The sequence below is a fragment of the Micromys minutus genome (assembly GCF_963924665.1).
Source record: "Micromys minutus genome assembly, chromosome: 10".
In the NCBI taxonomy this organism is placed as follows: domain Eukaryota; kingdom Metazoa; phylum Chordata; class Mammalia; order Rodentia; family Muridae; genus Micromys; species Micromys minutus.
The window spans coordinates 48720726-48788308 of NC_137979.1; the positions used below are offsets into that span (position 1 = coordinate 48720726).

The 67583-nt window shown below is 51.3% G+C and overlaps 5 protein-coding genes across 16 annotated transcripts; 3 read left to right on the forward strand and 2 right to left on the reverse strand.

The window, feature by feature from the left end:
- Window positions 1-266: 266 nt before the first annotated feature.
- Window positions 267-16220, forward strand: HROB (homologous recombination factor with OB-fold; the record flags this gene model as incomplete). Its single annotated transcript, XM_080922455.1, has 12 exons — window positions 267-316; window positions 1357-1654; window positions 2915-2965; window positions 6819-7377; window positions 7720-7871; window positions 9703-9786; window positions 11060-11200; window positions 11680-11791; window positions 11933-12018; window positions 12365-12490; window positions 13879-13993; window positions 16129-16220. 12 exons carry the CDS (start codon window positions 267-269, stop codon window positions 16218-16220), a joined length of 1866 nt encoding a protein of 621 aa, XP_080778581.1.
- Window positions 16221-20464: 4244 nt separating this feature from the next.
- On the forward strand, window positions 20465-32098 carry ASB16 (ankyrin repeat and SOCS box containing 16). The gene is made up of 5 exons (XM_080922760.1): window positions 20465-20835; window positions 23149-23416; window positions 26517-27009; window positions 27326-27439; window positions 27985-32098. The coding sequence occupies exons 1-5, from the start codon at window positions 20535-20537 to the stop codon at window positions 28168-28170; spliced, it is 1362 nt and encodes a 453-aa protein (XP_080778886.1). The 5' UTR covers window positions 20465-20534; the 3' UTR covers window positions 28171-32098.
- A 1760-nt stretch (window positions 32099-33858) lies between these two features.
- TMUB2 (transmembrane and ubiquitin like domain containing 2) lies at window positions 33859-38019 on the forward strand. 2 transcript variants are annotated; one of them, XM_080924260.1, is made up of 4 exons: window positions 33865-33988; window positions 34525-34579; window positions 36104-36667; window positions 36901-38019. In XM_080924260.1, exons 2-4 carry the CDS (start codon window positions 34545-34547, stop codon window positions 37259-37261), a joined length of 960 nt encoding a protein of 319 aa, XP_080780386.1. In that variant the 5' UTR covers window positions 33865-33988; window positions 34525-34544; the 3' UTR covers window positions 37262-38019. The 2 variants fall into 2 exon arrangements, with proteins under 2 accessions (XP_080780387.1, XP_080780386.1); XM_080924261.1 differs by lacking the exon at window positions 34525-34579 and having other exon boundaries at window positions 33859-33988.
- Window positions 38020-38108: 89 nt separating this feature from the next.
- ATXN7L3 (ataxin 7 like 3) lies at window positions 38109-45401 on the reverse strand. 5 transcript variants are annotated; one of them, XM_080922565.1, is made up of 13 exons: window positions 45179-45401; window positions 43720-43830; window positions 43289-43421; window positions 42937-43108; window positions 42655-42752; window positions 42452-42474; window positions 42080-42125; window positions 41875-41960; window positions 41501-41569; window positions 41221-41264; window positions 40920-40991; window positions 40681-40838; window positions 38109-40592 (listed from the first exon to the last, which is right to left on the reverse strand). In XM_080922565.1, the coding sequence occupies exons 2-13, from the start codon at window positions 43768-43770 to the stop codon at window positions 40444-40446; spliced, it is 1101 nt and encodes a 366-aa protein (XP_080778691.1). In that variant the 5' UTR covers window positions 43771-43830; window positions 45179-45401; the 3' UTR covers window positions 38109-40443. The 5 variants fall into 5 exon arrangements, with proteins under 5 accessions (XP_080778691.1, XP_080778689.1, XP_080778690.1 ...); XM_080922563.1 differs by having other exon boundaries at window positions 42080-42146; XM_080922564.1 differs by lacking the exon at window positions 45179-45401 and adding an exon at window positions 44487-45014 and having other exon boundaries at window positions 42080-42146.
- Window positions 45402-53781: 8380 nt separating this feature from the next.
- On the reverse strand, window positions 53782-66985 carry UBTF (upstream binding transcription factor). Of its 7 annotated transcripts, none has more exons than XM_080922744.1 (21): window positions 66644-66985; window positions 64117-64241; window positions 62531-62706; window positions 61929-62012; window positions 61685-61840; window positions 59591-59655; window positions 59228-59348; window positions 58776-58886; window positions 58298-58431; window positions 58026-58167; window positions 57691-57732; window positions 57475-57588; window positions 57225-57380; window positions 56738-56893; window positions 56544-56654; window positions 56101-56189; window positions 55816-56005; window positions 55031-55078; window positions 54864-54935; window positions 54627-54770; window positions 53782-54544 (listed from the first exon to the last, which is right to left on the reverse strand). In XM_080922744.1, the coding sequence occupies exons 2-21, from the start codon at window positions 64172-64174 to the stop codon at window positions 54419-54421; spliced, it is 2295 nt and encodes a 764-aa protein (XP_080778870.1). In that variant the 5' UTR covers window positions 64175-64241; window positions 66644-66985; the 3' UTR covers window positions 53782-54418. The 7 variants fall into 7 exon arrangements, with proteins under 7 accessions (XP_080778870.1, XP_080778874.1, XP_080778869.1 ...); XM_080922748.1 differs by lacking the exon at window positions 66644-66985 and adding an exon at window positions 65366-65488 and having other exon boundaries at window positions 54868-54935; XM_080922743.1 differs by lacking the exon at window positions 66644-66985 and adding an exon at window positions 65366-65488.
- Between the last annotated feature and the right edge of the window lie 598 nt (window positions 66986-67583).

The following is a 67583-nucleotide window of genomic DNA, read 5'->3' on the forward strand; positions in this document are numbered from 1 at the left end:
AAGGCATTTAAATACAGGCATCAAACTGGTTTGCATACGACTGTTCATATGATAAAAACATGAATTAGGGTAGAATTCGTTTGCAAACACGCTGAAATAGATACAAACCCAAGCCATGTGGTTCCCATAACAATTCCCCCACACAAGTTTGCAAACTAAAGTGGAAGGGGGAGGGAATCCATATTTGCTGAGACCCTGCCAACATTCCAGACATGGAGTTAGCCATTTCAATTCGATTCATTTCAACTCGCAGAAACCCTGCGGCGATGCAGAATTCTGTTTTCACAGATAAAGCAGTAAAGAAAGGTTCCGAGAGGTAAAGTATCTTACTCAAATTACACGCCAGCTAGCAGGAGACTCGAACGTACTTTTTTCTAACTCCTATGACCCCAGCTAGTGAGACTTCAGCGTCTCCACTTTAAACTGCTATGCTATTTTGCTTCCTAGAATTTCAGGGAACTGAGTTCTTAACCCGAGGCTTCAAGGAAGACAACCCCCTACAGAGATGTGCAAACCGTCGTGTGTTTCTGTACATGGGCCTTGTTCTGAGGAAGAGCCCATCACTTTAGTCATGTCTATGGCTCAGAAGGCTACAGTGCTCTGAGGAACAGACACACCCTGTCTGTTCCCCGGTCTCTTCCTTCAGTCTTCTCTGCTCCTATGCTCCAAGCATGGCCTCCAAGGTTTTTCTGTTTATGCTTGTATTTGTTTGTTTTTCTGCAGTGTTTGCATGTATGGTAGATTGGAACCAGGGTCTTGAACGTGCTAGTACAATGCTCTACCATTGAACTACACTCTCAGCTTTCAGGCCTATTTTTCTAACATGCAAAGAAGGCCCGTATTTTTCCGATGTAGAAACTCTTTAGGGTTGGGCGTATTATTAGCTCTGTGTTGGAACATTTGCTTAGCATGTGCAAGGCCCCAAATCATTAAATCCCTCCCCATTCACCAGAACATAAGGTTCTCAGGGTCTCAGCTCTGAAACCCGTTCTCTATCCTTTCCTGTCTCTACCAATTAGCGTTGGCCTAGAAAGTGTGAGGCCCTGGGTTCCATCCCCAGCGCCAAGTAAAACCTACCGCTTATAATTCCAGCCATTGGGAGGTAAAGGAAGAAGACTGGGAGTTAAGGTTATTTCAGCTACAAAGTGAGTATGAGGTCAGCCCGGGCTACACGATCCGCTGAGTTCTGGTGAGGATGAAGTCACTCTCAAATCTCCAGTCACTAGTGTGCTCAACAAAATAAGGGAGACCAACGCGTCCAAGATTTTCCCAACCTCCTCAACCAGAACGTGGCAGCCGGCTGGACTCCAGGGACCGCTTGGGGGCGACCGAGAGCCCCTTGATTTTCCCTTTAAGGCTAAGGCGGAAGGCCCGAGGGAAAAGGACTTTGTGTCGGCAGGATAAAATTGGGGCCTTCTCTTTAAGAGGGCGGAGCTACTGTTATGGCGCCGGCTTCGAAAGCCGCTCTGGGCGCACATTCTCAGGCGACTCTTTCTCAGCTTCCGCTGGGGTCTTAAAGACTCCTCTGACGCTGCTCTGGGGATACGGTCGGGCACAGTTCCCCACTTTACATCTGGCTCAAGTTGGAGGTGAACCCCTTGAGTCTGATACGGCCGGGCCAATCCACCCGTCCGAGCCACGGACTGTCGTCATGGTAATACCTCGTCTACGCCGCCGAGGGTGGGGGCGGAGGGGGCGTTCCGAGCAGTCGGGAAACCAGACTCCTGGTAGGGCTTCGGGCACGCCGAATCTGTTCGGACGGGTTCTGTCTGGTAGGGACGGGGTGTAGTCTGCAGACCTAGGGTCTAGTTAGGAAAGGTGCGCACGCGCAAGAGACCTTGTGAGAGGACCCTCCTCGGACATACAGACAGACCTACAGACGGAAAAATAGCTATCAATCCCTGTGACTTTTGGTTTGGAATCATTGCCCTCAACCCTTGTGACCCTTGAGGTGTCTGACACTCAACTCTCCCCCCTGCCTCCTCTTTTGAGGGGGGATGTGTGTGTGCTTGAAACGGACTTTCTGCCCCTGGCTATCCTGTAATTCATTTTGAAGACTAGGTTGGTCTAGGATTAAAGATGTTCTGGGTTTAAAGCATGAGCTACCGTGCCACACCCTCCATTCCCCACCAAAGCCCTGGCTGTGGGTTTGACACTCATGAATTTGCCGAAAAGAAGAACTATAAGCTGGGGCAGTCCACCCTCTTGGGAATTTAGGCTTTGGACCTCTGTAGAAAGATATCACTGGCTTGATTCTCAGAAACGTGCTCCATGCCAGGATTTATGTGTTGGACAGACCTTGGAGATGTTGCTGCAAAATACTCAGGCCTGTTTCCAGAGGTGGTGCAGGCAAGTGATTCCATGCCTTGGGAAAAGAGAGGATCAAGAGTTCAAGGTCAGGGGCTGGAGAACTGGCTGAGCAGGTAAAAGGTGACTGTCTCTGAGGCCCGAGTTTCATCCTTGGGGCCCACATTGGAAGAAACCAACTCCTTCAAGTTGTCTTCTGACCTCCACATCCACACAGTGGTGCTCCCATCCCCACTAAATTAATAATAATTTTATATAAGAGTTGAAAATTACCTTTATCAACATAATGGTTTGAGGCTAACCTGGACTACTTGAGACCTTGTGCTGACCCTGAAGAACTGCCTGTTTCCCTTAGCAGTTTCCTCTCTTTTTCCCATTCCCCCTTCCTAGGAGTTTGTGTGTGTGTGTGTGTGTGTTTTAAATCTTTAGCTACATGATTTTCTTCTTTTTTTCTCCTCCAGTACTAGCCAAACACAAACTGGAAAAAAACGATGTACCTGAAGATAGTCTCCTTAGAGCAGGGGAAGGGGGAAGAAAGATGTCATGAACACGGAGTGTTGTTGTGGTGGTTTTCTTCCAGTCTCAGGTGCCTTGTTTTCTTTTTCAGACGTGTGGCTTTCAGAAGTTGTTTTCTGTGGAAGAGGACTTTGAAGATGAGGTAGGGAACTGCTGGTGACCCAAGGTAGCCAAAGATGCCTTAAGACAGAGACAGCCAAGTTCAGAACATTTGGACCACTCCCATCAGGCTGCTTTCAGTGGATCCGTCTTTCATCTTTTTTTTTTTTTAAATCTATCCCAGGCTGAAAATGTAAATAATCAAAAGCAACGACCAACTTGGTGCTGTTCGCTTTGTTGTAGTTTCAATACTAAAGCTGAAGCAGAAAGCCAGGAGCCCAAGGCTGGCATGGGCTACATAGAGGGACTTTGTCTAAACAACAGCAGCATATTTAACTGTCTTTGTTTGTTGTATGTGTTCACCACAGGGTTTCTCTGTATAGCCCTTGCTGTCCTGGAACTCACTCTGTAGACTTGACTAGCCTGGAGCTCACAGATGTTTACCTGTCTGCCTCCCAGAGTACTGGGATTAAAGGCATGCATTGCCACTGCTGGCTGTATTTAACCGTCTTAAAAATAAAACAAGCCGAGTGTGGTGGTGCACACCTTTAATGTAGGCAGCACTAGGGAGCCAGAGGCAGGCAGATCTCTTAGTTCCAGGACAGCCAGGGCTGTGTAGAGAGGCCGTTTCTCAAACAAAGCACAGTGGCTGGGAGTGTGGGTGAGTGGGCACAGCTTCCTGCTTATCTTGGAGCCCTGACCTCAATCCACACGCTCTCAATAAAACCAGGTATGGAAGGTACACCTGTAATTTTAGCATTTGCTAAGTGGAGGCAAAAGCATTGTAAGTTCAAGGTCATCCTCTGCTGCATAGAGAATTCAAAGCTATTCCGGGCAACTTGAGATCCTGAAGGTGGGGGAGGAGGAGAGGGGAGAACGAATGGAGAGGAGAGGAGAGAGAGAAAAAGAGAAAGAGAGAACAAATAAACAAAAACCAAATTAGCTCCCTAATTGTAACTGTCATGTCTTTAATTATAAAGGCCTTTCTGGGAGCTGTCTGGAGGGTGATTTCATTCACTTGTATAATAGCATGCCTGAGGGGGGAGGAGAGTTTATAGAGAGCCAGAGCCAGGGAGGAGACTGCACAGTTAGCTGGGTGGCTTGAGACCGAGGGCACCAACTGTCCTGTGAACCAGGCCGATCTCTTTATTCTCTGGCCTCCCACTTTCTCTACAATGAAGGCCATTGTTGTGCTCCTCTCTTCCTTCTCAGAAGATGAGATATGAATGGAGACACAAAGTCAACATTTTGGAATTACCCTCATGTAAGGCTTGCCCCACATCACTTAAATGAGAATTTCTGACAGAGGAACTTCTTCAGTGAATCACTTACTGGCCATGGGAACCAGGGCAAATCCCTTTGTCCCGTGGTCTTCCTAAGCCATTCCCAATGGGAGTCTTTTCTTACTTGGTGCTAGTGATTAAACCATTGAGCCAAATCCCCTCCTTAGCCCATCCCAAAGAGGTGTTAATGGGTTTCTTGTGTTGCTGTTGTTTCTAGACCGGTTCTCCCTGTGTAGTAAAGGCCTTAAATTTGAAACCATCCTGCCTCACCCTCCAGAGTGCTGGGATTACAGGCCTGGCTCCAGTCATCAACTACCTGGCTCCGTGGTTGTCTTCATACTCAGAACCAGTGGATATAGTTTCATCTAGGACACTGGACATGTCTACCTTGATTTGCCTGCCTCTGCCTCCTGAGTGCATGCTGGGGTGTAAAGTCACACTTCACATGCAGCAGTGTGCTCTCAGCTCCTCTCTCTCTCCTTTCTTTTTAATTTGATTTATGTGATATTCTTTTTTTAAGTATATGAATACACTGCAGCTATCTTCAGATACACTATTACATTTAGTTGTGAGCCACCATGTGGTTGCTGGGAATTGAACTCAGGACCTCTGGAAGAGCAGTCAGTGCTCTTAACCGCTGAGCCATCTCTCCAACACCCTCAGTTCTTCTCTTAAACAAATGATATAAGGATGGGGGTCTAAGTGGGGTCTAGCCCTAGTTTTTGGTCAGTCCAAATCTCCAGTTCTTTGTTTAAATAACTTATTTAATGTATTTATTATGTGTGTATCTGAGTGTGTGAATATGTTTATGTGGAAACCAAAAGAGGGCAACATCCCCTGGAGCTGGAGTAACAGACAGTTATGGGTCACTGGGCTTGAGCTCTGGGATCTGAACTCATGACCTCTGGAAGTTAACCTCTGAGCCATCTCTCCAGCCTCAACAAGTCTCAGATTCTGCATTCATAAGGTACAGATTCTTTACCTATACATAGGGCCATTGTAAGAATTCCCTGAGGGTTCATATATACCTGAATGCACCTGACCCCCAGGGAAGTTATAGGTGTCTGGTGTTTTGTCATAGCAACTTGATCCTTGTGGTCACAGATTATTCAGTTATCAACTTTCTCAGTTTTGTTTTGGTTTTGTGTGTTTGGGGTTTTGTTGTTGTTATTGTTTTGATCTGTTTTTCTGGTTTTTCAAGACAGGTTTTCTCTAGGGTAGCCCTAGCTGTCCTGGGACTACTTTGTAGACTGAGCTGGTCTCAAACTCACAGAGATTCTGTTTTGTTTTAATGAAACAGGGTTTCTCAGTTAGCTTGGGCTGTGTGGCTGAAGACGCTGAACCCTTGGTCCTCCTGCCCCAAGGCTTCACTGCAGGGGTTGTGGCTATGCTATCACGAAGATGGATGTTTGCACTACCAGCTTTGTCAAGACATGTCCCTGTCTTTAACTTTCAGTTTGGGAGATGTGTCATTAGAAGCTGAAAAGGAACTAGGAGGGTGGCCCTTTTGTGTCCTAGCAGGAGACAGATGACCACCAGGGCAGTGATGGAGTCTGACTGAGTGATTCTGATACTTCACACCTTTGTTCCTTGAAAATGGCACACCAGTCTTTTTCTTACTACCCAAGGGAAAGGATGTTACAGCTAAGTGTCAGCTCTCTGGAGGGAAGGGGACATCAGGCTTCAAGGTGACCAGGAACTTGTCCTTCTGGTCATTGTTATTGTTGTAGCCATAGGTGGTACTGGAGTGTAGGATTCTTGATAAATGTCTAAAGCAGGAAAACCCTTTCTCTGGCCCACAGTTGGGAGCAGCATGGGGGTGGGGTAGGTAATACCTTCTTGTCACTTAATCAGCAGTTCTGACTCAAAACACGCTCAAAACAAGTCTGTTGAGCTTGAAGGTGTCAATCTCACCTTGCTTCCCAAATGCAATCCATACTTAATTTAACTTGCCTGAGAAGCTATATTTAGCTTGTGTCTCTTTGGCTGGATCCAGGAGCTCTGTCTTCCTGCAGACTGTGGGTGTGCGTGTGCATGGCGAGAGGTAGGGAATGTACCAAGCACGGTGCGTGGCCAACAGAATGGCTGCCGCAGTCCTGGCTGAACTTAGCCAGTCTCCTTCGGAGAAGTATGTGACCTTGTGGGGTGCCCTGGGATGCTTTTCCTGTTGCTTTCCTGGTAAGCCTCCTCCTGGAGACTGAAGAGTGAGTGATTCCCTGGAAAGGTAGCCTTGGAACGCTTCTGATGAAAGCTTGGTGCCCACTGATTCATAGGAATAGTAAGTGGTGAGAGATGTCAGCATTGCCTCTTTTGCCATGGTTTCTCACATGTGTATCTGTACATATACATACTATATGCTTAAACAGTAAAGGTAGAAGGTTTGGTTTTTATTTATTTTTTGGAAGCTGTTTTAAATTCCCAGGTGCAAGAGATCCTGCCAAACTTGATAGTACTGGCCTGTAATCCCAGCACTCGGGAGGCAGAGGGGCCAGGAGTTCAAGGTCATCGTCAGCTACATAGCAACTTCAGCAAGGCCAGTCTGAGCTGTGTGAGATGCTGTCTGAAGAACAAACAGAGCCCTTGCACCAAGGCCCACTCTCTGTTTCTCTGTAGGATTTCTTATCTGCTTTGGAGAATGCAGAGAACCATGTCGTCAGTGCACTGCCCGGGGATGTTGGGTACCCAAGACCTGTCTCCGGACCACAGGAGACTCTGCAGGCACCATCGTCTAGACCATTGCTGTCCTACCCTGCCTCCAGCCGGTCAATCCCAGGACCATGTCCTACTTCCAGCATGCTAGAGAGTGTCAAGGATCCATCTTGCACAGGGACAGTGTCCCTGAGACCTGTCTCAGTTTCTAACAGCAGTCAGCAAACAACGACAGGACCAAACGTGTTCCAGGAGTCTTCAGGACCCCAGTCCTCAGCTGCACACTCTAGATTTATTTTTGAGAGCTATCAACAGGGAAATGGTGACTTTGAGGCACCTGATCAGGATGAGTTTGACAAGGCCCTGGCAGGCATGGAGCTCGAGGGAGCTGGCTTGGAGCTAGAAGTTAATAGTGGAGCCACCCAGAGCCTGCCTGCCAAGCACTGTGAGGATCATGTATTGGCAAAAAAGGCCCGAGTAGCTGATCTGAGTGAATCTTCCCAGAAGGGGCCCATTGTCCACTGTAGAAATCCATGGCCTTCCTTAAGACCTACAACAGCCACAGGAGGCCTTCCTGTCCCAGCTACATCAGGCATTTCCACTTCCCATCTAAGGGGCTCCCCTGTTCCTGCACCTCAGTATTCGCCAGTAGCTGGAAGGACTATCCGAAACAGCTCACAGAATTATGTGCCTGGTCAGCCACTTCAGTCTCCCAGATCTTGGTCAAGTGGCAAACCCCGTTTTCCTGGACCTCAACGTCCCCACTGTAGCTCTACAGTATTTTGTCAGGGGCCCTTGCCATCCCGAGCCCCATTATCTTCCATTGAATCTCCTTTCAGCACCCCCAGAAGTACTTCCACCCCAGTTACTCAGCCAGCTCTTCAGACACCCGTAGTCACCAACCACCTGGTACAGCTTGTCACTGCTACCAGCCGGACACCCCAGCGGCCCTCTTGCCCCTCCATTCGAGCTAAAACCCGCCGCTTCCCTGGTCCAGCAGGACTTCTGCCGCATCAAGTGAGTGAGTGGTTTTCCTGGGCTCTAGGATCCAGGGAAAGAAGCACTGGTCTAGCCTTAGAATATCTTCCCTGTCAGAAGACAGGCAAGTAGAGTGGGAAAGGACTTACGAGGCCTGGAGAGATGGCTCAGGCATGGTGACACATGCTTGTAATCCTAACTTTGGTGAGGAGATGAAAGATTCCTGGGATTTGCTGACTAGCCAGCCTAGCTGGGGAGCAGGGGGGAGCACCAAGACAGTGAGACCCTGTCTCAAAAATCAGAGGGGCTAGAGAGATGGCTCAGCAGTTAAGAGCACTTGTCCAATTCCCTCCACATGATGGTTCACAACCATCTCTAACTCCAGTCCCAGCGGGTAGGACATCCTTTTCTGTCCTCTGAGCACCAGGCACACACACACATGCAGGCAAAACAACTACACAATACAAAGTAAAAAAGAACCAAGGTAGGTGGTGCATCTACGTTTTCCCTCTGGCCTCCACATGCGTGCATCTGCACATACATGCCCATATACGTACACACATGTATATACTGCAAAAAATAATAATAAGGTTTGCAAAGCTATAGAAGTCAGAAGTGGGAGGGAGGAAGGGGGTGTCTCAGTGGTAGAACACTTACCTAGCAGATGCCAAGCTCTGAGACCCAACCCCAGCACTGATGGGGTGGAGGGCTGTGCCCACAGGGATTTCCGATATTAGACTAATGGACATGGGAAGGCTCACGGTAGTTGTGGGAAGCACCTTTCCTTGGACCTGGGCCTGGACTGAGTGGAAAAGAATAAAGAAGCTGAGCTGTTAGCTAGCCCTCAGTCTCTGCCTCCCCACTGTGTGTGCCATGTGACTGGCTGCCTCAGTGTTGCCACTGCCCCACCATCATCAAGTTACCCTGTTAGCCAAAGCAAACCAACCTTTAAAGAAAAATGTAAGAAGTGGGCAGGAAGCGTACTTGACAATCTACCTGTTAAATCATGCTTGAGAAACACAACTTTCTACTGTTTGTGTGTTTGCTAAGTGTCTGCTGTTTGCTAGTCCTAGACAGGAATATTTTCTCACTCGTATTAGCCAAAGTACTGGGCTATTTGTGTGGAAGGGGAACAAGCTCACAGTGCAGTGGGAGGAGCAGGGGAGGAGCAGTTATGCAGAGGGTGCAGTGTGGGGAGGAGTCTACCTGGCTCCGGGAGGGGCTCTGCCTGGCCCTTGCTCATGGCTTTGGGTAGACGAACAGGAGGATAAAGGGGAGGACTGAGACTCTGCTTGGGGTTTGGTCTAGCAATGGGAAGAGCAGGAGCTTTTAGAGATCACAGAAGACTTCAGTGTGACTGGTGTTGGGGCGACCTGAGGAAGCCGGGGTTGGAAATAGACAGCCCTGAGTTTCCATGTAGGCGGAGGGGGAGGGATGAGATCCCTCAGATGCGTTTTGGTCTGGTTGCAGTAGGTATCTTCCTTCCCAGTGAGGGGATTGACACAACCCCTGCTATTGTTTGCTCTTCCCTGGCCCTTCAAGAGAAACCCAAAGATTGGTCACTCTTCCCAAGGAGAGCCTCTGGGAACATGTGCAGTAACTCATCACAGATCCCTCTATTTGGGTCCTGCCCCCTTCAGGTCGCCTGGGTCTTGCTCCTGGGGCAGTTCCAGTTTCCTTACATTCTCAAATTGATCCCCAAAGTGTCTTTTTAAAGCTACCAATGAGGCTCTTGAGACTGCGTGAGAGGCAATGTAATCTGTGCTAATTGTCCCTGATAGTTTCCTGAACTCATTATGTAACCCAGACAAGACGCTGTACTTGTAAATAACAGCTGCTGAGCTTGCTCTCGCCTTTTCTCTCCTCTTAGCACAGTGGGGAGAATCTGGAGGAGATCATGGTTTCCACACCCCAGACTCCAACTCACGGTGCTCTGGCTAAATTCCAGACCGAGGTAACTTCTTCTATGTAACTCTTCACCTCTTGGGCAGCATTTGACAGTGGGGGTCATCCTGGTCCTGGCATGCCTCAGTTGATGCTGCTAGGCCTGTACCAAGGTAGCAGTTGGGGGCGGCAGCAGTTTACAGACAGAGAATGAGGCATGTCTTGATGTTGTGCCTCAGCCTTCTGCATCTGAGAACTGTGGGTCCAGCCAGTTGCATCTTCCTTAGGGAGGAACGGGTATTGAAGTTTTCTGATATCTTGAACACCCTCTCAAGTCCCTGGGAGCTCAGCTGGGAAGGATCCGCCCTCATCTTGTCTCTGGGAGGTTCAGCTTCCCTCCCTCCCTCCTGGTGCTCTTATTGACTTATTCTGTCTTCAGAGCCACCTCTGCCTTTGATTTTTCGCCCTATTTCTTTTTGCTGCAGCTCCCCAGGGCTGTGCATGCATTTCAGGTCCAAACCTGGCAGTCATCATCTGATTCAAAGTAGTAGTTGAAATAAGGCAGCTAATGGTTAAAACCAGGGGCATCAAATAAAACATGACTGCATTCAAAATATAAGCATGTAGTGGAGCCCCTACCCCTGAGACTTGCAGACAGTCAGATGCATGGTGAAGAGCCCTTGTTGCTTTTACAGGGAACCTTTGTTGGGCTCCCAGCCCCCACACTGGGTGGCTCTCACCTGCCTGTCCCACCCACTGCAGGCAATCCACTGGTCTCTTCTGGCCTTTGAGCACCTACTTGCATACATACCCACAAATAAATAAGTCTTTAAAATAAGAGGACACATAGCTTTTTGCTTCATTGTAAGTAAAGTCAGGGCCTGGTTAGAAAAGAGGGAGGCTGGAGAGATGGCTCAGTGGTTAAGAGCACTGATTGTTCTTCCAGAGGTTCTGAGTTCAATTCCCAGCAACCACATGGTGGCTCACAAACATCTGTAATGGGATCTGATGCCCTCTTCTGGTGTGTCTGAAGACAGTGACGGTGTGCTCACACACACATACATACATACATACATACATACATACATACATACATACATACTAAATCTTTTTAAGGAAGAAAGAGAAAAGAAACCCTTTATTCTGGCTGCTTAGTGAAAGATGCAGAATGTAGCCAGGTTTCCATTGCCACTTCTGTTTACAAAGTGAAAGCCATCCATTCCTCTCCATCCCCCACCCCAGGGAATTCAGTTTCTCTCCCACCTGTCTGCCTTGCCTCAGTTAAGGGTCTTTCCCCAAGGTAGATCCACTAATGCAGGCTTCTCTCTACTCTGTGGTACCAGACTGTTACCAGTTCCCAGGGATCGATGGAAGAAGATTTTGGGCGAGGGCCCTGGCTTACCATGAAATCTGCTCTGGGCCTGGATGAGGGAGACCCCACCTGCTTTCTCTGTACCTACAGTATTGTCATGGTGCTGCGCAAGGTAAGGGTCCCGAGAAGGGAGGCTCTACTGCCTACTTCACTGCTGGAAGAGATTGTCTGCCACCTCTTACCCCAGTCCAGCCGCTGGAGAGCAGCTCAAAGTCCCTTGGGTTGTGTGTTTTCACTGCTGCCCATCATCGTCCTTTTGAGCGCAGTATCTGCATGCCTCTGCACTTGCAGGTACCAGACTGAGGCAGAGATAGACACACTGCCACCCTGAGAGCTCCCTGGTGGTCTCACTCGAATAGATACATATTGATACTGTTGTATCAGTAAATCCTTGCCTGTGGCCGGCCATGATGGAGTCAGCCACAAAGACCTAAGAGAGAAGAAGGACCTACCAGCTTTGGCCTCTACAGGGAGCAGAGTGCGCCCCTCCAGATGCCTTCCTCTGCCAAAAGGAAAACTGTTACCCACCCTGGTTGCTGTGGGGAGTTACACTCAGGCATGGCTGGCTCAGTGAGCGCCTCTCCTTGTAAGCAGGCCGCCCTCAAGCAGCTCCCCAGGAACAAGGTCCCCAACATGGCGGTGATGATCAAGTCCCTGACTCGGAGTACAATGGACGCCAGTGCGGTTTTTAAGGACCCCACAGGTATGGAGCAGGTCCTGGATGTTTCTTATGTGTGACCTCCACTGAGGTCTAGAGATGAGCAGCCCGCTTTCCAGCCAAGGGCTCAGACAGACCTTTTGCAGTGCCCTTGACCCTGAGACGGAGACCTTGTGTCTCTTGCAGGAGAGATGCTGGGAACAGTGCACAGAGCACTTCTCGAGACACGCCAGAACGAGCTGAAGCCTGGCTCGGTGCTGCTGCTGAAGCAGGTAGGGAAGCTCCACAAGGGACTTGTTGGGGCTCCCTTGACCCCAGTTTGTCCTTGCTTGACAGATGCCCTCCTTCCATTGCCAGCTGAAAAGACAAGTTAGGTCCTGGATTGCTGGGGCTAAGAGCGGTCCTAGGCTAGTGAGCCATTCAATTCTTGATGGACTGCTAGGGATGGAGAGTTGTATTTGAGGTCGTTAGTGGTTCTGTTGTGGCAGCAAGGCTAAGGCCAGAGTGACTGGTGAGCTTGGTCCCGAGGACAGGAAGTGAAAGGAAAGTTGGTATGAGATGGGTGTCTAATAGTACCATGTTCCCTTCAGACACTGACTCCCCACTTCCTAACTCCAGATTGGAGTGTTTTCTCCTTCCCTCAGAAACCACTACCTGAACGTGACACCCAACAACCTGGTCCACATTTACAGTCTAGACTCTGGGGACAGGGACGTCCTCAAGCCAGCTCAGCCCTTGCCCAAGGTAAGTGGGGCAGGAGAGATGGTGACAGGCAGACCTCAAGTGCTTCCTTTTCTCATCCCTGGAGGCAAAGGTGTGAAGAGGACAGCGTCCCTGAGGTAAAGAGGTGCCTTTGGGAACAGGATTCTCTGTTGCCTCTGCTCTAGCCGCCTGCCAGACGGCTGAGTAACAAGACCTAGAGGAGCAGCTGGTGTCCTGGTCCCCGATGTCTGAGATGTCTGATTGAAGGACTGGCCATCTGAGAAGTTAGGAGTCATTTGATAACCAGGGTGAGGGCCCCCTGGAGTTGGTGGCAGAAAAGAATAGAGGGTCACATCTGTGCCAGGTGACAATGCAGAGAACAGGGAATACAAATGGCCTGTCAGGTGAGCTGGCCCTTGCTCTGAGACTTCCCTCCTGGCCTCTGCCAGGCATGTCCTGGATCATGCCCCTTTAAGAACGAGGCAAGCTTTGGTGTCTAAGCTGGGGATCACTCCAGGCAGCCCACCAGGACAAGTGCAGAGCCCAGGCCTGGTCCTGCTCACTCCATCCTTAGGAGCCTAGCCTAGAGGAAGACAGGAGACCTGGGTCTTGTCCAAGCTCTTAGTAATTTTTACTGTCACCTTGAGCAAGCCCTGTTCCTTCTCCTGTTCTTGCACCATCTCTAGAACAAGTGTTTGACTTGATGACCTCCAGGCTGAACACCTTTACCTCTAATTATCTACTAACACTGCCTCCTTTTCCCTGGACCCTGTGTAACCTTAACTGCCACCCTACCTCTATAACCTTCATTGTTCTTTAAGTTTTTCCTTCCTTTTTTGAAATGGAGGATTTTGTTGGTTTCTTTGTTTAAAGCTTTATTCATTTCTTTTTATGTGTGTCAAGTATTTTGCCTGCATGTGTTCACATGCCCCATGTGTGTGCTTGGTGCCCATGAAGGCAAGAAGAAGGTATCAGATCTCCTGGACCTGGGGTTACAGATGGTTCTGTAGCACCATGCAGGTGCTGGGAATCAAACCTGCATCCTCAGGAAGAACAACATGGGCTCTTAAATACTGAACCACTTCTCCAGTTGTCATAACAGCTTATTTTAATCCTAGGCTAGCTTCTCAACACACTGGTGAATGGCCTCTTTACCCTCCATGGAGGTTATACAGAGTCCCTAAAACATTAGACACTGATAGAATTTAGAAAGATCAGCCTAGGGGTCTATTCTAGTTTAGTTATCTGATGTTTTGGGTATTTGGTGTTTCAGCTCTCTCCATCAGCTTGGGCCTAAGTGACCCTGACCCCTGCCATATTCCCTTTTTATTCTGAGCATCCCTACCTTTGAGGTCATCTTGGTAGAGACACCCCGACCCCAGGGATTTCTGGGGACATTAGGCACTGGTAACCAGATCCTCCGTTCTCAGGATCTGGGAAACTCCCACGGAAGCCTCCAGCCTGATGTGGCTGCAGAGCCCACACAAGGCCTCAGAACAGCAGAGAGCCCAATGGCATCTCCCGAAGAAGAGCTCCCAGAGGCAGGTAAGGCACACAGTCCCTCAGCATCCTCTGGTCTCACACAGCAAGGCTGCTTTCACCCAGCTCTGCCGTATGCCTCCTGTTGTATGTGTATATACTGTGTGCTTCCAAAACCAGGGCTGTCTCGTTCAGCAAGGCTACAGACCTAGTTGAGAGCTATTACACCGAGCACAGTGTGGTCTGTAGCTCCCCAATTTGCTGGCAGTACCTTCAGCTACAGGAGGGAACATCACCGACCCCTGGGTACATGGCACAGTCTGTCCCATGCCATGTCCTGGAGGCAGATTTCCCACCCTGCCTGTTCTCAGAGGCTCCTCGAGGAGCCTTACATCTAAGTTGTAGGGGGACTGGGACACAAACCTGAGAGGCCCAAGAGCCACTCTCAGGTGGAGAGGCCCAGCCTTTTGACTTGAGAAATTCAATCCTTCCTGGAGGGAAGATTATGGGCAGCGACCTCACACCAAGTACATTTACAGTATACCAATATGTCAGCCACCAAGCTGGTTTGTTTAGATCCTACATAGGACCCTATGTTGGTGTCTCGTGTTGTCTGGAATCCTGCGCTCCTTCCTTATAACTGAGCCCATAGCTGTCAGAAGTTGCTGCTGGTCACAGAGCGAGGAGAGCTGGCTGCTCATTCACATTGCGGCACTACAGGGCTGAAGACAGATACAATTTCTGCTGTTTCCTGAGGGGCTAGCTGTCACCTGTTCCTCCTCTTCATCTCAAATGGTTTTCTCCAGCTAGCTAGTCATAGCCCAGCTCCCACAAGGCAACTTCTGGGTTTTTGAGATGGAGTCATCTACATAGTCCTAGCCAGCCTGGTACTCACTGTACAGTCCAAGCTGGTGTCAAACTCACAGCAAACCCTTTGCCTTAGCCTCCAAGTGCTGGCCTTAAAGGCAAGCACTGCCATGCCCAGCCCATGGGGCAACTTTTTCTTTGTTGAAAGTAAATAACATCCCCACCTGCCCTGAGCACAGTGCTTGTCACCTTAGTTAGATTGTGAGTGCTCCCCAGTCTGCCGTCTCCTTTCCCTCCCTGCAGTGTTCTCGCCAGGCCTGGAGCTGGGCTCTTGGGTGTAGTTTACAGTCTGCCTCCCAGGGCCCCTCCATCCTGTCTACTTGGCAGCAAGTAGAGTGTAAGTATGCTCACCTGGAGCAAGTTGCTGCACCTCTTTAAAGTTGGCTCACCCAGAAAAGTAGGTTTGAGCACAGCAACCACCTTGAGCTGCCTTGGGAAGGGTTGCTGAAGCAGCACGGCCGCACAGTAAATAATCACTGCCGGTCACAAACAATGGAATGCTTGATAGTATTACCAGGGTCAGCTGCTTCGACACTTCTCATAAGCACCACATCTGACAGCTCTGGTCTGGTCAGAAGGACTTTCTCTTTCTTCTTCTTCACTGTATCTGTTAAAAGGCAAACCTGCCTCGTGTGTGGGACTCAGTCCTCTACAAGACAGGTCCTGGAGTCACTTGGCCAGCTCAGGAATGGCCCCTTTCAGTCCCCTTTCCTTTTCTGTTTCTTTCCTTTTGTATTGTGTGTGTGTGTGTGTGTGTAGTGTTTGTTTCAAGACTGGGTTTCTCTGTATATTTCTGGCTGTCCTGGAACTCACTCTGTACCCCAAGCTGGCCTTGAACTCAGAGATCTGAGTGCTGGGACCAAAGGTGTGTGGTACTGTGCTTGGCTCCTTTCATTCTACACATATATCCAGGATTGGGGTGCTCTCTCCCACTGTGAGCACAGGGGTAAACTGTCACTCCTCACACCTGTCCCCTGTTCAATGAGAAAGTTGCAGTAGGGAGTCCCCAGAATCCTTCCTTCTCAACACTGCCTCTGAATAGAAGCCACAGAAGCATAGAGGATTCCCCATCCCTACTAGAATGGCCCAGGGGTTGTGTCCTGACTGTTGTTGTGCATTGCGTCTGTAGGAACCCAGGAAGAGATAACCAGGTCAGTCTCAGCCACTGGCATGGGCAGACTGCCCCAGAGGAGCCACCTTTCTGGCTGTGTAGCCAGATCCAGACCCTCCTCCTAAAGGCCTGGGCAGAGGCTTCAGAGTTGAGTTTGTGGAATATCACTGAATTTATCACTGTGGTTATCACTGAATTTACCCTTGACCACCTCCCTCTTCAGATGACCTGGATGGACTCCTGAGTGAGCTCCCTGAGGACTTCTTCTGTGAGCCCAGCAGCTGGGGCTGTCTCAAGACAGGACATCCACCATGAGCTGGCAGCCTCTCTGCTCTCACACAAGCTCTAGGTGCATCTGGTCATGACCAAGGGAGAGAAAGCAGTGCAGCTGGAGATGACTCAAGCCCATGGTCTGCCGCCTCCCCACAGCACCTTGGAATGTCCAGTGATGGGCCAGACTGCTGCATGGCTTCCTTGGCATGGGCATCCTGGAAATCTGAGCAAGGCTTGCTCCCCAACATCCTTGTCCCTCTGGCACACCATCCTCCGTCATAACTTTAGAGAAGTTGGCCTGATTTCCTTGTCCCTTTGTTCCTCAATCCTCTGACAGCTGAGAACCTAAAGGAGCCACAACCACAGCAGAGGTGACATAAAGCCTGTAGCTAACTGGCCCATAAGGGTGATGGTGAGGTGCAGGCTACTGTACCTGGTTCTGAAATAAAGCATCCCTTCCTCATTTGCCACCCTCTCATCCTCTCCTGACCAGGACAGCCAAGCTCCAGCAGGTAAACAGCAAGGCAGGGCAAGCAGCATTCATGAGTGAGAGAGAGACTTCTTTTGGGTTTGTTTGTTTTTTATGTGTATGAGTCTTGCCTGTGTGTATACCAGCTCTGTACCTCGTGCTCTCGGAGGCCAGAAGAGGCCTTTAGATCCCTTGGAACTAGAGTTACGAATATACAAATAGTTGTTAGCCACCATATGGATTTGAACTCGGGACCTCTGGAACAACAAGTGCTCTTAACAGCTGAGCCATCTCTGCAGCCACTCATTTTATTCATATGATGCAGGCATGCATGTGTGTGGATATGTTTGTGTGTGTGTGTGCGCGCATGTGCACACGCACCAGAGGAATACAAAAACAGAAACAAGGCTGGGAAATGACTCTGGGTAAAATGAGTAAGAACTCAGTGTGATATCATCCACCCATAACCCCAGGCAACAGGGCAGAGACAGCCCTGGGGGCTCACTGGCTAGCTAGCTTGCCTTGGCACATCAGGTTCAGAGAGAGACCCTTTCTCAAAATCCTGGAGCATAAGTTACAGTAGAGTGAGACCCACATAATGTGGGTTTGGGGACTCGACTGAGCCATCTCTCCATCTTGTAAGATGTCTCTGAAAATCTGTTGGTAAGCTGCCATTCTTACTTGGTTCTTGTTTGGCAGTGTTGGGAAGTGAGCCTTGGGCCTTGTATTTTCAGGCTCTCAGGCTCTCAGCCTCTGCTCCATCCTGAGGAAGCAGCCGGCAGCCTCCCCCTGCCGCAGGTGCTACTGCCAGTGAAAGTCTAGGCACAGTGCTCTGAGAGGCTGAGCGAGAATCTGATAGCTGAGCAGCTTGAGGGCTGCAGACTGTAAGGCTGTAAGGGGCCTCGGGCCAAAAGGCTTCTGTGCAGTAGGCCAGGGCCCTGCACTTTCACACGCTCCCCATCCCCCTTCTCTTCCTGCTAATGCCTAACTCTGCCTCTAGCTTAAACCTGAGCCAGGCCCATCTAGGTGGTGGTGTCAACCAAACCACCTTGTGTTTGCAACTGGTCCCTCCTGCCCAGACTCAACTTAGCCCAAACTGCTCGATATCCTAGTTCCTTGGTGCTTCATTGCACCCAGACTGAGCCAGAAGGCCGACTGAGCATCAGATCCCCCGGCACTGTTCCTCAACTTCTGACCTCCCGAGGACCCTCCTTTCTCTGCCTCAGAAGCTAACGTCAATACCTACGCACTGTATCTCTGAGGGACAAAGCTGTAGTAAGCACTTTGAGGCTTGTGAGGTAAGAAGGCAGGGCAGAGGTTAGGCTGTGACGGTTAGACGCCTGGGGGAGTAAAGGAACACCCACCAATTTAGCCCCTCTTGGCCCCACCCGCCTCTGCCAGACTCCCAACCCTGGGAACTCAGCTGTGGGTGCTCAGCCAGGCCGTCAGCAGGGCAATTAAAACATGGTATGGCTTCCAATGGGGTTAATCACAGCTGTATCCATAGAGGTGCCTTTCTCTGAGGATCTTCAAACCCTCACTGGGCATGATCTCACTCTTCATCTGGGATCCCCCTCCCTGGAACACCACCAAGAAGCTGGGGGCAAGCACAGAATGACTGAACAGGGTGAGGGCAGTGCCGGAAAAAGCCCAGGTCACTGCCACCCACTTGGGTTGGGTGGATGAGTGTTTGCTCCGGCAGAGAATAGAGACCTTCATTCAGTGTTCAGGAGAGGCCAGCCTGCCATGAGCCAAGTGCTCTTAAACATTGTGTCAAGACTGACCATGCCAGGGCCTGTCCTGGAGCCCACATTAAGCGTGATAGAATGGTGTCTCTGGCACTACGGCATGGGTACTTTGCCAAACTCATCTGATGTCCTTTAGAAGTTGAGTAGCTGGTACTGCAGGGCCACCTCCACACAGCAGGTTGCCTTGGAGTTAGAAGACTCAGAGATACCAGTGTGTAGGTTTTGACGTTAGCTTCTGGGGCAGAGCAAGGAGGGTCCTCAAGAGGTCAGAAGTTGACTTGGAGGAAACAGTGCCTGGGGATCTGAGGCTCAGTTGGCCTTCTAGCTCAGTCTGGGTGCGGTGAAGCCACTGGGACAAATGGAAGGGTCAAGAGTCTGGTAAGAATGCCGTGCGGATTTGGGACTTCTGTGGAAGAGCCTGAGCCAAGCTACAGACATTTTTAAGGAAAGAAACCTTGGATAGGTGATCGCGGCAGGGCTTCATGTGGTCAGAAGAAGGCGACAGACTAGACTGATCCAGGTTAGAGGCTAAGAACTGAAGCTGAGGACAGAACTGAAGCTGAGGACAAAACTGTAGGAGAGACAGATTCTGTGTGTGGTCTGTGGCCAGGGGGAAGTGAAAGATACAGAGGAGGGAAAGGTTGCTGGAGAGTGGGTGGGAGCAGGCACTAGGAGCAAGGAGGGACAGAGCCTGCAGCCCTGGAGGCAGAAGCCTGCTGACATCCCTCCACCCTCCCCTGCCAGCCTGTCAGCTGCTGGTTTCCCAGCCTAGTTCCTCCCCCTAGAGGCTCCTGGAAGCACAACTACTTCCTCCTAAAGGTGAATGGTGTACAGTTTCCTAAAAGTCTCATCCCTTCGGTCTCCATGTCCAAGGTCAACCGTGACACAACCACAGTCAGGCATGTGAGCCCCCTTAGAAACCAGGGAGAAAAAAATAGTCACTGAAGGTAGAGACCATGTCCTGCTTGGGCATGAGGGGACAGAAGAGGCTAGACCAACTGTCTACCCCACTTAGCAGTACCCTCTAGGGTCAAAAATGCCTTATCTAAAGTGTGCCCACTGGAATCCTTGGCACACCCCCACAAGCTACATGACCTTGAGTCAGTTTTACCTTTTAAAATTTATGTTCCAGGGTGCTGGAGAGATGGCTCAGTGGTTAAGAGCACTGACTGCTCTTCCAGAGGTCCTGAGTTCAATTCCCAGCAACCACATGGTGGCTCACAACCATCTGGAATGAGATCTGATGCCCTTTTCTGGTGTTTCTAAAGACAGCTGCAGTGTACTCATATACATAAAAATAAATCTTTAAAAAAAAAGATTTATGTTCCAAATGACTTTATGATTTAATTCCATCATTCCTGAGGCAAAGGGATGTGGATCTCTAAGTTAAAGGCCAGCCTGGTCTACAGAGCTAGTCCCAGGAGATCCAGGGCTACTCAGAGAAACCTGTCTCAAAAAACAAAAATAGTAGCAGTGGCGGCAGCAACAACAAAAATCCTTAAGTTCTGTGAGTCTATAAAATAAGACCATCCCTCTCAGGCGCTGAACTGAAATACTTAGCATAGCCCTCATGTTTACTGACCAATTCTGCCTTGTATCCCAACACTGACTGGTCCTCTGAGCAGAGATGGATCTGGGAATGATTTCAGTTCTAGGAAGCATGAAGCAGTGGTTGTTATTATTTCTAATTCAGCAAGAGTGGTTTGGCTTTTTGGAGTCTCCACCTCCCTTGACTGAGGTCTGTGGGCTATCCTGGGCTTCTGCCCACTTCACCAGCCAATACTTCAGAGGCTGCAGGACCCCGATCCTTCCTCTGCCCCATCCTGCCCACCCAGCTCATGGTTGACTGTTTCCACTAGAAGGCTCACTCCAGAGAAGTGGGCTCGAGTGACCCTGGCTGAGGCCCTGCTGACCAGTGGAAGGATACCAGCAGGGTCAGGGGCTGGCTCAATACCATCTGCATTAAGATCATGACTCTAGGCAAACTGTTTACCAATGCAGTGAAGGGCCTATTTATAGCCTCAGCTGCTTCTCCAGCTTACCAGGAAGGGGGCAGGGTGGCTCCCCAGAGCAAGGTGCTAGCTGGGACAAGGAACAGTTCTCTGCTTAGGTGGCACTGCCCAGACCACTGGACCCCTCATGGCAGGGGAGAGCTTTCCTTTCACGTCCTCCACACGTCGTGCTCTCCGCCTACAGAGAGAGTGGCTGGAGTGGGAGGACAGGAGGAGGGCTGCTGCCCATCAGTGCCGAAGCCACAGGTACCTCCCTAGTCCCCAGGCCCGGCTCATTAGGCCTCGTCGATCCTGCCGAGACCCGGCTGTCCACAATGCCCTGTTCTCTGGGGACCTACAGCAGGTCCAAATCCTGTTCCAAGATGAAGAAGCTGCCAACATGATTGTGGAGACTGTGAGCAACCAGCTGGCCTGGTCAGCAGAACAGGGTAGGGAGCACCACCTGGGAGGTCAGAACAGCGGAACAGGGTAGGGAGCACCACCTGGGAGGTCAGAAGAGGGACAGGGTAGGGAGCACCACCTGGGAGGTCAGAACAGTGGAACAGGGTAGGGAGCACCACCTGGGAGGTCAGAAGAGGGACAGGAGTGGGGGTTGGGAAGGGAAGAAGAATAAAGACCCCACTTCTAGAATGGACCGCCCCTCATAGTCACCCTTATTAGCTCCTTCCTAAACAGTTGAGGCCAACCATGGTTTTCCTCAAACTCACAGAGAGCCACCTGCCTCTGCCTTCTTAATGTTGAGATTAAGGGCATGAGCCACTATGCCCAGCCTCCAAAATTTTTTGGTGTTTGTTTGTTTGTTTGGTTTTCAAGGCAAGGTTATCCCTGTGTAGCCCTGGCTGTCCTGGAACTTACTCTGTAGACAGGGCTGGCCTCGAACTCAGAGATCAGCCCGCCTCTGCTTTCTAAGTGCTGGGATCAAAGGTGTACGTTACCACCACCTAGCTAAAGTTATATTCTTACATAACACATATACAGATTGTAAATCTTAGTTTTAGGTGACAATTGTATGTACTACATTATTTATATAAAACTACACACACACACACACACACACACACACACACATCTCCATGTTTCTCCTATAGTTTCCTGCTATAGTAGAGAATTCCTACGAGATACATATGCATTTTTTCCTTACCCTTACTGACATTGGGGGTTAGGGAGTGCTGTTTAGGGGGGGAAAAACAAGCCCCTCCTGCTGAACTCTGCTCCCTTCCTGAGTGCTGGGATTATCGATGTGTGCCACCCACCACCCCATCCCATCTCCCTTTTCTCTTAAATTACTTTTTTATTTTATGTATATGGGTGTGGTGCCTGCATGTGAGTCTGTGCACTTCTTGTGTGCCTGATACCCACAGAAGCAAGGAGAGACCATAAGATCTCCTGGAACTGGAGTTACAGACTTTTGTGAGCTGCCATGTGGATGCGAGGAGTTGAACTCCAGTCATCTGGAAGAGCAGCCACTGCTCTTAAGGATGAGCCATCTTTCCAGCTCCACCCACCACCACCCACCCCACCCCACCCTACCCGTTCCTTTTGTTGTTGCAGGTTTTGTTTTGTTGTTGCTGGGGGTTTTGTTGCGTTGTTTTTCATTTTGCTTGCTTATGGCACTCCGAGATGGAACTCAGAGCCCACACATAGGCAAGTACTGTACTGTGGAGCCACACACGCCCAGTCCCCCTTGCTGTTTTGAGTAGCAATGAATTGATGACCTTTATGTGTTGTGTTAGGCGGACACATTTTCTAGACTGTATCCCAACTCCGCACATTTGTCAAAGTTAACTAGATACTTAACTAAATTGTTTTGAAAACTTGTGACATAGATTGCTTCAACCTCAGCCCTTCAGTCTGGGGCTTCAGAGTCCGACGAGCTTTAGGACCCAGTACAGCAGGCACTGCAGGCTCCAGGTCCTGCTTACCTGCTGCAGCCACAATGTAGTGGCTTTCCCCAGCTGCTCTGGCTTTTTCCTAAAGAATACCATCATCCCCGAAAACAGAAATCAAACTTAGCTTTTTTTTTTTTTTTTCCCCTGGTTTTTTGAGACAGGGTTTCTCTAGGTAGAGACTGTCCTGGAAGTCACTCTGTAGACCAGGCTGGCCTCGAACACAGGTCTGCCTGCCTCTGCCTCCTGAGTGCTGGGATTAAAGGTGGGCACCACCATGACCTGGCTGACAAAGTGTTTCAAAAGGCCCTTCCAGGGACTGGAGAGATGGCTCAGCGGTTAAGAGCACTGACTGTTCTTCCAGAGGTCCTGAATTCAATTGCAACTACATGGTGGCTCATAGTCATTTGTAATGGGATCTGATGCCCTCTTCTGGTACATCTGAAGATAGCTACAGTGTACTCATACACATTAAATAAATAAATAGGGCTGGAGAGATGGCTCAGCAGTTAAGAGCACAGACTGCTCTTCCAGAGGTCCTGAGTTCAATTCCCAGCAACCACATGGTGGCTCATAAGTCATCTGTAATGGGATCTGATGCCCTCTTCTGGTGTATCTGATGATAGCTGCAGTGTATTCAAATACATTTAATAAATAAACAAACAAACAAAAAGGCTCTTCACAATATATACTCCCAACTCAGGGTTTAAGTGAAGCCCCTAACCACAGGTATGGCTTGGCTATTTGTGCTCAGTAAGAGAGACCTAGGAAAGGCCAACATCTACTGTCAGTCACAGACAACTGCTCCACCCCTGCTCTCCCATACAGTCCTACAGTACTGCTTTTTCTCCTCAGGATTCTGGGTGCTGACTCCAAAGACCAAACAGACAGCACCTCTTACCATCACTGTGGCCAGAGGCTACACGGACTGCGCCCGGCACCTTATCCTGAAGGGAGCTGAGCTTGATGCCCGTATTGGAGGACGTGCTGCTTTGCACGAGGCCTGTGCCCAAGCCCATCCTGACTGTGTTCGGCTGCTGCTTACATTTGGTGCCAAGGCTAATGTATTGTCTGATGAGGGCATGACCCCCTTGCACCTCTGCACAGCTCCCGGGTCTTTGCAGTAAGTCCAGGTGGCCTGGGAAGGCTCTGTGGGGAATGTATATGTGTGTGTCCAGTTCACTTACCCAGGAGCAAAGGTGACTTGACATAGCTTTGCTGTCTTTAAAGCACCTAGTGAATTACGGTTTCACATATAGGAGGAGGCCTATTTTCTATGCACAAATGTGTATGTGTGTGCGCACATGTGTGCAGGTGTCTGTAGAGGTCAGAGTAGGGTGTCGGGTCTCCTGGAGTTGGAATCATGGTACCATGTCTGGTTTTCCTTCTACTATGAGTCAGACTCAGTGTTTCAAGACTGGCCTCACACTCTTGAATCCCTGAAGCCTCCACCTCCTGAGTGCTGGGATTACAGGTGTGTATCACTATGCTCAGCTCTCTTTGCCCAGTTATTCAAGTTTTAAATTTTGTTTTGTAGTTTGATTTTGACAGAGTCTCTTCTCTCTCTTTACCTGGCTGGCCTGGGACTTGCTATTTATGCCATACTGACCTTGAAATCTTAGTGATTGGTCCTTCTGCCTCTGCCTCCCTAGTGCTCAGATCACAGGTGGGTGCCACCATGCCTAGCTCCCCACTTTTTCCCCCTCTTACTTAGTTTTGTTTTAGACAGTTTCATGTAGCGTGGAAGAGGATAACCTCGAACTCACGATCCTCCTACGTCTACTTTCTAGACGCTGGGATTGCAGACGTGTGTCACTATACTCAGAAACCCAAACCAGGGCTTTGTAAATGCCAGGCTGGCACCCTCTTAACTGAGTTATACACCTGACCTTTTTTTTTTTTTTTTTTTTTTTTTTTTTTTTTTTTTTTTGCTGTTTGCTTGTAGGCAGCAGGATCTCATTCTGTATCCCAGGCTGGCCTTGAACCCTGAGTTATCTTCCTGCCTTGGCTTTGAAGCACTGGTATTCCAAGCATGAGGCAGCACACCTAGGGTCCTTCTGCTTTTCCAGGCAATAGGTTCTCAGGTTCCCCGCATTGTTGTGTTTACTCTTCAGTAAACTCGGCGGGCACGTAAGGACTCAAGAGACTCACAGCTCACACCTTGAGACTTGTCTGCACTAGCTGTAGATCACTGGTAGACTCCAAAGTGATCTAAATTTGCCAGCCCTACTCAGGAGGCTGAGGCAAGAGGATTGCCAGTCTGGTCTACATAGCTAGTACCTGGCCAGCTTGGGCTACATAGTGAGACCCTGACTCAATAAACAAAATTGCCAGCCCCTTCTCTAGTTCTTAGATATAACTGAGCTCCAGGTTGCTGCACACAAGCATCTTTTCACAGATTCCTTTTTCACATATTCCTTATAATATGACAAGAAGGACCATTTACTGTGGATCCCTGCTGTGAGCTTTTAAGTGTTTCTTAAGTTTGGTGTTAGAAGTCAAGATATAGGCTGGAGACATGGCTCAGTGGTTAAGAGCACTGACTGCTCTTCCAGAGGTCCCGAGTTCAATTCCCACCATCTGTAATGGGATCAAATGCCCTCTTCTGGTGTGTCTGAAGACAGCAACAGTGCACTCACATACATGAAATTAATTAATTAATTTAAAATAGTCAAGATATGTCAGCACTTAGAATCTCCTGAAGAGGCAGATCTGTGAGCTCAAGGCCAGCCTGATCTACAAAGAGTTCCAGGATAGCCAGGACTGTTCCACAGAAAAACCTTGTCTCAAAAAAACAAAAACAACAATAAGGAAAAAGAATTAAACCCAGCAGTTTGTCAGAGGCGGTGCTTCCTCAGTTCTTGGTTACTGTGGCTAGTAACCAGGATCTGTATCAGACTCGAGGAAAGGATCTCTCTCCAGTTATCCAAGTCACATTAACACAATCTGGCTTCCCAGCAGCTGCTGCTGTCTGTTTCCATTATAAATTACCATTGGTTTTGTTTGATGGTTTAGTTCAGCCCCTGTTCCATCACCACGGTAGGTAACAGCACATTTGCTACAATCGTGTGCTGGCCTATAACTTTTTCCCCAAGAACTCAGAGACTGGGAAACAGTTTCTGCCTGAAACATTCTTTCTTTTTGCTTGTTTTCTCTGAGTAGAGTAGGGAAGTCCCTAGAGGCTTCCCCTGACCTGTTCAGGAAGGGCAGTCTCCATTTTCTTCTAACACACCTACTATGCCATGCATCATAGTATACACAGGAGTGAGTTTTCCAAATCTTGCCCTATCAAAATGTTAGGAGACCAGGAGCTGGGGTTGTGGCTCAGTTGGTAGCACATTTACTTAGTAACACGCATGGAGCTTTGACCTTGACCACTGGCATCACATGGGCATGGTGGGGCAGACCTATAATCCCAGCAAGTAGGAAGAGGCAGAAAGATCAGGAGTCCAGGGTTGTTTTCTTTTTCCTTTTTTTAAGATTTATTTTAGGTATGTGAATACACTACATTAAAAAAAAAAACAAAACAACAAAAAACAGCGAAACACTGTTGCTCTCTTCAGACACACCAGAAGAGGGCATCAGATCTCATTACAGATGGTTGTGAGCCATCATCTGGTTGCTGGGAATTGAACTCAGGGCCTCTGGGAGGGCAGTCAGTGCTCTTAACCACTGAGCCATCTCTGCAGCCCTCAAGGTTGTTTTCTGCTACATGGTGTTTGAGGCTGGCAGAAGCGGGGGCATAGGTCACTGATAGCTTGTCTAACATACCTGGGTTTTATACCTAGCACAAAATAAGTAATCCTAGCATTGGGGGAGGATGTAAGGGGGGAGAGGCAGAGGCAGGCAGATCTCTGAGTTCAAAGCCAGCCTGGTCTACAGAATGAGTTCCAGGACAGCCAGGACTACATGGAGAAATCCTGTCTGTGGTTCAGGTGAGAGTAGACTTCCTGGATTCTGCCAAATGCATCCATTAACGCAATGTGTGTGCCCTTGGCTGCTGCACTAGACTATTAGAAGCCTAAATTTTTATATCTGAAAATTCAAGATACTTCTGACAGTCTCAATTGGCCCCATAACTCTGCTGTTTGTAATGGAGTTTCTGTGGTCAGATGGGAAACACTAGGCCAGACTTCCAAGCAGAAGTGTGGGAAGGATATGGGTGGTGATAGCAGGTCTTGGGGTCCTCCGGATGTCTCCCAAGCCTTGCACCCTGCCCGTAGGTGCGCCAAGTTGCTGCTGGAGGCTGGAGCGTCTGTGAATGTGGCATCGCAAGAGAGTGAAGTCACGCCCCTGCATGTGGCTGCAGCTCGTGGCCTGGAAGAACATGTGGCCCTCTACCTGCAGAACGGTGCAGACGTGGCCCAGCGCACCAGCCAGGGAGAGACCGCGCTGAACGCGGCGTGTGCTGGAGCAGAGGGGCCAGGCAGCAGCCGACAGCACGAGGCTGCAGCGCGACAGCTCCTGGAAGCTGGGGCTGATCCTCAGGCCGCAGGTCGCAAGCGCCACACGCCACTGCACAACGCCTGTGCTAATGGTTGCGGAGGTCTGGCCGAGCTATTGCTGCGCTACGGGGCAAGCCCGGGAGTCATCAATGGGGCGGGCCACACACCAATGGACTGCGCGCTGCAAGCGGTCCAGGACGCCCCCAACTGGGAGCCCGAGGTCCTCTTTGCAGCGCTGCTGGACTACGGGGCTCAGCCCGTTGACCCTGAGGTGTGCTGGGAGGGCATGAGGAAGGAGGTGCCAACCAGAATGGGGAATCCCAGGCTAGAAATGTCCTGACTGGAAGGGTCTAGAAGATCAAAAGCTTATTTCAGTGACTACAGGCCCGTGCCCATCTTGGCAGAGGGGGAAAAGGTGTCCAAAAGAAGGTATGAGTCAGGGGAACTGGGGCCAGGAGCTTGGAATGTATGTGGACAGGGCAGACTCGAGAAAGGGGAGGTTGTCTGTGGCGGCTAATATTAGCTAGCCTTGGGCTTGCCTTGGTTGGGGCAATGTAGAATTCCTAAGCTCCTATTTTCATCTCTAGATGCTGAAACATTGTGCCAACTTTCCTCGGGCCCTGGAAGTCCTCCTTAATGCCTATCCATGTGTCCCACCCTGTGACACCTGGGTGGAGGCTGTGCTCCCAGAGCTGTGGCAGGTATGTCCACTCCAAGGGCTAGAGAAGCCAGAGGTCCCTCCCTTCAAGCTTCTAGACCAGGTTCAGAGGAGGAAGATGGACCCCAGGAAAAAGGGTGAAACCCTTGGGTTCCGGGCCTGTCTAAAGCAGCACAGACAGATCTTTGATCTCCCATACTGTCTAGCCCCTGGCTGACGGACATTCATAAATCAGTCAGCTCTGATTTGATGGGAATTCCACCAGCATGTGTGGGTTGGGAGTGGCCCTTGACTGAAATTCAGTCCATGACAGGGTGCTAATGTGCTGAAAATCACCAAACTGGACGTAGTGGCACATGCCTTGTGTTCTAGCACTTGGAAGACAGAAGCAGGCAAGTCTCTGTGATTTCAAGGCCAGCCTGGTCTACAAAGAGAGTTCCAGAACAGACAGGGCTGTAACATAGAGAAACCCTATTTTGAAATATGGTCCTCTCCCCAAATTCCCTGAACCTCTACCACCAAATTATTCCCTGGAAGGGCAAAATCAGGGGTACTGGATCACCTGGTCCTCCCTTCCTTCTGGCCTAGGAACATGAAGCCTTCTACAGCTCAGCCCTAAGCATGGAAAACCAGCCAAGACAACTGCAGCACCTGGCCCGCTTGGCTGTTCGTGCTCAGCTGGGCGGCAACTGTCGGCAGGGAGCCACCGAGCTCCCCCTGCCTCCTCTGCTCAGAGGCTACCTGCTACTGTGTGTGGAGGGATGGATCCAGTGAGCTCTGAACTTCCACGTACTCCTACACCCAGCTCTGAGCAAGCGACCACTGCCTTGCACCCTCTGCATGCATGTCCTCCAGGAGCAGCTCACCCCTCCACTGACATCTTAAGCCACCAGGTGATCTTCAGGCCTTCTCAGCCTGTTCCCCAAAGAAACCTTTCACCCACCTGCCGTCTAAGCTACAGGCATGTGACCCCCTGTGCAGGGGGATTTTTCTTACCACCTACATGCCTGCTCAGCCCTTTTCCTAGTGAAAAGGCCCGTAGTTGGACTTGAGGGCTTGTACCTCTAACCCTAATACCCAGGAGGCTGAGACAGTAAAATTGTGAGCTACCATGTGGTTGCTGGGAATTGAACTCAGAACCTCTGGAAGAGCAGTCTTAACCGCTGAGCAATCCAGCCCGAGGCAGTAGAATTTAAGTTCACAGCTAGCAAGATCTTGGGGGTGGGAGATCCTGCTTCCCCACCTGTGTGTTCTATACAGACTCTGGGTAGAACTTCGAGAAAAGGCTGTTTAGTTTTCTTCTGAACTCTAGGCATGGAGCCTGAGGCTTGGTACATGCTAAACAAGTGTCTCATTACAGAACTACACAACCCTAGTTCTTTTTTCGTTGTTTTGTTTTTGTGGGTTTTTTTTTTTTCACATTTTTTTAAATTGGAAAGTTTATGTATTTACATTTCAAATGTTATCCCGTTTTCCAGTTGCCCTCTCTCCCATACCCCCTCCCCCTGCTTCTATGAGGATGCTCCCCCTCCCACTTACCCATTCCCACCTCAACACCATGGCATTCCCCTATACTGGGGAAACAAACCTTCACAGAGCCAAGGGCTTCTATAGATGCCAGACAACACCTCTAGCTTTTAGTGAAGCCCATGTCCTAGATGCTGGAATGAACCTTTTTTTCCCCATTAATTTATTCATTTTAACATCCCAATCGCTGTCCCCCCTCCCCCAGGCACTGGGTCCCTCTCTCCCTTCCCCTTCTTCTCTGTTAGAAGTCACAATTCTGTCGGTTCCTTTCACTAGCTCTTCCCAACCTTCTGGCTAACGTGAAAACGGAGCAGGGGCCTGGGATGGAGCTCAGTGATGAGCACTTGCCTGGTGTGCGGGAGGCTTGATCCCGACCCAGAAACAAGGAACCCAAACCTCCACAGCGGGTGATGTGACATCATTTGGGGGGTGGAAGCCAGAGTTCAAGAACGGCCTGGGCTACATTAGACTCTGTCTCAAAACAAAACGGGAAGAAAAACCTCAACAAGATGTAGACAAGATTCTGTTGTATGCTCTGACCTCCTCTGTACACAGGCCCAGCAATGCAGGCTCAGTAAACTAGTTACCACTTCCAGAACTGAGCCCTTCTTGGAAACTTGTTTCCAGGAGTGATGAACACTGCTTGGCACAGTCTTCCCCATTTTCTGGCCTGGACAACACTCTACAGAACTTTCATTTGTGACCACTCCCGTGGTAGCACGCTTTTCCTCTGTGCATGCTCAATTACTGCTTCAGTGAGCCAGAGACCAGGGCTGTAGTTTTCGGAGAGGCATTTATGATGTGCCCTCCCTCCTGCCCCAAAGTTGCATGGAATTTTTAATGGCAGTCGCTCTAGAGTGGCTTCTGGGGCCCAGAAAGCTAGAAAGCTGTCCTCTCTTACTTCTGGACCCAGAGACAAAGGTGTGATCAGCCGCCCTTAGGAGGAAGCTTTTCAAGGCAAGCCAGCTCTATGAATTCGAATAAATAATTTGTGCACAGAACAAATGCATGGACATTGTCAGGTTTAAATGTGACTGGAGAGCCCATGGTTCCACTTTCATTCTCCTTTTCGTCCTTCTGGGGCTTCCAAGTTTTCTGCCTTGAACAGGTGGTACTGGTGACATGAAAAAAGTTATGGACCACCAGCCTTCCCCCAACCCCCAGTCCCCCTCCACGCCCGAGCATGAAGTAGCTATCCCAATAGAGAATAGAGATACTTATTTGACCTTTTGCTAGGGATCTCAGTTCCTAATCACCAGTTGGCGTTACCAAGCCGACAGCAGAGTCACATGAGAAGCCCTGGGCCTGCTTCCTGGGGCCTCTCCCCAGTCTCCTCCTCCAGGGAATTCTGACTACAGATTCCCGTGCGTTGGCACAAGACAGGCTCTGCCCTGATTCAGCAGAGCAGGAACCACCTGTTTCTGGATGGAAGGCTTGCTTTAGTTCCACAGAGCCAAAAGGTCCAAGACAGTAGCTCTCAACCAGTGGGGTGTGACCCAAAGGACCCCTTCACAGGGGTCACTCAAGACATTTATGTTATAATTCATAACAGTAGCAAGATCACAAGTGGGAAGTAGCAATGAAAATATTCTTATAGGTTGGAGCTCACCACAACATGAGGAGCTATGTTAAAGGGTCACAGTGTTAGGAGGGATGAGAACCACTGGTCTAAGAAGGAAAAGATGGCCCCCTAGTCCTAAGTTGGGATCTTTGCTTTGAAGATGTTGCTTTTTTCTTTTCATTAATTTATTTATTCACTTTACATCCCAATATCAGCCCTCCCCCTCCCAGTATCCCCCCTCACACTGCTCCTCCCCCAGTCCTCCTCCTCTTCTCTTCTGAGAAGTGGGAGGTCCCCCTGGGTCACTGTAGGACTGACTAGTTACGTCATTTCCTACTGAGAACTGACAAGGCAGTCCAGTTAGGGGAACAGGACCCACAGCCAGGCAATAGAGTCAGGGACAGCCCCTGTTCCACTTGTTGGGGGACCTACATGAAGACCAAGCTGCACATCAGCTGTGTATGTGTATTAGGTCCTAGATCCAGCCAATGCTTATTCTATGGGTCATAGTTCTGTCTCGTCTCTGGGAGCCTCCAAGGCTTTTGTTCTCTTAAAGAAAAGATATGCTGGATTATATGTACTAATCTTGTAATAGGCAGAGATTTTTTTTTCCAATTGAAAAGAAGGAGGTTATGGGCGGTTTTGCTTTGTTTTAGATCCTATTTGTGTTGTGTGTGTGTTCAAGTGTGGGGATGCCTGCAGAGACCAGAAGATGGCACAGGAACCCTGGAACCAGAGTTCCAGGTGGTTGTCAGAACCTGGAAGAGCAGCAACCACTGAGCCATCCTCCCAAATGCCAACTTTCTTTAATAAATAACAACACCATAAACAGGTAGAAGGCAAAATACTAGAAAGCTATTTGCAACTAAAGATGCCATTCTTAAGCTGGGCATGTTAGTGCATGGCTTTAATTCTAGTGCTCAGGAGGCAGATCTCTGTTAGTTTGAGACAGCCTGGTCTACAAAAAGTTACAGGATAGCCAGGACTACACTGAGAAACCCTGTCTCAAAAAAAAAAAAAAAAAAAAAAAAAAGCCAAAACATTAGATGTCATTCTAAGGGCTGAGGAGATGGAGCTTTTGGTAAAGTGTAAGTATAAAGACCTTTGTTTGATCCTCAGCACCCACATTAAATAATAATAATAGGTATAAAAATAAAAAATAAATAATAAAAAACAATTAATAATAATAATAAATCAGGCCATGGTGGTACACACCTTTGATTCCAGCACTTGGGAGGAAGGGGCAGGTGGATCTCTGAGTCCTAGGCCAGCCTGATCTACATAACAAGTTCTAGGACAGCCAGGGCTACATATTTACATTGTCTCAAAGTAAATAAATGAAATTAAAAAAAAAAAAAAAAAGGCCAGGCACAACTGTATGCATGTGTTATGGCAGTGCTAAGAGGTGAAGGAGGATGGGTCCCTGGGGGTTGCTGGGCAGCTAGTGTATCTTAATTAACTCCAGGGTCAGTAAGAAACATTGTCTCAGGAGCTGGAAAGATGGCTCAGAGGTTAAGAGCACTGACTGCTCTTCCAGAGGTCCTGAATTCAAATCCCAGCAACCACATGGTGGCTCACAACCATCTGTAATGAGATTCCATGTGCTCTTTTGGTATTGTACTCATATGAATAAAAATAAATATTTAAAAGAAAAAGAAACATTGTCTCAGAAAGTATGGTGGAGACAGCAATTGAGGAAGAAGATTCCTGAGGCCTGCATACGTATATACCTGCACACACACAAACACAAGCTCACACACAGGTGCCAGGTAGTGTGGCAGAGTCATTTAATTCCAGCTACTCCAGAGGCCAAGTCAGGCACAATACAGTTTAAGGTCTTCCTGAGTCTGAGAGAGAGAGTTCAAGGATAAAGTGGCCAACTTCCTGAGATCCTGACTCAGAAAACCAGAAAAAGCAAAGTACAGTGGTAGATGCCTAGGAGGCAGAGACAGGAGGGCCAGGAGTTCAAGGTCAGCCTGGGCTACCTGGAGAACTGTCTCAAAAGAAACAAACACCTAAGTCTCAAAGTTCAATAGTTTAGGAAAAATAAGGAGAACATTTACAGTGTCAGGAAAAATGATTAAGGAGGGGCCAGTGAGATGGTACGGAGGGAAAGGCATTTGCCACTGATGACATTAGTTTAATCCCTGGGACCCACAGTGTAGAAGGAGAATCAAGTCCCACAAGTTGTCCTCTGTTGGGCTGTAGTGTACACATCTACATATACACAATAAGTAAAACGTAATACCTTCTTTAAAATTACCAAGAAGTTGAGATCTATCCAAACACTGAGTTAATCTCATGGTGGTACCTAGATGGAAAGCTCAGAAGATCATCCACTACACTGGTTCTCAACCTGCAACTGTATTCAGTGCCTTGTGTTGTGGTGACCCCAAACTGTAAAGTTATTTTTGTTGATACTTCCTACAACTTTAATTTTGCTACTGTTATGAATACTAATATAAAATCTGATATGCTACTTCTGAAAGAGTCTTTAGACCCAAAGGTTGAGAACAGCTGTGCTACTACATAAGGAACCAACAGACTAAAAATAGGAAAAACTAATCCAGGGTGATAGACTTGAAGAGATGTGTCAGTGGAGAAGAGCACTTGTTGCTCTTTCCAGAAGACATGAGTTCTCTTCCCAGCACTCAAGACTGGCGATTTACAACCTCTGGTATCCCTAGCTCCTGGAGATCCAATGCCCTCTTCTGGCCTCTTCAAGCTCACATACACGCGAGGCATATACATAAACAAATACAAAAAAGAAAAAAAAGTCATTTTAAAGAGGGCACTGTATTTGTATCTCTCTAAAATGCTTTCCGGCTTTATCAAAGCTATATGAGGCAGAAATCTTCTAGTATTTAATACTTTAAACTGTATTCTTGCCTGTCTCCTCGAGTAACAACCGTCTTAGAAGTGAGAAACATTACCTTACCGCTCCCAACATTAGAGCCCGGTGCGTATTGGCCAAGCAGTAATGAATCCCATTAGCTCTGGAGCTCGAGAACCAATCCGGAAGAAAAAACCACGCGGGAAAGAAGGAAACCTAGCGGCGGCTGGTAGACCAGCAGAGCTCGCCAGGGCAATCTTCCAAAGCATAAAACCACGCCCCTCCCACAAGCACCTCCCCTACCATCTTCTCTTTTGGCCCCGCCTCTGACCTCCAGGCGGCCCAAAACCACGCCCCCAGTGGGCGTGTTCTTACCGCCGGAGGTTCGAAATCCCGCCAACAATGACTCCGCCTCTTCTGCCGCGGCGCGACCTGGCCCTTTTATTTAAAGATTACGTTTACGTCAGTCCGTCTTACGTAGCTTTGCGTCATCAGTGCAAGGCAGGGAGGCGGGACTTCCTGTCCCGGATGCTAACAGCTTCCGAGAAAAGCCGGAAGAGATCGGACCCTGGACAGAATCCTGAGTTGCCAGCCCCTCCCCTGACCCCTACGGAAAGACGAGTACAAAGACTGCCCTAGCGAAGTCAAAACAGTTATCCTGGCTTTGTCAGGTGAGGCTCTCCTTCCCCATCGAGACAGTAACAATCCAAACCCCCTTTAATTTCCCATGACTACTCGCGTCCTCAAGCTCCGCCTCCTCCCCTCTGCCCCGCCCCGGAGTTTGAGGGGTGTGGATGGTTTGTGACCCCCTACCCCTGGACCCCCGCTTCCTCATCTGACCCTAAACCTCCACTGGCCGGGAAAGTTGGGCTTGGGCACTGCGACTGAAACCCGGAAGCCCCTCGGTTCGGGGGGCTCATGGACTCCACTGCCAAGGGAATAGGACCTCTCAGACGCAGAGCCTTCACCTCAGAAAAAAGCACGGTTCGGGGTCGTCCACGGGCTGAGGAGAAAGCTGAGGCCTTGGATCAGACAGATGCAGGGTCCTGTCTGGCCCCTGCCCACGGCAGTTCCCTGTGTCCTCCGTTTTCCATCTATCTTTGCCACAGTTTCCTTTTGTGTAAATCACGGTTCCTGACATTAACCTTACCATCTGGGGTTAGTTGTGGGAGTGAGACGTAATTGCTATCATTTGTTTATTGAACAGTGTTAATTATTTTTGCTTCGATGATTTCACGTCATCTTCAAAACAACCTTATGAGGTAGGTAACCATTTTAAATGCCACTTTACTGATGAGAAAGCTGAGGCTTTAACAACGTTGTTGGAAGTTGCATAGCTAGAAGAGGGGCTACACAGTGATCTGTAATTGCTTCTCTGACTCCAGGACTAATCTGTTCAATAAGGTTGTGGAAACTTCGAATGTTGGTGTGTTCCACAAATATTCCTTGAGCAGCTACTGTGGCATTGCATTAAGAGGTTCGAACAAAGAGATGAAAAGATGGACAGGTTATAAGTATAATGATGTTTTATGGGTGCTGTGAGAATAGTCTGATAATCACCAGATGGATTTGCCCAGAGACAGCTGTGAAATTAGACTCTCTAAGGAAAAAAGAAGGTACTCCGAGGAATATACAGAGAGCTTCCTATGCTTTCTCAGAAGCCGCAGAGAGGGAGAACCTTTGGAGCACAAGGCAGACTGAAATAAGGATTGTGGGAATTGTTGGGAAATTTTTCCAAATAATTTCTACTTGGGGAATGGTTTTCTTGAAGCTATCTCACGTAGCCTAGGCTGGCCTTTAACTTGCAATGTAGTAGAGACTTGTCTTGAACCTCATATCCTACTGCCTTTATTTCCCAAGTTCCAAGATAACTGGAGCATATGCTAGAACAGTGCTTGGTTTTGCAGTTGTAAACCAAACCCTTGGAGATCAAAGGAAGGTAGTTTTTCTGGTGACTGCTCTGTGTGGCTCCCCAGAATTTGCCAGAACAGTTTAATAGACAGACATGTCTGCTGATAGTCCCAATATATTTCTCTATTTGATGTGATCTGATTCTGTCCTTGATAGATTACAGTGTGTTTATTTATTTGGCTCTTGACATCAGAGCATGAATGAGTGTGTGGCCATGAATGAGATGTAATCAAAGGACAATCTGACAAGGATGGCTGCACAAGGCCTATGAAGGAGTCTTTTTATTCTCTGAAGCTACCATTGAGGCTGCTGGGGAGGGGGTGTGTGTGTATGTGCTCGGTCACGTGTTAGAAATCCTAGAGAGCCTTCAGGCTTAAAGAAGCAAAATGTAAGCTGGGCAGTGGTAGCAAATGCCTTAAATCGCAATACTCAGGGGCAAGTGAGTTTGAAGCTAGCCTGGTCTATAGAGCAGGTAGTTCCAAGACAGCTAGGGCTATACAGAGAAACCCTGTTTTGAAGAGAAGCAAATGTTCTTTCTCCATTATTCCCCAAATTAAAAAAAAAAAAAAAGTGAGCAATCAGCAGCTGGTGACAAGGTTGTGAGGCTTTTCTGGTGACCCGTGCTCCTTGTGGGCACAGAATCTGACAGAGTTTCACAATAGAGGTCAAGGGGCCAAGGGTAAGTCCTTAGTTTGAGACTGAGGGTCTGCTACTGTTAGGAGATTGGCTGTCATTCCTACACAATCCCAAACCCCCATCCTTTTTCTTTCTTCTTCTTTTTTTTTAACCCCATCCTGACTCAGAACCTAAACAAACTAGAAACCTGGTTATAACCCTTCAGGCCCTGCTGATGCTATCCCCCTTTGTTCCTGCAGTGTGGACCCAGTCAGCAGCCAGGCCATGGAGCTCTCTGATGTCACCTTCATTGAGGGTGTGGGTAACGAGGTGATGGTGGTGGCAGGTGTGGTGGTGCTGTCTCTAGCCTTGGTTCTAGCCTGGCTCTCTACCTATGTAGCAGACAGCAGTAACAACCAGCTGCTAGGCACCATTGTGTCAGCAGGTGATACGTCTGTTCTCCACCTGGGGCACGTGGATCAGCTGGTAAACCAAGGCACTCCAGAGCCAACAGAACACCCCCATCCATCAGGGGGTAATGATGATAAGGCTGAAGAGACCAGTGATAGTGGGGGAGACACCACTGCAGAACCTGGAGCCAGGGGAGATGTGGAGCCCAGCCTTGAGCATCTCCTCGACATCCAAGGCCTGCCTAAGAGACAAGCAGGCCTGGAGAGCAGCCGCCCAGATGCTCCTCTGGGATTAGATGATAGCGCCTGCCTCTCTCCCAGCCCTAGCCTCATCAATGTTCGGCTCAAGTTCCTCAATGACACCGAGGAGCTAGCTGTGGCCAGGCCAGAGGACACTGTGGGTACGCTAAAAAGGTGAGTAGGCTGGAAAGAGGGCAGTTGCTCATGACGTGTGTGCCTCAGGTGTTGGTTTCCCTGAAGAAGTTGGTGCATATATGTGAGCAAAAGAGGGATTGTAAGGGCTGGCATCTGCTAAGGGGAAATGGGAGACTTCTGCAGGCAGACCACCAGTGTTTCCATGCCCTGTTTGTTGGTCCTAGGTCTTTATAGCTTTGTGTTTTATCCACTTTCTTCTTTCATCCTTGTAGCAAATACTTCCCTGGACAAGAGAGCCAGATGAAATTAATCTACCAGGGTCGGCTGCTGCAGGATCCAGCACGCACACTGAGTTCCCTGAACATTACCAACAACTGTGTGATTCACTGCCACCGTTCACCCCCAGGGGCAGCAGTTTCTGGCCCCTCAACCTCCTTGACCCCAACCACTGAGCAATCCAGCCTTGGTGTCAATGTAGGCAGCCTCATGGTGCCTGTGTTCGTGGTGCTCTTGGGTGTGGTCTGGTACTTCCGTATCAATTACCGCCAGTTCTTCACAGCGCCTGCCACTGTCTCCTTGGTTGGAGTCACAGTCTTCTTCAGCTTCCTAGTATTTGGGATGTATGGAAGATAAGGTCATCGGGAGACAAAGAAAGGCATGGTCTTCCTCCTTCATGGCCTACCCCCTTTCCTGGCCAGAGCTGGGCCCAAGGACCTGGGAGGGAGGGATGGGAAAGGTATGGTGGGTACCCTGTCCATAGGACGCAAGAAGGAGGTATGTGGCCTCCCCCTTCAGGTTCATAGGGTACAGATATCTCTGCAAGCACAACTCAGGTAGAAACAAGGATATCATCTTCCCTCTTTTGGAATCCCAAAGTTCAAAGGCCAAGTTCAGTGAGAAGCCTGGGTTCTGGGTCTTCCCTCCTGGCTGCGGCCCTAGCCCAGTATCTTGCATGTCTGTTCCCTCACCCCCCAGGGTTGCTGCCAGGACAGCTCAGCATGGCCTTAGCACACCTCCGTAGGAAACCTGAAGTACCCTGCACTCCTTTGATGAGTGTGGACTTTTGAAATTAAATTCACAGGGACAAAGACTGCCAGCTCTTCCTATAGCACCCAGCGGCCACCACCCCCTTGTTTCCCTTGTAGCAGGAATAGGATATTTTGCTTTCTTTTAAAGCACTTTGCTTGCCCTTTTTTTCTAAATAGTTCTGTATAGAGCTCAGGAAGAGGATTGGGGGCAGAAGGCCAAGCCACAGCTGCTGCTAACCTAGGCCTAAGACTGCAAGAGTACTGGCCCTAATCCAGTGCCCTGCCCAGTTCCAAGGATGAGCTCTGGGTATAGATTGCCCTTCCCTAGGCCCTTAGATGGCCAATATGAATGAATAAAACTCCATTTTGTGGCTATGGAGCCTCTTTGTGACTGCTCTGCTCTCGGCAACATGGTAATGAGTGGGTAGGCCAGGCTACCAACGGGAGATGCAGTTTATTTACACCAGCAGCCATGGGGGCAGAGGGGGATACACAGCGTTTACAAAGTTAGCTACCTGTACAGGATGGATTACATATGCAAAAATAAAAATCTCAAGACCACAGGACAGCGTGAGCCCCACCCCCCTCCCCCAATGACCCCAGCATGCGGTAATGCCAGGCGGGTGGCCCCTGGGCATGCGGGGGGGAGTGATGCATGGAAGGAAAAGCCACCGGCCATGGAAATTAGTACAGAACCCCCCACACACAGACACATGATAGGATACGGGGTGGACACCTAGCCAGGGTGGGAAGGATGGGAATTGAAACCCACACAGCCTGCTGTTAGAGGGAGAGAGTGGGGAGTTCCTAGCCCCTGTTCAACTACACAGTAGGGAGGGCATACTCCCCAGAAGGAAGGGGCTTGTTCCCTCAGGGTCCCTGCTGGACCAAGCCCATCTCTCACCCAGCCTGGGCAGGGGGTTCTGCCCTGAGGGTGAGCCAAGGAACAATGGGGAAGTTTCTGTGGACAAACCAGTTCCCAAACTACTCCCTCCAACCAGAGAGAGGGAACGGGGAGAGGTGGGAGAGCAGAGTGAGTTGGCCTGAGCTGCAGCTACTTCTCTAAAGGGATAGGGGCCTGGGCCGGCTTGCCCGACCTTCAGCAGGTTCCCAAGCTGTGCTTGGTAGTGGGGCCGGCCCGAGAACCTTCTTTCCCCCTCTAGTGAGAAGGCTATGGAGGGCCAAGGACAGAGGGGCCCAGGCCCCAGGATTTATTCTAACTCCTGCCAAAATTAGTTTTGACTTTTTAAAAAATAATCACAATACTTGGGTTAAAAATCAATTTGTAACCAGGCATCAGCCACAATGAAAACCACCCTGGGGGAGACTGGGGTTCTAGACAGGGTACTGCAACCCTACACTGTTGTTCCCTTAACCCTCTGGGTCCCTATCCCAAATCAGTCCAACCAGTCCTGGGTACTAGCTACCCAGCATTGGGAGTGGCTCCTCCTGGGAGAACAGAGGACATGTATAGCAAGTGCCAGAAAACTTGGCTCAGGATCAACCCCATCCCGGTCAATCAGCCCACAGCCAGATCTTCCAGCTCCAAGGTGTGATGGTACCTGCTTAGAGGTGGGATACAGGTCAGACAGGTGGATGCTCTGACCTGACAGTCCCAGAGGGGCAAGAGCACCCATCCAAGCTCTGCTGATAACCCAGGGCAGAGACTACCTTCTTATCCCACCCTACTCCTAGCAAAGGGAGAGAGGCACAAGATTAGGGTTTTTCCTCAGAGCCCCAAACCACAAGTACAGAATAAATAACTTAAAAGCGGCAAGGAAGGGGAAACAGGGCAGGCTTTAGAGCGCTGAGAGGAACCGAAGCTGGTCAAGATAAAGGGGTGGGGGCAAGCAGCAGCTGGGAACTCAGGCTGCCCCAGCAGGGCAGGGCAGGGGGCAGGATAGGAGGGAGAATACGGGGCCACCCCAGGAGGGTGAGGCTGGGCCCCTTCCTGGGGCAGGGAATGAGGTAAGAAACATTTCAAATAAAGCAGCACCGTCCCTCTCACCTGGGCCGTTCCTCACAGCCCTGGGGCAGGGAGGGCAGGGGGCCACTCTGATACAGGCTCCCTCTTCCTACCCTCCCCTTCCCATTCCTTGAAGCTGTAAAGGCTGGAGGCCCTTTCCCGGCACCCAACAACAAAAGGACAGCTCCTGCTGCCAAGGAGGCCCATGGGGACTGAGGGGAAAGGGCTGCCCCCCTGTGAGGCAGTTCTGGACGCCCACCTTAGCAGACAGCGCTGTGCCTGCTGACCCCGGGGAATGGGGACATCTGATAGGATTCTGCACACAAACAGGACATAGCAGCCCTGCCCCTCAGCTCCAAGCACCGGACCCTTTCACATTGCTGAGGGCAGCCAGGGGAGGCTCCCTCTGGGCTCAGCTTCCAACCCAAAGCCGCCTGGGTAGCCACAATGCCCCTCGGCAGGGCTTAGTCCAGTTCCTGGGGTAGGGAGCAGGCAGTGCCCTGGCACAGTGCCCAGGTCAGGCCCCCAGCCTAGCTGGACATCCAGTAACTCACAGAATAAATAGGAAAACCGCCTCCCCACCAAACTTATGTCCAAGGCATAATATGTCCAGGTCTGAGTCCCACACGCCGAGGGGTCATGCTTCATTGCAGAGGATCCTGACACCCCCCAGGGGCACGTAATTGAATCCTCTGCCTGCCTGGCCCACCAAGCTTCCCAAGCCCAAACCCCCAGCAGCTGTCCATATGCCAGGCTATGCTGCCTGGGTGGGGGTCGGGAGAGAGGGCTCTCTCAGCCAAAGGCAATTCCTCGCACCCATGTCAGTTGATGTCATCATAGATGCTGGGCGTCGGGGGAGCCGGTGGCTTTGGCTTTTTCTTCTTGTTGGATCCCAGGCCAGAAGCAGTCCCTACCAAGTTCAGATGGGATTTCTTTTTCTTAGTTTTCCGTGATTCAGAGCTGTTGGTACCTGCAGCAGAAGAGGCACAGGAATGAAAGTGCAGTTGTGGAAGAAGGGTGCCCCACTGCCAAAGCCCAAGATTAAGTGCATGGTATACCTAAACCCCATCCCTGATTTTCACTAGTCTTGGAGGAGCCTGAATCAGACGGTGAGAGATCAGAGGAGCCGTCCCACTGAAGCCGGCTGATGAGGGCTTGGCTGTCAGTCATGTCAAAGCCATCGTTATCCAAGGAGCTCTCTACCTCTGGAAGAACGCTAGAAAGAGGAGTCAAAGAGACATGTCAGGGAAGAGAGAGCAGCTACCTGACACACCACCCTTCTGGAAAGGTTACTTACGCTGAGGGCCCAAGGAAATAAATCCGTACGGTTCGCCTCTGTTCATCCGTGTGCTGCGGGCAGCGTAGTGACCTGGTGGGGACAGAATGATCAGACCCTGACAAGGCAGGGAAGGACTTCAGGAACTCAGGTGAAGCAGAAGCTGGAGGGACAGGGAAAGAGTCAGTGGTGAATCCCCAGATGGTGGCCTAGTAAGGCCTATTAGATGAAGGGAGGGTAAGGATGGGAGCCCACTGCTCAGATCCAGAGCTACTCCCAACCCATGCCCAGGATCAGCCCCCTTTTACGTTTCTAAGCTCACCTTGTGCACATCTTCTTGGTATGTTCAGAAATCACTCCACATTGCTGGAAAAAGAACACAGCTGAAAGGAGGGGCAGGAGACCTATTGGAAACACTAGATGCTCCCTCTGCACCAACGCTAGACTGAACAAGCAGAAACCAACCCCAGACCTAGTGGACTAAGAAGCCCACTTCCACAGAAAACTATGGCTCCTGCTGCTATGTCACCTGTCTCCTTCAGGGCCCTAGGCCCTACTCATTGGCCAGCCCAACCAAACCCCCTCCCTCTCCAGTTACACACCGTAGTGAGCAGGCTCCGCAGCTCCTCTGGCCCCAGGGTCTCATAGCTGATCCCAGTTGAGTTGCTATACTGTGAGAGAACCAAAGGTACAGGTCAGAAGTAAAAAACAGGTCAGAGAAGTAAAAAGAGGGCAGCCAGAAAAGGAGTGGATAGAGAAGCAGTTCCTCTCACCCCTGCCTCCAAGTAATTTTCCAAAAGTCCTTCCAACCTACCTGCACATAGGCATGGAGACGGGACCCACAAAGAACATGAACACCCAAGACTTAAACACCACTACAAGCACTTGTAGTTGTCAGCATCCTGGCCTCACTTGTGCAAATCCCAACCACCTCACAAGAACAAGGAGAAGCATACCAAGGACAGCATCTACTCACCTTAAAAGGATCGGAGTTGCTAAGTTCCCCTGAAGAAGAAAAAAGAAGGGGAAGGGTGTTTGATGCAGAGGTACAGACAGAGAACCCTGAAAATAACCAGAGAGGAAGTGGGGGTGACAGAAGGATCACAGGCCCTCCCTCACCCCCACTATAAGCCCTGTAATAACATAGCTAGAAGCGCCCCGGTGGGTCTAGCCCCACTTACCATTTTTGTGTTTTAGAGACTTGGATCTTCGAGGGGAATTAGGGTTCTGGAATGGGAGATACCATAGCTTTGGGGAAAGGGCAATGATAAGGGGGAGCCGAGATCCCAGGGAAGGAAAAAAGATTTGACAAACAACCTCAAACGAATACTATTCTTCCCGGTAAGAAGACTGACTATTTGTTTATATTTCCTCCTCCCTCTCACCAACAAAACCTCTGGAGCTCCCCTGCCCGCCAGACACCCTTACTCCCAAACCCAGAGATGCCCCTCAGTGACCTCACACTCGAGTCAAAAGACCTGAGAACTCCCTACCCAAAAGGGAGAGTATCTGTCCTTCACCCAAACTTCCCCCATGCTCGCCCCAGCTCTTACCTTGTCTGATTTTCTCTTCTTGGCTGGGGGACAACAGAATAAAGAACACAGTTACTTTTACGTTCTCGTCCTCAGAACATTTATGTTTCCAAAAACTACATACATTCTTCCCACATCAAGACATCTTATGGCAAATGTATACTCTACTACTATTTTCCCACTTCACCCCAGCTTCTCCCAGGTTTCCCCAGACCCCCAAACACCTTTCTTCTCTGAGCCATAGGACCAGTCATTGTCATTGATGTCATCGTTGTCTTCTTGGTCACTCTCAGACTTGTTCATATTGTTGCTATTGGCAATCCTGCCCAGAGTTGAGAAGAAAGAGGGTCAAGGCTATCACCCGTCTGCACATGAATTTATAGTGAAGCATGTGAGGACCAAGTATGGCCCACCCTCTGTACCCTACCAGTGTCCCAATGAGACTACACTGAGGAACAAGTTACATAAGATACGCGTTACTGGTGCTGGAAGCAAGAGGTTCTCACCGACGGTTGGCGATTCGGCTGCTGTTGCGACCCATTCCCAGGCACTTCTCCAGGTGGGGGGCAAAGCGGGAAGCAGCAATACTGCGGCTGCAATTGGGGCAAACACACTCCTTGCTCTTCCACTGGTTGAAAACCTGTCCAAAGATGTCCAACCCAGGCTGGTCCACGATCTCTGGGGACAGGAGAGGTGTGGAGATCAGAGCGGGCAGGGTACCCTAACTTCTTGTTCTCACCTATGACCCCAGCCAGGCTCATAGGAGCTCCAGGCTCTGCAAATAGGGCAGTTTCTAAGGAACCTTCTAAGCCTTTTCTGGGCAGAGCTAGACCACTCCCCTTCCACCCTGAAGCTCACCAAAATCCTTCATGCTATCAGGGTCTGTATCATCCAGGAAGAAGTAGCCACACTTGACAGCCCGGTGTACTTCAAAGCAGAATCCCAAACAAGAATCCTCGACCAGGTCAGCATATATCTCCTGAGCGATGGCCTGGGCCCCAGGAGAAAAGACCAACATCCATGGTCAAAAGGGTGGCACCCCTCCTCGCCCGAACAACTCACCAACCACATCTCCTGCCCTGACTGAACATGCTGCTTTCCCTCACACTTTCCTGACCTTGATTTTTTGAGTTCCTTCTTCCTCCCAGATCCTTGGGCCCTTTCAGCTGGCTATTCCCTCTAAGGAACAAGGCTGACTACCCAAATTCCTCCTTTGGCATTAATGCCAGATTTAGCGACGCAGAGACATCAAGAGAAAGAACTAGAGGCACACGTGGGGGAGCCCTCACCTCTAGTTTGCTGTTATCCAGGCCAGACAAAGACATTTCCTCCATTTTCATTTGTAAACTCTTGTGGAGACGGCGCTCTGACTGCTCATAGCACAGCGGGCGGCAACACGGCTGCACACATGGAGGTGGGGGTGTTGGTGTGAGTCCAAGACACCTCCAGAGACTGCCACCTCCCCTCCCCACCTCCAAGCCCAGGGCTTAATCCAGGCATCAGAGTGTCTCCCCCCACCAAGGCCCCAGTTCCCTAAGTCTAGATGGTCCTTCAGGGCCTGAAAACCAGAAGTGGCCTAGTCCCTTCCAGGCCTAAGCTCAGGCCCTGAACTATACTGCCTTGCCAATCAGACTCTAGGTCTATAGGAGGCAGCAGCTCATCTCAGGTACCCAAAACTCAAACCCCTCTTTGATACCCATGGTGCAATGCAGCAGGGGGAGGAGAAGGAACTCTAAGGCCTCAAAGCAAACCCACAGGGTGTGGCAAAAAACTGCACAGACTCCTCAAGACAACCCCCCTTTCCCTAAGGGCTGTCAGAGTCACCTCTGCTTTCAGCCAGGATGTCCACTTGGGGGGGTACTGCTACCAGAAGTAGGAATGGCCCTAACACCCTACAACCTTCACCCCACTCTGTCTTCTCTTAAAATAAGCCTGCCACTCTAGGAGCGGAACAGAGCCCACAGAAGCCTACAGGCAAAGGACATTTCCAGCCACCAAGAACATGAGCAGAGGAGAGTCCCGTGGTACGCACGCGAGGAGTGGGCACTCCCCTTACCTGTTCTTTTAGATCGCACCCTCCCTCCCTCAGGACCAGCCCGGAAGTCTCTCCAAGAGCCCCAAAGTCCAGAAACCCCCACCGTAGGATTTAGAAACAGTGCCCACAGTTCGGGGCCCCACTCAACAGTGGGTACGAGTTTAAGGAGCTGCCGGCCTCGAGTGGGGTGGGGACTGACAAATGAGCCAGGGGCACTGGGAAGGGGAGCAGGCCGTGTCGCGGCTCTTCTCCCGTCCTTGCGGCACTGCTGCTGCATCATACCGACTGGGGGGAGGAGAGCCGAGCCGCCCAAGGCCGGCGGCGGGCCGGGACAGACCGACCCCCAGAGAGTAAGCAGAGTGGGGCACGTCCCGACCCCTCTAGGTCGCCGCCTGCCCAGATCTCGGACGGGCCGGGGAAAGGATTCCGGGAGGGTGTCTCTATTGTCCCGGGGGCTGGGGCCTGGCTCCCTAACAAAGGCCCCGCGCCCCCTCCCCGGCCGGCCCTGCCCCGCCCAAGGAGGACCCAGCCAGGGGGAGACCGGGGGGCCCCGGCCCGGCCGGGAAGCCGGGGAAAGCCGGGCGTTTCCGCGTCGGCCCTGGGGGAGGGGAAGGGGCGCTGACCCAGACCTGGGGGGAGGGGGCCCAAGCCCCGCCTCGGGCCCCGCCCCCCGCCCCCCGCAGGCCCCTCCCCCGTCCCTGTTCCGTACTCACCCCGCCCGGGGGGCCGCGCCGGGGCCCGGCGGCCTCTCAGGGCCGCGTCCTCCGGCGGCGGCGGCGACGGCGGCTGCTCCGGAGCCCCATGTCCGTCGGTCCGTCCTCGCCTCTCCCCGGGGCCCGGGGCCCGGGGCCGGGGGGTCGGGCTGCCCCCCCGCCTCGCCGCCTCACCGGGCGGCCATGGCCCCTTCCCCTCCCTTCTCGTCCCGTCGCCGCCTCCTCCTCCTCACCTCACCCCGCCCGCGCGCAGTCCGCGCGCCGTCCGCGCGCCCCTCCCCCCGCCCCCCACTCCAGCCCGCCTCTCCCGGGCGGGGGGTGCGGCGCGAGCCCGGAGCGCGCGCGCGTGCCGCGACCGGAGGATGGATGGATGGAGCGAGCGAGGACGCGAACGTGCGCGCGCGCGCCCCTCTCCCCCCTCCCTCGGCGCGGGCGCGAGGCCAGGCGCGAGCGCGCTCCAACCTCCTCCTCTTCCTCCTCCCGCCCCTCCTCAACACCCCGCCCTCGCCCTCCCTTCCTCTTCCTCCTTTCGCTTTCGCGCGCCCAGCGACTGCTCGCGCCTGCTAGAAGGGCCCGAGCGCGTGCATCTGCCCGGCGGCCGCAGCTCGGCAGCATTTGCTCCAGGGGGCGGGGACCGGGAAGGGAGGAGGGGCGCCACGCCGCCGTCCAAAGTACCGGCGGACGGGAACTGGGGGCGGGGAGATAGGCGGGGTCTCCGTTAACAAGCTCGGCCAATCGCGGAGTGTCCTGGGCCCAGAAGGCCCAATAGGCTTGAGGTGGGTGGGGCAGCGTTCAAGGTGAGGTGCGCGGTGCGCCAGGGGCGGAGACTTGGTGCCGTCCCGGCCGGCTCGGGGGCGGAGGCAACGGGGTGGCGTCGAAAGAGAGCGCCGGCTCCCAGCCGAGCCTGGGACGCCTTCCGGCCCAGGCATCCCCGCCCTTCCCGCTGGGCTCCCTGCTCTGCTCCCTGGCCGCTCCCCACTTTGACCCCGAGGCATACAGTCAGTTGTGTGAAGAGTCTGGGCTTGAAATGGGGTGCAGTTAGGCGCTCAGCAAGAAACACCCTTAAAAGGGGGTTGGTTGGTCTGCATTCGTTCTCTCGGTTTCTGAGTGGGTCACTAGCCACCCCAGATCCCCGAACTGAGAAGAGCTAAAGAGAGAAGGTCCACTGCGGAGCGCAAGCTGCGCCCTTCTGAGAGGAGCGCGCTCCCGCCCTTATCCTAATTTAGATCCCACACCTGCTCGCCTTTCCTGCTTCCGGAGCCCACGCTGGACCCTCCACCTCTCAGACAGCCTACTTGGCACGGGCCAGACTCTGCCTACACTAAATGCTGCTCCACTGGGAGGGCCTTTATCCACGTACTCTTGCCTCCTTAGCTTCGTTTTCTCAGCCACCCAAGGTGTTTAGATTTGCGCTCACATCTACGTGGCCGTATCTACTGCCTCGAGACTGCCGCGTGACAGCCCTCTAGTTTCAGATAAAATTAAACTCTGAAATCTCGTACTTTGGTTCTTCACTCTTCAGCAAACATTTGTGGGGGGTCGTTGGTAGATAAATTCGAAGCTGTTAAGACAGCACGTTAGTTTTAAATTTAACTTGGTGGACCAGGCAAAAGAGCTTCTTATGCCTCTTTTATCCATTGCCAGAGGGTTCAATGATTGTACCTATCTCATTGGAAAGACTTAACAATTAGGTTTATGCCCAGCCACTCCTTTTACCACAACATTAAGGAGATAGAGGCAGTAGGATCTGTGAGTTGAGGTTAGCCTGATCTACAGAAATACTTCCAGGGCTATATGGTGAAACACCATCTCAAAAACAAGCTAAAATGGAAGTCAGCATAGAAGAGACTCTTAGATGTCTGGTAATCTTAACTTGTATTGTCTTGTTTTTACTCCATTGACACATGGTCTCATCCTGCCTCAGCCTCCTGAGTGCCAGGATTACAGTACCAAGTTGATATATCAATTGTTACTCTGTCCTTTTTTTTTTTTTTTAAACTGGAGACAGGTGTAGATGTTGGGAACCAAACGTTTGTCCTTTTGGTTGTGAGCCTCTTCTGGCTGAGCCATCTCTCCAGCACAGGCTGTTATTTCAGTTTTCCTTCTATTTTTAAATGATTCTTTATAATGTCTTCACTATCATTACGAACTTAACATTAAAAAAAAAATATGTTAACAGCACAATCCCGATGCTGAGAGACAAAGATGGAATAAGACAATCGTGCTTCCGAAGGAAGTCACAGTCTCCCCAAGGTAGGAAGACATGAAGGAAAAGAGTTGAAAAGTCCCATGGTTAAAAAAAGGAAAGAGGCTTACAGGGTTCCGAGGTGGGTAGAAGACATCAAGGGATGGAGCCTACATAATGGTAAATTTCAGTATGTGAATCATACAGGTTCAAGTATATGGTGGAGTTTGTGGGATTGAGCTATACAGACACTGAGGAGAGATATGGGCATCATCTGCCCAGACTTGTGTGTGTGTACATCACTCGGTATTCTGGAGTCTAGCTGGCCGACTTCCCTGTATGGAGTGAAGGAGAGGGAGACTCTGAAAACATCTCGAAGATGAAGAACTTGCTGGAGAACATGACAAGGTGATAGATTTGGCTTTAGAGAAACTAGGATCACTGTGGGACCAAACAGTGGAAACTCAAAAGATAGTTGAACTTAGATCAGGACCAGAGTGAGCCAGGCCTTTGGGAGTAGCCAGAGCATGGCCTCAGACCTCACCCATTCCTCACCTCCATTTCGGGATTCTTTGTAGTAATATTGTTTGCTTTCCCTTATAAAAATGATGTCCTTCATGCCCTTGCGTTGAGGCATTTGCACATTCAGAAGAATCCTTCTGGCTCCTCCCTGTTTCTCGGAATGCATCCCCATAAGCCCACCAGTAGCCATCCTCACACCAAACTTTCAAGAGATGGACCATCCAATTCATTGAGCACTTGGCCACTTGGCTGCTGTATGATGGTGATCTCTGGGCACGTGGCCTGGTTCTGTACCAATTAAATACTAAGGCCTGAGCTGATTCTGGCTGCCTGTGAGGCCTTGGGGTTGCAGTAAGGAGCAAAGGAGACATGAAGGCCTTGTCTTGGTAGAGCTTGCAGGCCATCAAAACCTTACATAGCAGAGACAAGTGTGAGGAAGGCATTCAATCTGTTGAGGAAACAAAGGGCACAAGGAAGCACCTCCCCACCCTGCCAGGAAAAAGACCTGTTTTTGCTTGCTTGAATGTCTGTATACCACCTGCATGCAGTGTCTGAAAAGCCCACAAGAGGGCACTAGATCCTCTAGACTTAGAGTTACAGACAGTGGTGAGGCCCGATGTGGGTGCTGGAATTTGATCCTGGGTTCTCTGGAAGATCAGCCTGTGGTGTTAACAGTCTCTCTAGCCCCCAGACAGACTCTCCCCCCACCCCAATTATTGTTGTTGTTGTTTGAGATAAGGTGTCATTATGTAGGCTGGCCTTGAGCTCAGAGATATATATATGCCTCCATTGTGGCACTAAAGGCATATATCACCACTCTCAGTCTCAGAAAGACTTTTACATGATGTCCTGAGCCAGGTGGCTGGGAATTATATATATATATATATATATATATATATATATATATATATATATATATAATTTATATGAGTACACTGCAGCTCTTTTCAGACACACCAGAAGAGGGCATCAGATCTCATTACAGATGGTTGTGGTTGCTGGGAATTGAATTCAGAACCTCCCGAAGAACAATCAGTGTTAACCACTGAGCCATCTCTCTAGCCCTGTGATGCACAACTTTAATCCCAGCAGAAGCAGGCAGATTTCAGTTTGCAGGCCAGCCTGGTCTACAGAGCTAGCTCCAGAACGGCGAAGGCTATGCTAAGAAATCCTGTCTAGGAAAACCAATTAAATAAATAAATAAACAAAGATAAACTAAATAAACTGTGTCCTGAATCACTGGGCAAAGAGGTGAAGATTGTTCTAGGCAGAGAGACGAGGAAAATAACTAATCTGGTGAAATGCTTGTCTGATAAGTATGAGGTCCTCAGTTCAATTTCTAGAACTTTAGTGAAAGAAGTTAGATGTGGTTGCCTACGGAACCGAGAGCTGGGAAGTTGAAAGCAGACAGGTCAGTGGGTCATTGGCCAGACAGACAGACAAACAGGCAACTTGCACATGAGAGACTCTCAAAAGAAAAATAAGCGGCATCTGAGGAACCACGCTTGGTATGAACTCAATGCTCCACATACACACAACGTGTCCTAGGCAGAAAGAATACAAGAGTGTTGTGTGTTTGAGCCACAGAGAACTGGCAAGGCTAGAGTTGGGGTGGAGAGGCCAGCAGAAGTGTTAGACCTACCCTTGCCCTATAGCCTGTGGTCACAGTTCATCAGTCCATAAATTGTGGTATTTTTCCTTAGATGTCAAAGCATTCAAGAGCAGTTTAGGTGCTGGATCACTCTATGATGAACAAGTAAGTTAAGTGTCTTCAACTTGGGGAAAGAGACCACAAACAGGTACATCCACGAGCAAGGAGATGTAGGCCTCTAGAGACGGTGGTTGTCTGTGAGGTTACTTTGAGCTGAGGCCTGGAAAATAAGAAACTCAGCCTTGTGGATTGGTGGAAGAACAGAATTCCAGGCAGAGAGCAAGAAGTGCAAAGAAGATTGGTGGTGTTGGCACAGGCCTTTAATCCCAGATCGCTGAGCTTAAGGCTAGCCTGGTCTACAGAGCAAGTTCCAGGACAGGCAGGGCTACACAGAGAAAGGCTTGTCCCAATAAAAACAAAGTCCAAAGACCCTCTGATATACATACTTGAGTTACAGAAGACAGAGCCCTTGGTTGGGTCATTGTGATTAGGGAGAATTTGGTAAAAAGAGAGAGCACTAAATGTATGTATGCTTGTATGTAATTTTTTTGAGACAGGGTCTTATATTGTCCAGGCTGGCTTCAAACTGACTGTGTAGCCAAGAATGACCTTGAGTTCCTGATCATATTGCCACCTCTCAATATTGGAATTACAAGGAGAGGCTACTGAGCCAGTCTTGAAAAGTGTGGTATTTACTTTTTGCAGTGCTGGAGATGGAACCCAGAATTGCACACATTAAGGCAAGCACTCTACCACTGAACTACCTCCCCAACCCCCACAGTAAGGTTTGGATAGAGAAGTAATCACAATTCTTGGTTGGTTGTTTTGGAGACACGTTCTGTGTACCCCAGGTTGGCCTAGAGCATGCAATGCTTCAGCACCGACCTTCTGGGTGTTAAGAGGGAAAAGAGTCACACAATGGGGGTTGGGGGGGTCATGCACTGAATGTTGGGATTACAAATACATGTCACCACACCTAGTTTTTTTTTTTGTTTGTTTGTTTGTTTGATTTTGTTGTTGTTGTGTACAGTTGGTTTAAAGTGATTATTTATTCATGAGACAGGGTTTATGTAGCCCTAGATGGCCTCAAACTTGTGGTAATTCTGCCTCAGCTGACCAAGTCCTGAGATTTCACACCCAGCTTGTCTCCCCCCTCCCCCACCCTCTTTCTTTCTTCCTTGCAACTAGGTCTGCCATATTACCCAGGCTGGTCTTGAACTCAGGTACTCAAGTAACCCTTCTAAGTAGCTTCTAAGTAGTACCACAGGTAAGCTCCACCTTGGGTTTGTGTGTTTGGGTTTTTGAGATAGGATCAGGCTGGCCTCAAATCCCAGGCTGTCTTTCTGACCCACCTTCTTATAGATTGGGATTATAGTGATATCTCACCACACCCAGTTTCAAATTTGGCTTTAAGACAATTTTGCTTGCTGCATGCTATATTTATTATAAGGAACAAGACTAAGCAAGAAGGTAAATTCCAGGTCTTTCCAGAAAGTGAGCAATGGTAGTAGCTATAAAAGGATGGAAATGTCCCTGTGGAGAGGGGAGACAGGCTTGAGAGGGGTTTAGAGAGAGGGAAATAGCTCCAAGTGATAGATTAAACATGGAAGTGAGACAGGGAGAGAGGTGTGGAGTCGGTTACCCAGGTTTCAGGCTAGGTCGTTGAATGTCTACACATCTGCACAAAAATCAGATCAGATAAGTTTATGCTACTGTCACAAAGTACTGTAGACTGGGTATTTTATAAACCATAGAGATAAAGCTTCCACACCTCATATCAGCATGATGGGACTGGGCGTGGACAAGCATATACAGGGCGGGGTGTTTGTGTGGCCAAACTTACCCTTTTCATCAGGTCTGCAACTCCCATAATGCCTCAATCCATTTCTGAGGGACAGACTCCTGAGAGCGCCTGTCATCTCCTGGAGGTCCTACTTCATGGGGCTGAGACGGCTCAGCAGGTAGATACCTGCTCCCAAGTATAATGGCCCAAGCTTGATCCCCGAGACCTCACGTAGTACAGAAAGAATTGAATCTAACACACACACACACACACACACACACACACACACCTTTGGAGGAGACACAGTAAGCAGTGCCTGCAGACGTCACTTTTTATTCGAGGAGGCAATCTCATACAGAGCACAGGCCAGTTTTGAACTCATGGCTCTTCTCTAGCTCCAGCCTCCCATGTGCTGAGATTTCAGACACGTGCTACCCACCTTTCCTGGTTGGATACCCCCTTCTGAATGTCTTTCTATGGGTAAAAAATGAGGTCCAGAAGAGATAAATGAATATCCAGGAAGGAATGACTAGTGAGGGGTAACTGAAGCAAAGAGAGTGGAACGCAAGCAAATGTCCCCTGAAGTGAAGACAAGTATACTAATGACTGGAGAACAGCCCCTGGGGACTGAGTGTGTGTGTGTGTGGGGGGGGACTTCTGAAGTGTGGACAGGAACTGAATTGTGGAGCACCACCAATGGGGAGCTTTCTGTGTAGATCCATGCCTTTCACTTGGCTGCCTGTCCTAGTCAAAGCCTGTGCAGGAAAGGCAGGTCTTAATCCAAAGTCCTCTCCTTCCAGCAGCTTCCCATCAGGGAAAGTTAGGAGAGTCACAGCTAAGTCTGGCTCTTCCTAAGCCATCTAAAAATCCTGAATGAACCCTTCACCCTGGTGGTTAATTACTGATTTCCTAAAGCACTGCCCTCTAGGTGAAAATGTATCTACTCTGCAACTTCCCAAGCCCAAGTGAACAGGCTGAAAGTTTGGGAACAAGGTGAAAGCAGGTTGAAATCAAGAAAATGGCTCCAGAAAGGACAAACTGATTTCGAGGGCTTTATGTCAAGCCTATTTTTGGGTCACCCCTGTCACCCACTTATTCCAGTGACCAGACAGAAGTCAAACCTTTGTTTTTCACTTTATTATACAAAAGAGGGAAAACAAAACCTCCACAGCGGGCCTTAATCTGGGACAGACATGTCTAAGCCGCTCCCATGGTACAAATTCAAGTGTGGTGGTTGTTGAAACCTACAAAATACTCCTTAAATATTAGAAAAAGGAGAAGGGTCCCAGTGCTAAAATATACCCTGGGCAACCTCTGACAGCACCAACAACCCCCATCCCCCATCTGTAAGAATTTTCCAATCCTTGAAACGGGAGGAACACATGTCGTGTTCAAAGTTGTTTCAAAGTGAAAACACACTCCATTCAAGTCTAACAGTCCTGGGTGTTCAAACAAGATGGGGTTCTCTGCAAGCCCTCTGGGGAACTTAAAACCCTGGTTACTAAATCTTATAAGGACTGTGGGGGTGGGGAGGAAGTCTTCTTTTAGGAATCTCCATCACACTGTTCAGGCAAGTGTCTCTGCCTTTAAGGACAGGCAGCTGGGCTGCAGGCCGTTCTGCAGAGAGCCTACTTCCCACCCCTGGCTTCCATTCAAGAGGCAAAAAAAGATAGGGCAGCACAAAACCCAACTGCATGAACAAAAATTCTGGCCAATGTATTAGAAATGATATTCACCACAGGTAAGGTGACTTGGCTTATAAAGTCAAGGGACTGACCCTAGGTCTGAAGCTGCTGGCAAGTACCAGCTGCACAAAGTACCTTCCCCAGATTACAGGGGTGGAGGCAGAAGGGGAACAGACCTGAGAAATCAAAGGAAATGGGGGTGGCCAGAGGACATGGGGCAAGGCAGGAAACATGTAGGTAAAAGATCTCAGGACACATCCTGAAGCTCAGGGGACCAGAGAGAAGCTTTAAGGCTCATGCCATAGTTTGTCCCTCCCACTTTCCTGCTGGACACCACAGACCTGCAGCAGCTCAGGGAAACATGGCCTTGGCAGAGGCAAACTAGTATAGGAAGCATCAGGTGGGTTTCATGTCCTCCACAGTGGACCCAGAGGGCAGGCACAGTGGAAGATTGCAAGGAGGGGCAGCCTTGGTTTGTTCCTGCTACAGACACCATCTCTCAGGCCTTTACCGACCCTTTTTCCAGATTTAAAGAGGTGGGTTCTAGGATAGATCCCCAGACAGACAGACACACACACACAAAACACACACAGACACTCACTCTCTCTCTCCTATCCACAGGTGCAGCTATGCTGTATCTCTCTGTCTGTCTGTCTCTCTCTCTCTCTCATACACACGGCTTCACACATTCTGTGCATATCAAGACCATTTTTTAAGCCTCGATACACCCCACCCCAAGCCCTCCCTCTCCCAGAAATGACAACAGAGACGGCAGCCGAGATCGGTAGGAAACGTCTCGTTGACAGCTCAGAGCTTAAAAAAAAATATATACACATATATAAAAAAACACTGCCCCTCCCCCACGAATGGGTCCAGGCAGCTCCTTCCTGCAGGGGCAGGGAAGAAGGTCACGGACACTGCCTGCTTTCTTGAAGGCAGCACCCTTCTCTCCCTCCAGTTCAGCGTGGGGGGGCCCAGGTAGCAAGCCTGTCTGGGAAGGAAAGGCCCTCCCAGTGAACATCCACCTTCCTGCAGGCTGCAGATGTGAAGGGCCTTGCCAAACTTTTTAGGACACATTCCCACCCCCTAACTCCCCGGTCCATTGTCCATGCCGGAACTGCAAGTGCAGAAGAGGGGGCGGGTGGGCTGGTCCAGTGCTGGCTCAGTCTGATGGTTGCTGTCCCTGGAGAACCCCTGAAGCTGAGACTCCAAGGCTACAGAGTCCTAGCCTCGGCTCATGCAGCCTCCTACCCCACTGAATTTTTTTTTTTTTAAAGGAAAGAAAGAAAGTGGGGGAGTCTGGGGGGTGGGGACAGAACATAGGGAGAGACAAAAAGGTTGTCAGTTGGGGAGGTGAGCTCTGCAGTGGCTCTCCTTGACTGCCTGCCTGCCTGCCTGGGGTGGAGGCCGGGCCTCAGTTGGAGTCAGAATCTGAGGAGTCCCCTGAAGATGAGGAACTGGAGCTACTGCCCTCAGACTCATTGTCTTCGTCCTCATCGTCGTCCTCGTCGTCATCCTCGTCGTCATCATCATCCTCATTCTGGGAGAATAAAGACCTTGCCATCACCAAGTGGCCTTCTTTGTGATCTACAACCCTCCCTCCCACCATGTCACCTACACACCTCATCCCCATCCTCGCTTTCATCTTCACTGCTTGACTCAGAAGAATCCCCGCCGTCCTCAGACGAGTCACCGTTCTCATCGTCTTCCTCTTCCTCCTCGTCATCATCATCCTCATCTTCCTCATCATCATCCTCTTCAGACTCCTGGGAGGTGTGGAGACGAATTAGCAGCCAGGTACATCCGACTTGCAGGACCCTGCCCAAAGCCACCCGCCCATCTTGGAGGGGCTTCCTTACCGACTTAGACTGCAGGGTGGTCCGGCTAGACTTGGGGTTTGGACCTCGAAGCTTAGTCATGTTCTTACGTTTCTGCCAGAAAGGACAGGAATGGGAAGGGGGTGGAAGTGAGTCCCAGCCTCTTCAGAGCCCCTCTAATCCCCCTCCATTGCCTTGCTCATACTCACATTGGAGATGTATTCTTTGTATGCTGCGCGGTCCTGGGGAGAAAGGCTCTGGGGAGAGAGAACTGGGAATTAGCTCAACCCCATCCTACGGCTGGCTGCACACAGCAGACATTCACTGGGCAGAGCTCTCCCACCTACTTTATCTTTCCACTCAGCTTCCTATACTTTGGGTCCCTGCAGAGAGCTCTTAGGGGCTCAGAGCATAGCTCCTGCTTCTGTCACAAGCACCATTCTCCAAGTTACCCTGCACTGACAGTTTTCATAGCACCCCCTGCCCTGCCACCGCCAATCCCTCAACTGCTATGTCCAAATTGCAGCCCTTCACTTAGGGCTTCTTTAACTGCAAAGTCTCCCCCCATGACTCACCAGGCCTAGCATCAACCTGACCCAACCCAAGTCTTTGAGCCATGGTTAAAATGACAAGAGACTGACAAAATTCTTGAACATTTAACTCCCGCCATCTCTCTGGGTCTTTGGTTAACCTGAGTGACAGGCAATTCTCCCTGGACGGATCTGACCACTCAACCAAAGCCGTGAAGACTGCCAGAGACTGCCAGTCCAGCCCTAGAAGTCTCCTGGTCCTGGCTGGAAGGAAGAAAATGCAGTGTACTTGAACTTTCCACTATGTAACCTTGGCAAATGACTTAATACCTTGCCTTGCTTAGCTTTAAAAATGTCAGTACCCATTGTCCTGCAGGCCTCCGAGTCGCTGTAGAGCCAAGAACAAGGCTGGCTCATGCGCCCTCCTCCCTTTCCCTTCCAACGTGCATCTGACCCTCTCTCACCTTGACCCAGAGGTCCAAGTGCACCTTATACTGCCTCTGCTGCTCCTCTGCCAGCTTCTTATAGTGCTCCTTCTGGCTCTGGGAGATACGCTGCCAGCGGCTGCCGATCTCTACCATGCGCTCCTTCAGCGGCAGGTGATTTAGTTCTCCATTGGACAGCAGCTCCTGGGAGAACTTCTGGTAACCGTTCCTGCAGTATGGGTGACAGGTAGAGTCAGGGTCCTAAGTGAGTCAGTCCCCCTTTAGTCCTGTCCACACCAGGAGAGGTTCCAGCCTCAGGCTTACATAGGAGGTTTCTTGGGCTCCCCCTGGAACTTCATCTTCTTGGAAGAATTTGTAGCAGCTGGAGGGGCCCGCATCTCACTTAATTCCCTCTGTGGAAAAACAGAAAAGTCACATTCACACCCACACTTCCTACCCCATTGGCAGGAAGAGAAACTGCATGGGATAAAGCAGGACAGCAAGTTGGTAGTGGCAGCTAGTTGGGATCCGTAGCAAGACTCTTCTTGAAGCAACTGCTGAACAAGTCACTACATCAAGAGGAAAGTTTCAAAGTGTTTTTTGAATGGAAGTAGTGTTCCCCAGGAATCAGCCAAGAGGCTAGTACCTTGACTCCCACATAGCCTAAGACAGGTTGGAAGTTAAGAGACTGCTCAGAGTCTTAACGAAAGCTGGCCCTTCTGACCCAGTAGCCATTCATTTACATGGAGGCAGGTGGCCCTTCCCACCTCATATCGTTTTTGGTCTTCTGCTGCTTTCTTAATCCACATCAGCTTCTCCTTCTTCTCCATGTTGTTCCAAGTCATCTCCATGGCTTTTAAGGCTTTCACTCGGTCATTCTAAGGTACAAACCAGGGTATCAGTTGTGGGAGGGGTTTTGTTGCTGGAGACCATAAACCAATCCTTCCTCACTCTCTGCTACCTTGAAGCGTGCCAGATAGTCTCCGATGACGCTCTGCTGCCAGATTTCCTCAGCTCTCTTGGGCGACTCAGGCAACTTGCCCCTATCTTCACGCTCCCCGCCCGGCTTCCTCTCCGACTGTGCCTTCAGTGCAGCCTCCCGGGCCTTATATTTAGCCTATAGAGAAAGCAAGAATATTAGCATTCGGGCCACCGCTAGGGGGCGCGCTAAGCCCGCCCAGCATCTGTAGCAGGCTCCCGTTAGGGGGAGGGGCCGACAGAAGCCGGACAGCAGTGACGTCCCACAAGCTCCGCCCCACCCATGAGGCAGCTCTCCAATGGAGCCAACAACCCTGTCTTCCGGCTCTCTAGGCTCCCGCCCCAGCATCTGAATCCGGGCACACGTGTGATCTACTTTGGGTGCCGGGAAGCAGCCTTAACTGCGTGCATGGAAGTGGCCCAGGAGACCCTTATAGAGAAGATTAGTGAAGGTCTCTCCAAGGCCCGACCTTCTTCTTCTCGGACAAGTCGTTCCACATGCGGGCCAGCAGGCGGGTCAGCTCGCTTTCTGAGAGCTCAGGTCGTTCCTCCTGTAGCTGCCTCCTCTTTTCCTCTGAGAAGATGAACATGGCAGACACAGGCCGCTTGGGCTTCTCGGAACCACCCTAAGGGAAGCAGAGTTATCAAAGGTACAATTACCATTAGGTTCCCGTGAGTGGCTTCACCCCAGAGCCCACCTCACTCCCATGTGACACTCACTTTGCCACCTTCCTGTGAAGGCTTCTTGGAAGCTGGGCTGGTGGTCTGCTTCTTATTGATGTTCAGCATCTTCTCCTCCCCCAGGACCCGCTGCTGCTCTTCCTCGGGCAAGCTCTGCGTAAGAATAAGGGCATGGGGCTGCAGCAGGCAGGCTCCTTGGACTCAAGAATGCCTGCCAAGTGCACCCTCTGTCCACCTTAAGGGTGTGCTACTTACCTCAAGGAACCGTAGCAGCTCCACCTCATAATCTTTCTTTTTCTAGGAAAGGAAGGGGATTCAGTCAGTTAGAAACAAGCCTCCATTACTCTGGGGCAGTAAGCCTCAGCAGGCCCCTAAGGACTGGATGTAACCTTCTCACTCCCTGAAGATGGCAGCTAAGAGGCCTGAGCTGTCTACTCTGACAGACAGGCTAAACACGGCACACGTTGAAAAGCAGGTAGCCAAGGTACCTATAATCAGTGATTATCTGAGCCCAGGTAAGGCAAGCCCCATGCTTGAAACCCCAAGTCAAGATCCAGAGATGAAGGTGGCCTGGCCCCTGCTCTTCGCACCTGGTCGCATTTCTTGTGATAAGCATCTTTTTCCTTCTGAGAAAGCAGCTTCCACTGCTGGCTGCACAGCACCATGCGCTCTGTGCTGGGTACATCCTTCATGTTGGCCATGAGCTCTGCACAGTACAGGGAGTAGCTGTTCCTGTTGAATCCAGAGGAAGGCATGCCCATGAGCAAATGGACAACAGGTCTTCTTGCTACTCAAACTGGGTTCAGGCTCTTCACTAACTCCCTGCCTGCCCATTCACCCACCCACCCAGGGTAGTGCTCACGGAGGTGGCTTGGTGGGTCGTCCATCAAACTTGTCCTTGAGCTGGCGTTCGGCCTTGGTGAGGGTAGATTTGGTGATACCTTCCTCACTGATGTTTAGCTCAGGGTGCTTCTGGATATAATCCCGCATAATCTCCTGCAGAGTGAGGTAGGGGAGCGGAGGGTAACGGGGTGTGGGGTTAGCTGGGACACCATAAGGGGGAGAGCCGCTGGGGAGGGGAGGCAGGGAGCAAAGCTGGGGATGGCCATGTGTCTGTGTGTCTGCTGTGTCATTTGCAATATGGTGTCCTGCTCTGCCCTAGCCTGAGATCTCTCGGTGGGACGGGGCTTGTGAGATGGTAGGGGCAGAGGCGAGGGGCCCAAAAGGCCCCTCCCTCAATAGGTCAGGGAGCAACTGCCACGTGCAGAATGCAGTGGCACAAGTCAGAGGGCAAAGGCTCGTGAAGAGCCGGATGGGGAGGAGCGCAGCGGAAGCCTAACCTCGTACTCCTTCCGCTGCTCCAGGGCCTTATGAATCCATTTCAGCCTCTTTTTGTCCGAGAGCTGAGACCACTGCTTCCCCAGGGAGTCCTTCACCTCCTTCGTAGTGGCCTGCAAACCAAAAGCCGTCAGACACACACAGGCAGCCAGGGAAAGGGGAGGGGGGGAAGGGGCACAGAGGCCCCGCCCCCTCGGGCCACAGGAGGTCACGCAAGTGTCCACCGCAGGCCAGGAGGGTAAGGTGGAGAGGCAGGAATCCGCCTTGGTGCAAGGGACAGGCTCACACACACGCTCATTCGCACGCCAGCTGGCCCAGGCCCTGTCCATGCAATCCCCCCCCTGGGGAGGGGCCTCCTCTCCTGCTCCCCTGCACCATACCCAGCCACCAGGCGCGGCTCCCCCCTAGCCACCGCCGTGTGCCCTCCACCCCTACCCTTTGGCCAGACACTCACATCCGGCCGCACTTTGAGATACACCTTCTTCTCATGGGTATACCACAGTTGCTGGGGAGTTTTGGGCTTCTCAGGGATGTCCGACTTCTTGGCATTCTGGATAAGGTCAGGGTGATCCTCCCTAGCCAGGGGACCGGAGCAAGGGTCAGCAGGGGACACCACTAGGGCAGACCCCAGCTAGCTGCCCAAGCCAAGCCTTTTAGGCCTTCCTGCGGGAGCTCAGCGGAAGTTAGTGGCTGGCAACCTGTCCCTGACACTACAGTCTACACCAGTCTTCCATGTTTCATGGACAGTTGGCTCTATTCTCCAGCCAGTAAGTTTATCCTACCACACCCAGTGCCCCGTAGCCCTCCTCTGCCTTACCTGAATCGGGCCAGGTTTCGCTCGAACTCCTGTTTCTCCCTCTGGAAGTCCTGAATATATTTCATCTGAGGGGAGGAGGGGACGGGGTCACCCAGGACCCAAGGCCTACTTCACCCAGATCTAGAAAAAGCCACCCTCCTCTGTGACTGCCTTGCTTCCTGCTACGATCTCAGATGTTTGGTTCCTGTGCCTCCAGTGAGTTGAACTTACATTAGGCTTGGTGAGTAACAGCCAGATAGTGAGATTTACAGGGAGACTCCCATCTTCTTATTTTAAGACACAATATCCCAGATGCCAGGGGGCATCAACCATTAGTTAAACAGTAACAGTTTAGGATTACCCAGATCTTTCTCCAAGACCACACAAGTCCCCTCAAGCTCAAGCCTCATGGGGCTCTGGCTGCTGTTGCTCCCTCTTCCCACCCCTGTGTAGCACCAGGAAGGCTAAACTGTGCTTCTAAGGTAGCAGGATATTGTTGAAGGGGCACAAAATTTTTTCTTAAAACACAAATCACCTCCCAATAAATGTCCTAAGTTTGGAGTTTCTTCCCCATCCATCAGCTCTGGGTCTCCGACGTTTCTCATATTCCTGGTCACTATCCTCTCCTGCCTCATCCTTTCCTCTAGACTCCTGGAGCCCAGGGCTTTTAGAACCCCTCCCTCCTTTTATACCTCTTCTCTCTTGCATAATATCCATTTCTCCTTCCTTCCTCTCTCAATTCTAGGTCAAGACATCACTCGGAAGGACCAGAGGCTCACAACCGAACCAGACTCCTCCTTTAAGAGGCACCAGGCACAAGGCAAATAGGAGGCAGTTCATTTTCACCATGGAAACCAAAAACAGAGCCCAGCCTCCTTGGCGCACTCAGTCTTCCTCAGACAGGAACTAAAAAGGCATCTCAAGGCTCACCCTCCACAGTAGTGAAGTGACTTACCTGAAGGACCACACACAGCCGACTGGCAACAGTAAGACAGGCCGGAACCTGCGCCCATGTCTCAGTTTTCTCTATTCAGTTTCTCTGTCCCTCCCTGGTTTTGCCTCTTAGCCTCTCCCTCCCACCCCTCAGGGGTTTGATGGTGTGTGTAGTCCCCGTCCCAAGTCAACTGCAGCCCTGCCAGTTAGTGCTACTCAGGCTTGGGTAAGGGCCACAGACTATTTTACCCAACCAGGACTTTTGGTTTTGGCACATAAGATTGCTCGGCCAGATAATTCGGAAAAATGGCTACTCGGTAATGTTGGCTGGTCCCATCTCTAGGGTCTTGCGACGTCCAACTCTTGTGTCCTCTGCCCTTCAGTGTGCACCCTTTGTACATTGCTGCTCCTCACTGACACCCTTGACTGGTCTCATCACCCAGCATCTCTTCATTGCGTTCATCCATTTCCTCTCCTCCATCCCATTTCTTTAATGTGTTGAACTCCCTTCAGTGTTTTGCCCGAGGAGGAACCCCCCGAGCTTGACTTTGGCTTTATCCATCTCTGCCCCGGGGGGGGGGGGGGCGTAAGGGGGGGGTCAGACAACTTTTACCTTAAGGAATATAACCCTGAGAATCTAAACATTGGTCCATTTCCGTAAGAGGAAATCAGCCCAAGGCAAGGAGAGCCCATGTACCCTTGTACATTGGGAAGCAAGCTCACTTATATGATGTGGCAAGGGGAAAAGCAATGTAGGGTGGGAGATGTTCCAAACTCAAGTGTGTTCCAGCATCATTAGTGTAAGACACAAGATACTCAGCACTCCTGTGCCCCAATTCCTTGCTCAGGACAATCAATCAATCAATCCCCTTTCCTGGGGCCTCTTGTCTACTCAAGTATCAGAATGGATAGAACAGCTGCAGATTCACAGGGAGTGTGACTGTTTGTCTGTGGGGTACAGGAGCAGTCTGAATGTCTTCAGGGTCCTATCTGACCGTGCATGGGCCAGGAACCATGGTGACCTCCAAAACCACTACAATCTGCTGCGTTCATTCATCATACCCTTGATGTGGAGTCCCTTTGTCTCTCTAAGGCCTAACCCCACCCCAATGGCCTGCCCATAGCTGCTGCTCCCACCTGAAACATCTGTGCCCTCCCACACCTGAGCCCCTCCTCCCCCACCTTCTTCTTCTCTGGAAGTTCCTTGTATTTCTTAGACAGGATCTTAGTCAGGTCCAGGTTGCTCATCTCAGGGTGGAGTTTCGCATACTTGGCCCGCTTCTCCATGAAGAAGCGGAAGTAAGGGGTGAGAGGCTTCTTTGGAAAATCCGGGTGTTTCTGAAACAAAGGAAAAGTGTCCTTAGATGCCACCCATTCTTTAAAGCCCTCTTCCCTGACCCCTGTGCTTCTCCTCCTGGTTACTCACCTTGAGTTTTTTGCCTTTGTAAGGGTTTTTAACATGTTCCTGAGCATCAAGGATCAATTCTGTCAATGTACGGAACTTCCTTACCTAGAGGGAGGAGGAAACGGGGAGAAAGGAATTTGGGAAACATCACTCCACAGTATAACATCCTTTCCCAACTTTATCGCTACCCTCCACCACACTGAGTTCAATGACAGAAACAAAGCAATAGTGTATATTACAGACAACTTATGACCCAGAGGTACCAGCTCATGCCTGCTGCAGGGGCCTGAGTAGTTGAGATACATCTAAGAGCAGTTACAGACTGATTTCAATGTAGCCTCTGTGCCTGCACCTATTCACACCCTAGAGCTGTTTGGGCAATAGAAGCCCAAGACAGTAAGTATCCAAGGCCACCCAGAGAGACTGTGTGGTAAACCTGTGAGCTCCAAGCTGTTGCTATCACTCAGACCACTTCCTCCCGGAAGGCATATATTAAGAGCTGACAGATGAACACGTGAACACCTTCTGTCCCAAGTGACAGGCTTGCTCTACTCTCCCCATTTTCTCAGACAAAAAGCAGATGCAGATGTATTTACATGCATCCAGAAGTGGGAAGCAGTTACCTCATTAGAGATCTCCACCCATTTGAGCTTGCACATATCTCCTGAAAAATCCTTAAATGCAACTTTTTCCCAGTCCATATGCGACTCTGTGGTTTTGAACTTGGAGCTGTCGTTGGATGGGAGGTTGTTCTTCATGCATTCCAGCAAAGTCAGCATATCTTCCTGAGACCAGCGGTCTGTGACATGTAAGAGAAGTCTTGACACCTGGCTCATGCCCTTCTCTTGATCTGTACCCCAGCCTCTGAGTTCAGTCCCTCCTCCCCAAAGCTCCTGGTTGCTTCTCATCTGAACCAGTGCATCTTTCCTTAGAGAGAAGGCTCAGTTTTTTTTTGTTTTGTTTTTTTTAAAACAAAAAACAAAAAACTGTGGCCCTGTTATAATCAGGGCAAGGACTCTGGACCAGAGAGATCACCATACTTAGCTTATACTGGGAGTCCTGTCTTGCGTATCTCAAAGCAATCACTTCTAACATGCTAGGCTGCCATGGGCCCCTATTTACAGTATGATAGGAAGGGGGAAGTCAGTGATTTAGGGCCCTATGGATACAAGGCTCATTAGAAAGGGAGAGAAGCAGGGAAGGAACGTATCTAAATTCGGTCATGCTCTATGTGGCTATCAAACTCGCAAGGCCTGAGGTTGGGGGGTAGTAGTAAGGCACTCCATGAAGATATCTCTCCATCACAGCTAGAGACCAACATTAAAGGCATACATTCCATCACCTGCCTCCTTCAGGGACACTTTAAGGAAGACCAAAGCAGAAGTTCTGGCAGTTAAGAAAGATGGCATTCAAACATCAGAACCACACACACACAAGTTCGGAGAAAAGTCAAGCAGGTAGACAGAGTTGGGGGGGGGGGGCTTACTCTCTAGAGAACCCCAGAATTCCAAGTTGCCCAACTATTTTCAGCTGCTAAAGTGCAGCCTAGAGAGGGCTCAGAGGCTCTATAGGAGGATGGCGGCTGCCAGGGGGAATCTATAGCCAAGATGAAAAAGAGCTCTTGACTTTCATTTGCATCTGGTAACCTGGGCCGGGCAGAAAAGGGTCACATGGACCCATAATCCTCTCTCCCCTGATGTCTCACAAGCATTGTGGGATGCTCACCTTCATACTATCCTCCACATCATAAACACTACACCTCTTAACAGAGGTGGCTAGGGTCTATGCCAAGCCATAAGCCACCAAAATATCCCTGCTTTCCACCTGCCTCGGAGGAAAACTTTATCTTCCTCCTTCCTCTACAGTGAGAACATAATGCTTCAGGCTAAGAACCCAGGAAGGCTGGCTTGCAGGAGTCTCCCCTGTGCCCCTCATTCACAGCAAGAAAACGTAGCAAAAGAAAACACACACACACACACACACACACACACACACACACACACACACACACACACACACACAAATTCTAAGCTCAAAGCCAAGTAATTTGGATTTGGCCAAACCCCCATTTGACAGATGCTTCACTTTCTAAGACTTAAGACTCTCTGCCAGTACACAGAATGAAGCCTAGAGGCACCTTTTAGAGGCTGGAGAGCTCATGTGTGAAAAAAAGACAAGTTTGAAAAGAGTAGAAGCTGGTGACCCATACCTTGGCCTTTGGGGGCGGCCATTTCCAGGTCTGTGGGACAGTCCGCTTCTCCGTTCATTCTCCAGCTGTCCAGCCACCTCCTCGGTCGCGCTGGCCGGGCAACCCGGGGTCAAAGCCACCTCACCCTTTCAAAGAGATATCAAACCCACTTAGGGACGCTGAGAGGAGAGGGACTTTCTATCCCACCCCCTCCCACATGGGAGGGGGCATAGATCCACACTCTCAGCAAGACCCCACCAGGAGGCTCACAGACTTCATCGGTGGGTGCAGGAGTGAGCCCCACTCTTCTCTACCCCAGACCCCAGAACCAGGCTGCGCCGCATGCGCCCTCCCCTGCCCACGCGAGAGACTGCTCCCAGCTCCCGCGTGCAGCTAGTGCCCGCCCTCCGGCCTCCTTCCCCCACCCGGGCCAAAAAAAAAAAAAAAAAAAAAAAAAAAGGAGAGAAAAAAATTTTCCTCCTCCTCCTCGATGAGCGCCCGCCCCGGGGAGGCCCCAGGCTGGAAGGCGGGGGAGGAAGGGCGGGTAAAGGGCGCGCGCGGGCACGGGAGCGGGTACGCGCCCGAGTCTCCTCCTCCCGCTTTCCCCCGGCCGGTTCCCCCCGCCTCCGCAACCCGGCGGGGACCCGGACGCAGCGCAGCCGCCGCCAGCCCGGGAGCGCAGCGGCCGGACCGCCCCCGGGGACCAGATCCGGATTCCCGCTGCTCCCCCCTCCCGACCTCCCAACGCGGTCCCCGCCTGTCCGGGCAGGCGAGCAGTCGGAGAAGCGGCCTAGCTTGTCCCCTGCCCCCGAACCACCCGGGGCTGGAGACGCCGCCGCAGCCCAGCCACCCCGAAACGCACGGAAGAAACCCGGCGCAGATGCGCGACCGCGGCGGGAACGGCCGCCTCCTCCCCGAGCCTGCGGCCCAGCCCTGCCGGCGCCCCCGCCCCGGCCTCCGGGGAGCCGAGCCAAGCAGAGGGCGGGAGGACGGCGGCCGCGAGGCGGGGGCGCTTCACTCACCGGCCCCGCCGCCCCCTCCGGCGGCCGGCGAGAACTGCGCCTGTCGGCCGGAGAAGCGCGGGCTCCTCCACCCGGGGCCTCACTTGGGCCTCGCTTCCTGCCCTTCCCACCCCCGGCTCTCCGCTCCCTTCCCCGTGCCCCGATCAGCTCGTCTACAGTTCTCCCGGTATCGCCGCCCGGCGTCTACCGCACTCGCGGTTCGCTCCCTAGCCCCGACCCCGGCGCACGTCCTCCGCCGCCTCGGTTACCCGGCGCAGCGCGGCCTCTGAGCTCCCCGCTCCGGCGGCTCTCTTCCCGGCTCTGAGCGCGGCGCCCTCCCCCGCTCGGCCGGGCACAGCCGCAACTCCCTCCCGCGGCGGCAGCGGCTCCTCCTCCGGGCGCGGCGGCGGCGCTGGGGCGGCGGCTGCTGCTGCTGCTGTGGCGGCGGCGGCTGTGGCTGCTGCCTGCTGCTCCTCGCGGCGAAAAGCACAAAGCACAGCGCCCTCCGCCTGCAGGCAGCCCGCCCGCCCGCCCGCCGGCCCCGGCCTCAGCTCGCACACCCCCCGCCGCCGCAGCAGCCTCCGCCGCCGGAGCGGGGAGGAGGAGGGAGAAGGGAGGAGGAGGAGCGGGAGGGGGGGCGGGAGAAGCGGGGCAGCGAGCGCGTCCTTCCCCGTAGAGCGCACACCGACCCCCGGGGAGCGAGCGCCAGCCCGCCCGCCTCGCCGGCTCCGCTCCCTCCCACAGCCTGCCCGGGCGGGCTCCGCGGGGGGCAGCTGGGAGGAGGGGCGGGCGCTGGGGGGACCCGGGCGGCCGAGGCGGAGGCAAGGAAGGAGGGGAGGGGGGTGGTGGTAGTGGCGGCGGCGGCTGCTGCTGTTGCTGCCGCCGGGGAAGGGGGGGGCCCGGGGCAGGGAGACACGCAGCCGCCCGGATGGCGGCGGGGCTGCGAGCCGAGGCGGGCGGGCAAGCAGGCGGCGAGAGCGACCTCGCCAGCCCCGCGATGGAACTAGCAGGCTTGGCGGGAGGGAGGGAGGGAGGGAGGGCCGAGGTGCAGCGGAGAGGGTGCCCAGAGGGGTGGCCGGCGAGCCTCGCGGGTGCCGGCAGCCCTGCTCTGGAGCTCTCTTCCAGGCTCTCCCAGCTTAAGGTCGGTTTTCCGGCCTAGTTCTCATCTGCTCCCGCCTCCGGGAGCGGGCTATCGACCACCCTGGTCCCCGGAGCGTGGCTACCGGCTTGGGACTCAGGCTTCCCGGTCGCGGTGCGAGGTTTCGGCGCCTACCTTTCGGTTCCCTTACCGCCGAACGGCACCCGTGAAACTTTAAATATATTCTTAGTTCCCTAAACAACCAAAAAAAAAAAAAAATCTCTCGTTCCTCCTCACACCCGGGAATCGGCCAGGAGCGGCCGACCCCGGCGAATCGTAGCTCAGGGAGCCGGTTCAATCCAGCCCGGCGTGGCTCTCCGGGCCTTCCCGGGCGCGTGGAGCTCGGAGATTGGCGCCGCCGGAGAGCAACCCCTTTCCCCCGAAATCCGCGACACCGAGGCTTACTTACCGAGCGTGTGGGTGCTAGTGAGGGCCGGGGGCACCAGACGGCACGGCGGGCGGAAGAGCAGAGCCGCAGCTCCGCCGCTGCCGACGCCGGGGCAGCGAGTCTCCAGACAAAGCCCGAGATGGCGAAGCGGAGCGACGGCTAATGGCGAGCCCCACGCGCCGCGCTCCGCCCGCCCCGCTCCGCCCGCCCGCCCGCCTCGGCGCAGCGCAGCGCCGCTCCGAGCGCTCGCCCGTCAGAGCCGCCTTGGCGCCGCCGCCTCCCGGGCCGCCCCGGCCTCGCCTGGCCCCTCCGCCTCCTCCGGGCGGCTCAGCCTCACCCTCTTCCCTCCCACCGCTCTGGGGGCTGCACGAAAATTTTAAAAAAGAATAATAAAAAATTTTTTTTTTTTAGTTTTCTTATTTTTTTTTCTTAAGGTAGATGTTTTTCGACATTAAGCTCTTATTTTGCTCCCAGCTCGCACTCACCTGCGGGGCCGCCGGCAGGGCTGGGGGCGGGGGTGCGCGGGGCTGGAGCCGCCGAGCGCGGGTTGAAAGCTAGCCAAGCTCTGCAGCGCCCGACCCGGGCGTGTACGCCGCCGCCAGTCCCCGCAGAGAAATCGTCCTCCTACCCCCGCCTCCATCGCTCTGCATTTCTCTTCCAATCAGCCGGTCGCTTGGCGGCTCCTCCAGTCTCCGGCCAAGCCAGCTGCCTAGAGCGAGCTCCACTCCATCTGCTCGCCCGACTCCTCGCTCTCCTGCCGGGGCGGGCAAGGCAGCTTGAGGCCGGAGGGGGATCTGTGAGGGATCCTGCCTGCTCCCGCTCCCATTGCTTCATCCCCGCTGTCTCCTGCCTCCTCCTCCTCTCCTGCGTTTTTCCAACTCTCCCCTGTCGCCACTGGTGTGTGTCTGAGTGTGTGCGCAGGGTTTTTTTGTTGTTGTTGTTTTAATTGCTTTGCTTTTGC

What these genes read in the sequence shown, in the direction of transcription:
- ASB16 (XM_080922760.1), top strand. Translation starts at nt 20,535, where the DNA reads ATGGCAGGGGAGAGCTTTCCTTTCACGTCCTCCACACGTCGTGCTCTC. An exon ending in GGCCTGGTCAGCAGAACAGG is followed by an intron (nt 20,836 to 23,148) that starts GTAGGGAGCACC and finishes TTTTCTCCTCAG; the next exon opens with GATTCTGGGTGCTGACTCCA. An exon ending in ACAGCTCCCGGGTCTTTGCA is followed by an intron (nt 23,417 to 26,516) that starts GTAAGTCCAGGT and finishes CCCTGCCCGTAG; the next exon opens with GTGCGCCAAGTTGCTGCTGG.
- TMUB2 (XM_080924260.1), top strand. Translation starts at nt 34,545, where the DNA reads ATGATTTCACGTCATCTTCAAAACAACCTTATGAG. An exon ending in CTTCAAAACAACCTTATGAG is followed by an intron (nt 34,580 to 36,103) that starts GTAGGTAACCAT and finishes TTGTTCCTGCAG; the next exon opens with TGTGGACCCAGTCAGCAGCC. An exon ending in ACTGTGGGTACGCTAAAAAG is followed by an intron (nt 36,668 to 36,900) that starts GTGAGTAGGCTG and finishes TCATCCTTGTAG; the next exon opens with CAAATACTTCCCTGGACAAG.
- ATXN7L3 (XM_080922563.1), bottom strand. Translation starts at nt 43,770, where the DNA reads ATGAAAATGGAGGAAATGTCTTTGTCTGGCCTGGATAACAGCAAACTA. An exon ending in TGATAGCATGAAGGATTTTG is followed by an intron (nt 43,109 to 43,288) that starts GTGAGCTTCAGG and finishes TCCTGTCCCCAG; the next exon opens with AGATCGTGGACCAGCCTGGG. An exon ending in GCAACTCCGATCCTTTTAAG is followed by an intron (nt 41,570 to 41,874) that starts GTGAGTAGATGC and finishes GTTCTCTCACAG; the next exon opens with TATAGCAACTCAACTGGGAT.
- UBTF (XM_080922748.1), bottom strand. Translation starts at nt 64,174, where the DNA reads ATGAACGGAGAAGCGGACTGTCCCACAGACCTGGAAATGGCCGCCCCC. An exon ending in ATCTCAAAGTGCGGCCGGAT is followed by an intron (nt 58,887 to 59,227) that starts GTGAGTGTCTGG and finishes TTTGGTTTGCAG; the next exon opens with GCCACTACGAAGGAGGTGAA. An exon ending in AGCAGCGGAAGGAGTACGAG is followed by an intron (nt 58,432 to 58,775) that starts GTTAGGCTTCCG and finishes CTCACTCTGCAG; the next exon opens with GAGATTATGCGGGATTATAT.